The 72,089-nt window shown below is 43.9% G+C and overlaps 1 protein-coding gene across 3 annotated transcripts; it reads right to left on the bottom strand.

The window, feature by feature from the left end:
- Window positions 1–10,528: 10,528 nt before the first annotated feature.
- On the bottom strand, window positions 10,529–20,083 carry LOC136545315 (uncharacterized). Of its 3 annotated transcripts, none has more exons than XM_066537340.1 (4): window positions 19,943–20,083; window positions 19,614–19,792; window positions 12,700–13,072; window positions 10,529–12,028 (listed from the first exon to the last, which is right to left on the bottom strand). In XM_066537340.1, the coding sequence occupies exons 3-4, from the start codon at window positions 13,051–13,053 to the stop codon at window positions 11,354–11,356; spliced, it is 1,029 nt and encodes a 342-aa protein (XP_066393437.1). In that variant the 5' UTR covers window positions 13,054–13,072; window positions 19,614–19,792; window positions 19,943–20,083; the 3' UTR covers window positions 10,529–11,353. The 3 variants fall into 3 exon arrangements, with proteins under 3 accessions (XP_066393437.1, XP_066393435.1, XP_066393436.1); XM_066537338.1 differs by having other exon boundaries at window positions 10,531–12,100; XM_066537339.1 differs by having other exon boundaries at window positions 10,531–12,100; window positions 19,614–19,713; window positions 19,943–20,079.
- Window positions 20,084–72,089: the final 52,006 nt, after the last annotated feature.

Consider the following 72,089-nt stretch of genomic DNA (forward strand, 5'->3'; position numbering starts at 1 on the left):
AGAGTTTTCGATTGGACCACTCAAATACTTTATGGTTTGGAAAAAGACTTGTAGTGCCTAATCAGAAACACCTAAAGGAGCAAATTCTAAATGAAGCTCATGAGTCACTTTTCTCTATCCACCCTGGAAGTAACAAGATGTATAGAGATGTGCGAAAAAGATTTTGGTGGGAAGGATGGAAATAGGATATTGCACGGTTTATAGCTGAGTGTGATGTCTGTTGTAGAGTGAAGGCTAAGCATCTTAAACCAGCCGAAACTCTCCAACCCTTGCCCATACCAGCTTGGAAATGGGAAGACATTACCATGGATTTTATCTCTCGATTGCTAAAGACATCGAGTGGATATGATTCCATTTGGGTGATTATCGACCGACTCACAAAGTCAGCACACTTCCTACTGCTCGAGATCATCTATCCAGTTTCTAAGTATGTTGAATTGTATCTAGCTCGAATTGTTTGCTTGCATGGAGTTCCGAAAACAATAGTTTCAGATAGAGGTCTGCAATTCATGTCTCAATTTTGGAAAGAGTTGCACAAGGCAATGGGAACAATATTGTTGTTTAGCACATCATATCACCCACAAACCGGAGGCGAAATAGAGAGAGTTAACAGAATCTTGGAAGATATGTTGAGGGCTTGTACCTTAATATATAGCTCTAGTTAGGACACATGTTTACCATTTGCCCAATTTGTCTACAATAATAGTTATCAAGCCAGCATCAACATGAGTCCATATGAAGCCCTGTATGGTAGAGACTATAGGACACCACTCAATTGGTCTGAAGTTGGAGAAAGAAGGCTATATGGAAATAAGAAGGTGAATGAAGCCAATGAAAAGGTTAAGCAGATAAAAGCTGCCTTAGAGGCCGCACAAGATAGGTATAAGGCCTATGCCGGTGACCATAGAAGGCATGTGGAGTATAAAGTTGGAGAATATGTGTATCTGAAAGTTACACCATTTAAGGACACCCAAAGGTTTCAAGAGAAAGGAAAACTTGCCCCAAGATAAATTGGCCCATTTTGGATTTATGATAGGAGAGGGAAGGTTGCTTATGCACTAGCCTTGCCCGGTTGGCTTTTGGGAGTATACAACATCTTCCATGTATCTCAATTGAGGAGATGTTTGAAGGCAGCCAAGGAAGAGGTCAAATTGGAAGATATTGACATCAATAAGGATTTGAGCTACGGAGAGTATCCAATTGCTATCCTTGACTTTTCGGAGAGAAAGACTAGAACGAAAACCATCAAGATGGTGAAAGTGCAATGGAGTCACCATTCGACCAAAGAAACCACTTGGAAGGTTGAGGACAAGATGAGGAAGGAATATCCTCACCTATTTTAGCCAAGGTATTAGTTCTTGATGAGTTTCAGTTTGGTGACGAGTCTTATACCCTTAGTGTCGCTAGAAGGGGTTAAAACCTATTTTATCTTGAATTTTCTACCTTGAGTGCATAAAACCTACTTTTGGAGAATCTCGGGACATGATTCTTCTAAGGGGGGAAAGCTGTCATGACCCAGTCCTGACACCCTTGTGAGCATCAGCATCATGAGCATCTTTGCATTTGAAATCAAACAGTTAGAAACTGAACCCTACAACTTAAATTACTCATTGTTGGATTGACGGAGGATCCACCACCACCACTGGGTCATTCGCTAGTTCGTTAGCACGCTGTCAGTTAGTAAATCGACACCATCGGAGAGTCCGCCGTCACGATGGATTGTCAGATAGGACCGTCCCATGCAGAAATGTGAGGTATCACTTTTGTGAATCACCTGACTCCACACATCAGCACAGCTATCCATCTCGTGGACACACCAAGGCAGAGAGTCCACTAGCCCAGTCACTCACTCTCACACTCTCACACTCTCTCTAGTTCATCTCTCTCTCACTCAAGCAAGAAGGAGGAGAAGGAAAGGAGGAGAAAGGAGATGGGATTGAAGCTTGGAAGCAGCAAGAGATGGCCATGGAGATCACCTAGAGGCCGTCGTCCACACGAGGTAGGGGTTAAAATAGGGAAGAGCCCTCTCACCCTTGCCATAAGGAGCTAGGAGGAGAAGGAAGCAAGAAGAAGGAGGTTTCGAGTCACCAAGTAGGAGATCCAGCTGCTCCATCCTCTTGGAGAGCTTGGTACCTTGTGTTTGCAGCCTTTGGTAAGAATCTAACCAAGCCAAACATAGGATTGTGTCTTGAGGAGCCAAAACCTAGGAAATGTCGATTTGTGGCCTAGAGTTAGTTTGCACCCAATGTAGTTAGAACCAACCAACTAGATATGTTCTATAGAACCCTTGAAGTCTACCCTGGAGATGGTTTGCACATGCAAGCAACTTTAGTGAAGATTAGGATCTCGAGTTGCTACGAGGTGTTCACTGTCAGTATTGGCGGAGAGTCCGACATCACTAGCAGAGTGTTTGTCAGTACTGAATGTGTCACTGCTCACTTGCACAGAACATGCCTATAACCCACTAGAGTGTCCATCACTACATCAGGGCGTCCAATGAGTTATATGCCCAAGACAGAGGAGTGTCTAGAGAACCTAGATCATGGTTTTGGTATAGCAGAGTATCCATCGATATTCTAGAGTATCAGCTGAATTATAGCCTAGAAACCCAAAAGCAGCAAGTTCCCAAAGATGATCCATCACTCACATGGAGTATCCGATGGAGCCTGAAACCTTAGTAGCCCACAACACCATATAGACTTGATCTAACAGATGGTCTGCCATAGTTGACAGAACCTTCCGACAGCATCACCATTTACATAGAGAGATTCCTAAGAGCACAGACTTCATACCAGAGGGTCCGACCTAAGTTCAGAGAGTCCGATGGACCTAGAGAGCCAATATCCCATTAAGTCCCAGTAACCACCGGACCATCCGACAACCACGCCGGACTATCCGATAGTCACTAGTCAGCAGATCACTAGTATCTAACTACACACCCACTCATGTGTCACCTAAGCTTAATCAACTAAGAAGCATTGCATAGCATGAGCACTTACTTTATGCAGTTCGCTCATCAAGCGTCATGCATGCATAGATGACCCAATTCCTAAAGGACCTATTGAGGAGGAGCCTTAGGAGAAAGAAGCCATCGAGCCTAGCAACGACGTTCAAGGCAGGCCCCTATGCATCCCTATGCTTTACAATTGCATAATGAACTATGTTTATCTACTGCATTGCTATGTTACTATATGACTAGTGAACCGGGAGGGATTTACCTATGTCAAGCCTTATCCATACATTGTCGCACCAATCAACCCTATGTGTCTTGTTTAACAACCATGCTTAGTATGCTTAGATCTTAGAAGTTGAGCTAATGATGGGTTTCTCATTACTCACGCGATGATAGGATGGTTACCCACTAAGCAACACCTTGGGAAAGGATCAACACTTGTTCCACTTGGGAATGTTATGAACTGTGGTTGGCAAGGGGTATGGTCATAGCAAGAGTGGGACTCTTGAATGACATAGCTTGCTTACTAGTTAAGGACCGTGTATCCATGGTAGTGAGTATGAACACAAAACTGTACATACCACTTGTTGCCAATGGTGTGACAAGCTAAGTAACTGATCGTGACCGTCTTATCCATGAAACTAGCAAGGGGGATGGCGTCGGTCGAGAATGTTCGGGACATTGATCGGGCATCTAAGCTGAACCTTTCGTCGGACATTATGGCTGGGTTGGGGAAATGTTGAGGCATCGAGATATCCCTTCTGTATCGACGGGTCTTATGGGCGATATCCCTTATTTCGAGTGGGTTTAACTTGTACCCCTCTATAGAGTATAAAAGATTGAACGCAATAAGTTCTACTTCTAGATACGGACTAGAGTCGATGCTCGGAGATCAGGACTCGTGGAAGATCGAGTTCCCGCTTGTTAATGCTTAACATGTTCATCTATGCCATGCTTACCAATTGCTACGTCATAGATCACCTTTATGTTTTAGCACAACTGCTTTTATGCAAAGTTATGCATTCCTTGCTACTACCCAAATGCATAATCCTTGTTTATTATATCGGGTAAGTCCTGCGGAGTACATTCAAGTACTCACCTTGTGTGATCTTAAGTTTTGCAGGTATCGTAGCCCTCGTGCATGGATTCTTCTATGCTCTCGACTCCTCGCCGGATCAGGAGTGGTGAAGGATCTTGCTTTCCGTAGATACATGGCTGAGGCACACCCATGTATCAGTTATCATAAACTTGTTATGTTGAAAGACTTCCGCTAGACTTCGATGTAGAATGCAATGTGATCGTGTGATGAACTAAGTGTGTGAACTAAGACTTGTAAACCTTCATACTTTGAACTTGTAATGTGATCTATGCACTGTTGTGATGTGTTCTCTCTCTCAAACGGATCCTAAAGAGGAGTTGCTACGTGCGCTCCTGGGGACCTCGTTGTTGGTTTGCTTAAATTGAGGGGTCCGTGGTAGACACTGGATTTAGGTGGATTAACGTGGCAGTCACCCACAGTAACTGTGTTTCTTAATGGTTTTATGCACATGCTGGAGGTGTCCTAGATAGTTTCTGTTGATATGGAGAGAAAGACATGGAGAAAAATTCTTAGGCCACCAGGTCCTGCAATGTCCATCCATGGAGATCAAGGTCAGTTGTGTCTATGTATTGCTGATATTTTCGGTAGGTCTAACCTTTCAATCTGGATCCTTACATGTGACGGTGACCATGCCTTATGACCAGACGGTTCATACGTTGAAGCGACAGTGATGTTCGCCTTGACACAGGCGGGTCATGCTCCAATGCGACGGAATAAAGATCTGATCATGGATGGATTATAAGTCATGTGGCGGTGCTAGTGCATACCCACATAGGCGGGTCATGCTCCAATGCGACAGAAGTAAGGACCTTAGCACAAATGGATCATAGGCCAATGCGGCGGTGTTAGTGTACACCATAGATGGTCTCAGATAGCAACGGTGAGGGCTATGATCATCACTGCCGATAGCTTACTGCCGAGGTTGAAATTGGACTGCGATGGTGGTTATGACGTGGCTGTGAAAGGTCCAAGTGTAGTAATGTAGGTGTGGTGCTAGCGTTCCGACCACGCGCACACCTTGTCTTGCATCATGCATTACAGTAAAAGCAACAACGTTATGGCACAGTGTGAGGGCACTCTTCAAAAAGTATGTAGGAAGGACGTCATGCCCTGCATGAGCCAGCTCGAGAATATAGTAGCAGTGTTTGAGGTCTACAATGTGGAGGAGACGAACCACACCTGCCATGGATGTTTGCACACTAAACAAAATTCGATCTTTTGATATAAACAATCATTGCTTTTACAACTAAATCTTCGGTCGAATAAAAAATAGTATAATGTTTTATTAATCCCGTTGCAACGCATGGGCAATTTTGCGACTAATAATAAAGAGGCAAAATTTCTCTCCACCTATTTTTTGTCCAATCATCCCTTAACTAATTTTATGAATGTGAAAAACCGCCAGTAGGCCTTCTCTTTTTATAACTAGAAATTATAATCGAATTAGATCTCTCTGATTTCGGGTGCATAGGAATCTTAATCAAATAGGAAAAATATAATAATATGGACAATTAGGAATCTTAATCCAATTAGATCTCTCCAACTCCGAGTAACCGGAATAAGAATCTTAATCTAAATGCAAAAAAATAAAAAATAGAAATCTAACAAAGAGAAAAGAAGGGTATAATTTCTTTGTTTTGGTTCTTTTCTGTTCTTTTGTAACACCCTAAAATTTGCCACTTTTGAAAATAGAGTTGAAATGATTTATTTGTGAATTTTTGTGCTCATGAAAATATAGGAAAATAAAAATTTTCATTAATTTAAAATCTATCATAAGGTAGAAACATGTTTGTTGCATTCATGTCGGTCGCACCTCGTGTTTCTATGTGCAAAATGTGTGTTTTTTATACGTTTAGGAGACGAATATCTATCTCTAGGAATTTTTTAGCTTCTTTCTGGAATTTAATTTCTATCTCCTTCACCTTAATCTTTATGTTCTAAGTTCCCAACAATATTTTTATGAGCTCCAAATACTTTATTTGGGTTCATCATGTTCCAAAGTGTCTCTGGGAATTTTCCCCCAATTTTCGGAGGTCTCGGAGTAATTTTCGTGGCTTAGATATCAATTCTAGACTTTTCTAGAATTATTTTATCCACGAAATTAATTAATTCTGAAAATAATAAATTTCTCATTTTTCCCAACGCTCAAAGCCCATGTGCAATAATCTTAATAAATCCTAAAGGCCCATGCATTTATTTACTAATGGACTTTAATGATTATTTAGGCCCATTAGTAAATATGGAGGGTGTAACATCAATTAGTACCATATCGCTAGTTGACGTGGATGTGGGGAGTTTTTCTTCCTATATATATCAACCAACCCCTTGTGCAAAGCACACCAAAACTACCGTAAGGGGAGCCCTTAGTTTGGGAAATCCCTCGTGTAGTAAATTATATCTTTCTCCTCTTTCTCTCGCCGTTGCCGTCGCCGTCGTCGTCGCCGCCGCGCTGTCCGTGCCATCGATGAGCCGTCCGCTGTGCCAAGCTCCATGCTGCCTCCACTTGCTCCGCGCCGCCGCAATCCTTCACAGTAAGTTCGCCATCTCCTCTATCCTCCCGTGTCTTCTCCATCGAAAACCATGCACCGTAGGGTCGTTTTTGAGTTTTGTCGCCGAGCTTCGTCACCGGACATGGTGCGTCGCCGTGATTTTCCCTGTTTCGGCCGGCCACTGTCGCCTCTTCCACCGCTGATCCAATCTTGACCGCCCGCGTCTGATCCGACGGCCGATATTCATCCATACCCCTTCGTCTAGGAATTTTGCAAAAGCGCCCCGATGTTTTCTGAAATCAACCCGCAGACCATAGCGCAATCATAGATCACGTTTTCTTCTTTGGAAAGCGTAGTTTCTTCGGTTTAGATCCAAAATACATTTTCACTTATTTACAGATTTGCCACTGATTTTGTTTTAGCCATAACTTCTCCGCTTTAACTCCGATTTGATCTGTTCAAATTGCGTTAGGTTCGTAATTTCATAATCTACATGTTAATACTACTGTTAAGTAGGTTTTCAACTTTTAAAATTCATGATTAGATTTAATCTATTATTTTATTAAAGGAAATCTTGTTTATTTCATATCTTCTGCGTTTTAACTCCGTTTTAGTCCATTCAAGTTGCGTTAGATTCATAGCAACGAGATCTATGTGTTTGTAACAGTGGTTACCATGTCACTATTTCTAAAATTTTATGGTTTAAACTCTAATTTGAATAATACTTATGCAATTGGGTTTTATAAATAAAATATGATTTGTTTTACTTTAGTATTATAATTCAAACTTAAATTTGACTTAAATTATATTATCTATACAATATCTTATATATGTTTTTATATAAATAAAACACATGAAGCTAATAGTTTTATGAGCAGATCTCTTGGTAGTTTTTTAACCGTAGCTCTGATTAGTGTGCCTCTCGCGTCTGTGTGTTCGTAGCGATACGTAGAATCGTATTTCAAACTCTTTTACTTATTTTTCTATGATTGATGTACTGTTCTAATTTAGATCTATTGTTTGCTTCGTGTATGATTGTATGGATGCTTGTGTGGTGCTTTATGATTAAGTCCAGTCGGTGAGATATACGTGGTGATCAAGAAGAAAAAGAACATTGGAGATTAAAGCTTACCGAAGGATCGATGTTTAAGGCAAGTATAGCATGGGATCTTCCTTGTTACCTATTCACCTTTAATCATTTAATTCATACTGCATGTGTCCACTTTGACTGTCATTAAGGAATTCCTAGTACTTTGTACCTTATGCCTTGATACCTATGGGGTATTGCATTGGGTAGTATGATGCTAGTGCTCAATTAAAACCATGATCTTATAACTTGACTAATGGTATATGCAATGAACACTAAAAGATGCTTTTTAGCAACATGGAACAAGGGGGCTAGAGCATTGGGCTGTTTTATGGTGCTCTAGATTTCTCTCCCTAAGGACTTATCTGTAAGTGATCATACATGACTTACAGTACAGTTGTGAGGGCTACATGGCTCTGGCTTTAGCTCAGTATGAAGATCTTTTCTAGCTTGTTAGTGGTTACCTTTATTGGTGTAAGAATGGTTTGTCGAATCGGGTATAGGACAACCTCTACTCTTATGTGTATAGCCGTGATGGAATTGTGCCATTCGATAGGGGGGTTCCTATATCTGTTTGCCGAGTGAATCTAATGGCCCTAACTTGTTAGACGAACCTTTGAAAGGCTTTATAGTGAATCCTGCCGACCTTCCTTGGAAGTGGGCCAAGAGATTAGCTACCTCGGGCGAAAGGATAAATCATGACTCACAGTGAAAGTGTACAACCTCTGTAGAGTGTAAAACTGGTATATCAGCCGTGCTCACGGTCACGAGCGGCCTTAGAATATTTACGGAATAGATGATCACTAATGGTTAATGATGATGAACACTGATGATGAGGATGCTCATTAATGATTACTGTTTATGCTATTCATTATTCATGCTTACCTGATCATGTGTTTATGGGCTTGTGATAAACTTGTTGCTACTCAATTGCTAAAATCATGACTCATTAAAAGCTAATCACAGTTAACCAGTGTCAGCCTTTTGAGCCTCATGAACCCCATGATATATTTGTTGAGTACGACATGTACTTACGCTTGCTTAATTTTACACATATTTGGAAAAATCCCAGATGGGTACCAGGTTGCTAGAGTTTGTAGGAATTAGGCTTGTGATCAATCAGTCAGTTGTCCCTGTGGATTTGGAGTCTTCACTTGAAGATCGGAGTTGTCTTTCCGCTGTCTATACTCTGAGGTTATAATCTTTATACTTATACGCTATGTATTTAAGCATTGTCTTTTGATATTACCTTTATTTGTAGTTATATGTGAGATTTGACTTCCTGGGCTCACATATGGTGCGTATCTGATTTTATTCTTAAAACCGGGTGCGACATCTTTTTTTACTTTTTTGTGGGTTGTCCGTTTTTACTTGCCCCGAGTATGTATTGCTTTACGTTCATTTGGATGATTTTCACTTGGCTCTAAATATGTTCTGATTTTTTAAATGGCTATTTTCTAGAGTACATTCCAATTTTTGTTATGACTGTTTTCTACTTGGCTTCGTGTATGCTCAAAATTTTTTCTCGTGGATGTTTTTGACACTAGCTCGAATTTTCTAATTTTGTTTTTATTGTTTTCTCCACCTAATTTTTTTGTGTTCTAATAAATATAAGAAGAGTAAAAACAAACAATAAAACCATCTTAATCTTTGACTCCTTAGGAAACAAAATTTTTTACCACAGTTCATTTATTTTTTGACTCGAACTCATGACCCGTGCTACAACTCACTACGTCCCTTGGATCCCGTTGCAACGCACATGTTCCTGTGCAGCGTGCATCCCGCGACCTAACGAGTTTTGTAAACATCATTTTTTCGGAGATTTCACACCAAAATTTTTGGCCAAGACATGGACACGTGAAGATCTTCTCCACTAGTTCTTGTGTTCCAAGCAAAGCCACAGCTAGGCTATTAGCCATACCTGGCCTAGGTACCAGAAGGCGGCGGAGTTCAGTTGCACTTCTACTTCAGTCCCAAGCCAGAACCCTCGCTTCCTCAGTGAGAGTGAACTTCGATTCGAATTGAGAATGCGGTGAGGGAGCCACACGGGCGCCCACGTGCAGCCGCGCCGCACCAGATCCAGGCCATACCGACACTACGACCCAAAAACAGGAGGCATACCTCGCTGCGCGGCTCAGCGCACACAACAGCGTCCCGTGCACCCCGCCGCTGTTTGCTGTTTGGCCCGTGCAGCCCGATCCGGCGCAGGCCGGGTTGGCAGCAGAAGTGCAGGCCCGCGCTGTCCGCCGCGGGAAAACCCTCAATTTCCCCGCCCTCGACGAATTGACAGAACTGCCCTCGCCGCGCGCGCTTTCACCAGTTAGCTGGGCTGGGCCCGAGCAAAGCAAACACCTCGAAACATCATGGAACATGGGCATCGGTTGCTAGACCTGGACCGTCTGCAAAAAAAAAAAAAAAAAAAAAACTACTCGTTGTGGTTTAATATAAGAAATAGATTCCTACTCTTATCCTATTCATATTAAGATTTAGTTTAAAATTCCTATTCATATTACAATATATTTGGATTATTAGGATTCGTAGGTATCTAGATTACCTTAAGAATACGTTTTAGAAACAGACTCCATATCGTGTTAAACAAGAGCTTTTGTAACTCGTATGTGCACCGGTGATATAAGTCTAGACGGAAAAAAAACTCTCGATTATCGGTAGTTAGGGGGAGGTGGACGAAAAAAATGGATGGATAAAAAAAAATGACCGAAAATTTTACATCTTTATTATTAGGTATAGATATAGATATAGATAATAATCGAACAAGTGGCTTGCTGCATAAATACAAGTTCCAAGTAACAAGCACAAATTTTAGCTGAATAATTGACAAACGCTGTTACAGTTTGATTAAAAGAAAACTTACACAATTTTCCAGTTAAATTGAAAATATGGTCCCTTGGGGGCATATAAACAGAAGAATTTGAACTTCAAGAGGGCATAAGCACATTTTGAGTCCCTAAGTTATTTGATGACGTACTCAGTCTTATCCGTGACATGGGCCACCTCTTGGCAGCATCTACAAAATCCAGACATGCCAATATGATGGCCTGACGTGAGAGAAGGAACCCAAGCATCTAGTTTTCAGACGACTTCAGTGCACTGTCTCTTTCAGCGATCTCTTTCTCATAAACTGGTACTATCCATCCACTGCTCAGAAATCTGTGTGTTCACAGCATGAGATTGAAACATCAGCAGCATCAATGCAAAACTAGTAAAATACTCTAAATAATTCACAGTTTACATTCATATTCAAGAAAAAAATCAGCTTGGCTGACTTCTGAACCAAATAAAAACCTGACAAGATTGCCCTTAGGATATATCTGAAGCAGGAACTATAGATGGTGAATCATTTACAGCCACCAATGTACAAAATGATACTACCAAAGAAAAGATAGAATGAGTGAAATCAGTAACTACAATTGATACTTCAGCTTCCTTTGAAGAAACTGATATTTCAAACTTGATTATCAACATAATAAATTTTGATGATAGCTTTACATTTCCTTGAATTGTAAAAGCACTAAAAATGCAACTCTCATTTACTCCTAACAACAAAGTTTTGGTGGAGTACAGCAACTATAGGTGAATTTCTCTGAACTCTTCTTTATATACAACACCGCCAAGGTGGAAAACAGACGCTACAAGGCTGTGGAGATCTCTACAAGTTGAAGATAATCCACAGATATAAAAAAAAACATATTAGTTTTTGAAAGTTTTCAAAGAGATAAGAGATGCCTCAACTGAAGCAAGTGCTCCTCATTCGAGATGTTGAGCGAGAGGCGCAGGTTTGTCAGGAGTGACTCTTGCTCCCATGTCAGGGGTCCTGCAGCATGGAAAGCTCTGACGGTGGATTGGTATGCTTGCAGCTCCAGCTCATGGACATTCAGAAATAAACCAGAGCCATAGGCGTTCTTAATCTCCTGCCCAGATTGACATGCAGACATAACATCATCAGGGAAACAACTGCCGGTCCCGACTGATTGTTGGTTATCACTGGTACAGTAGTAATTTGCACTGCAACTAGCCACTGAGCACTCGTTCTCTTCTCTGATGCGCAAAGGTTTCTCAGACAAAGGAAGAACTTTGCAAACTGGTTTTATCTCAGAAATGTTCTTGGTAAGATCATTGTATCTGCTACTTAAAGGCCTATGAAAGTGATCTCCATCGATAGCATTCCTAGCAGACACCTTCAGAGGCAACTCATTCTTGGTTAACTGACGAAATTCATATGCAGATACTTTCCGTTCCTTGCCTGTTCTTCTAACTAAATCATTAGGTGGAATCCTACTTGCTTCTAGTTTTCTCTTGACAGCTCTAGCACCAGTGGAAGCACAAATATTGGCTGCTTTCCTCTTAGCATGGTGAGCAACCTCTTCATAGGCTTGATGGTCCTGTTCCATCACAAATTTTGAGTGATGAGAGGAGCAGTCAGCAAATCGGATTGGTTGATTCAGTTGAATGACCTGAGAAAGGGAATGATACCGATGAAATACTTTCTCAAAGAAAGGCAAAGAAGAAATTACACTGGTAATGGGAGGATAGTACAGAGATTATTATGCCAGATACTGAAGTCAAGCAAATGCTCATGGTGAGAGGTACCACTGATTCACCATCACTCGCTTCTTGAAGCACAAAAATTTCTATATTAAAAATGTTCAGTCTATAATAAGTTGAAGATAAGGGAATATTCAATTTTCAACTTTCAACAAGTGTTAATGCTTTCACAGTAGACCAAACCAAACCATATAATGCAAAAAGCTGAAATATCTATCTGCACTTTGTCCATGATCTGCATCCAAATTCCTAACTTTTATTAACTGGAAATGAGACATATTCATTTCATTCGAGAAAAAAATTCATTTCATGAAGTACCTTTTCTGTCCAGGTGCATTTTCTCACGTGGCAAAAAAAAAGCAGCTTCACTTTTAAACAAAAGTAATTCAGTGGTTTGAAGTTCAAACACATGCAATGGAACTATTTTCATTTGGACAATAATCAGAATATGAAACAAATATACTTCACAGATATTAACTAGAAATATAAATTCTAAACAGTATCTCACCCTGTCTCCTACAGTCAACTGCTTGCTATCATGTGGAATCCTCAAGCAAGATATGTGGAATTCTCTTGGTTGGATGCAACCCGCTAGCCTGATGACAAAACAGTCATTGTTCAGCACTTCTGTAATCTTCCCAAGCCTCCACGAATTATGATCCAACACCTCGGTTACATCACCAAGAACCCATCTACTTCGTCTGACTTCAACTGGTCGACGAGGCTTGACATCTTCAGTCTGCATGTTCATGGCTGCAAACTTCGCTTGAGCAGCCAAATGTGGAAGACCTGAGCCTGAACGGCAGTCTTCAGGCTTAACATCCTTATAGAACGGAAGTCGTCTACTTTTTAGCTTCATCATATCCCACGAAAACCTGAGCCTGAAATATATATGCACATAAAAGGTGGACCATAAATAGAAGTCAAAAGAAGCACTAGCACACAGGGAAGAATATGCAAACATGAATGGATAAGAAAATGAAGACCTTGTTTGTTAAGAGCCAAGTATTGTATTTCTAGGTAAAGCGTACAAGTAGAATACAAAGTTCCCCTTAATAAATGATTTGACAGAAGAATGTCAAGGATATAAAGTCATCAGAATAAACCAACAGTCTTATTTGTATGGTGTTATGCCTAATCAGATGGACAGTAGGCTATCTGAACAACGTATTGTAATAGGTGTTTGTTGACACCGTAACAACAAAAGAAGTTATTGAGACACCAAGATAGCACTATGCATAAAAATCGGATGAGGAACACAGAAAAGAGCTGAAGGCAGAGTCCTATAATCTGGATGAGCAAATAAATGAAGGCAGAGTGTCGGTGTTTTGGAACCGGGGGTCCCTCAACCAACGAGTGAATTTGTGCTGCGTGCCCCTGATCCCGGATGGTGATGCAAAGAGACACAAGGTTTATACTGGTTCAGGCAATCGAGGCCCTACGTCCAGTCTGAGAGATCGATCTTGTATTCCTTACACCTGAGTGCTCGTAGTAGGGGTTACAAGCTAGGTGAGAGAGGGAGCTAGCCCCAGGTCTCGGCGAGGGTGGTGCGCACTGCTTGAGACGTTGTTCCCAAGCAGCGTGGAAGTGTGTAGTTCTATCGGTGTGTTCGTCCTTTTTTTCCCCTCCTCCGTGATGGAAGAAGCGCATCCCCTTTTATAGATGAAGGGGCCGGCTTTAAAGGGTAAGGACTCCAGGACGCGTACTCTACTTAGTCTTGTGGCTCACGTCTACCTGGTCAGGTCCTCCACTCTGATGAGTGCGAAGGAAGATAAGTGTTTACCATGTTGTCGATGTCTCTGTAGGATGTCAGGTTAGTCACAGAATGCTGCCCTGCGCAGGGTATGGGCTGCAGTACAGTGTTTTGACTTATGAGCCTCCCCCAGCCTTGCTCCGCACGCCTTCTGGTTCTCATGAGTCCTCGTCGGGAGAATGCGAGGTCGGGGTCCGGTGTAACGCCGTGGTCAAGGCCTTCTGACTGGGAGGACCTGAGGGGTCGGGAAGCGGGCGCCGCTCCCTCGGGTCCACCGTGTGGTGACGGAATACCCATCGTTCGTGGAGATAGCAAATCCTTTCCTGGAGCGTAGCGGTTGTCGTATATCTTCGTCGGGTTCCGTGTCCCAGAGCTGAAGGCGGCGCCTACAACTCTACAGGGTGAGGTGCACGCACCTGTAATACCTTTTGGGCTCTGCGGCGCCCGGAAGAGTCTAAAGCATCAGTCCTGTCGTTCCCTGGCAGTCCTTTTCCTGCCAGGGCGCAGGGTATGGTCGTTGGAGCCATGGTTGACCCGAACGTCTTGTCTCGTCCTGTACCCATCATTATGAGGGATAGATAACGATCAGGGCGAGGCTCGTTCTGGGCCGTCGGGTGAGGCTGACCCCGCCCCTCCGGGGTCGGGCGAGACGGAATTCGTCCCTCAGCCCTCGGGCGAGACCGAGCCCGCCCTCAAGGCGTCGGGCGAGGCGGAGTTTATCCCTCGGCCCTCGGGCGAGACCGAGCCCGTCCCGAAGGTGTCGGGCGAGGCGGAACCGAACTCCTGTCACTCGAACAAGGGATAACATGGAGCCCTTATGCATCTAGAAGTTTTTCACGTTCGGTGGTCATCGGTTCCACCTTCTGGGGTACCCTGGTATTAGGTCCCCGACAGTAGCCCCCGAGACTCCAGGTGATTCGGGTAGAACCGCCTGGAGGGTTTTTTTGATTTCGTTGAAGCTAATTTGCCGGAGGGTGCGCGCGAGCGCACCCGATGGGTGTAGCCCCCGAGCCCCCGGGTGATTCGAGTAGAGTCGCCCGGGGGGTTGTATCGGCCCCTTCGCGGGTAAGGCTGAAGGACTTAGTTTTTGCAGGAGGATTCCCTTAGCCTCTGCGCGGAGCAGGAGGGCCGTCAGGGATTCTTCTGACTTTTTATTCGACCCTCGCGCTTCCTTTTCGCTCGGAAGGAGGGGTGGAATGTGCCATGCTACCCTCGGTGGGCGCGAGCGATGGCATTTCCGGTTGAGCTGTTATCGGGTAAGTCCGAGTGGAGGCCCGTACACCGTTCGCTGGGGGTCGGCTAGCGGTCCGGAGACGCGCTCCAAGAGTACTGGAGGGTTTCTCTAGTGGGTGCCGAGGCCGTTCGCTGGGCCTCGGTGGCTCGGTGCCTCCCTACGGTGGGATCCCATTCGGAGACCTCCCTGCCGGTCTCGGACACGATTCACGTCGTGGCAGAGGACGATGAGAAGGCCGAGGAGGAGGTGATGAAGCTTGGTGGAGGCGGCTGAGGCCCCTGGCACGTCGCTGGCCCGGCTGTTCGAAGAGGAGGTGGCTCCTCCTACGCCGTTTGTCGACGCTGGCGACCCCGTATTCTGACCTGGGTCAAAGGGGTCATGTAATAGATTAGGACGTACATCATTGTACCATAACGTTTGTGGCCGTCGAGGCCTTTTCAGTACTTGTGTATATATGCATCTTAATCGTTTTCTATTATGTTTCCCAGCCCTTGCTCTCTGCTCCGTTTCTAAACATATCACTTGCAAAAAATTTCCTCGGAGCCCAAGTTGCCCCTCTGGCAAAAGGTGGTGAGGGAGTTGCCGTAGCCCAGAAGCGTAGGCAGTCTCGCGGCTCGGCCGACCTTTTGGCCTCGAGGCATACTTTCGGTCCTTAGGTTTTTTACAATTGATTTGTCAGAGTACGCGAGAGAGTTCGGCGTAGGAATTTTTTTTGAAAAGACGACTAAAAAACGGTGTCCCCCTGTCTCATTTTTAGACAAGTCCTTTGCAAAAACTTCCTTGGAGCCTAAGCTGCCCCTCGGGTGAAAGGTGGTGAGGGAGTTGCCGTAGCCCAGAGGCGTAGGCTGTCTCGCGGCTCAGCCGGCCTTTTGGCCTCGAGGCGAACTTTCGGTCCTTAGGTTTTTGCAAGCGATTTGTCAGAGTTCGTGACAGAGTTTGGGATTAGGGGGGAGGTTCCCCCCTAGCCCCCGAGGGAGGCTCGGTTCTACAGAGGCAGAGTCGAGTCTCCCCCCTTGCGTTATCGTAACGCCGAACCCATACCGATGGGCTCGGGGGGTTCCTCAAAAATTTAGAACAATTAAAGAACGCTTCTTTATTGTATTTCGAGGAAAATTGTATGACGCTTGGGAATTTAAGGGTAGAAGCGACGTATCTTGTTGGTGAGGATTTCGCCCTTCTCGTAGGCTAGCTTGTAGGTCCCATGCTTTAGTACTTGGGCGGGCCACCAACTTCCAAGTCGTCGATGAGGTCACTGGCCTTCCTGGACTTGTCCTTGATGTCGTCCACGCCGGCCTCGACGGTTCGTCCGATGTGCTCGCCCAAGACCTGGATGGTGCACCGCTGGTACGTGGCCCCTGCATTTCTGAAACTGAATGGCATAGTCACATAGTAGTACATGTCGAATGGGGTGATGAAAGAACTCGGCTCCTCAGGAGGTGGCGGGGCAGAGCTTGATGGCAGGACGTCGCTTCCACGCCACCGGCGTCTTTCCTCTGCCCAGGCTTAAGCTAGACAGGTCCCCAACCAGGGACTCTGAACCAACAGCCGGGCATGGGATACCGACGGGGCGTCGCCACATGCCGCCGGCGTTTCACCCATGTCCATGCTCAGGCAAGTCAGGTCCCCAACCAGGGACCTTGTGCCAACAGCTGGACATGGGGTGCCGGCAGAACGCGGTGCGCCACCATGAGCTCGTGCGGTGTCGGGGTGGTCCTGCCCGCGTTGCGCCTGGCGAGCGTGACAAGAGCGGCCGCCCGGGCGCCGTCTGCGCCTGGGCTGCCGGTGCGTGATGTCGACGTCGGTCGGCGGGGCTCGGGGCGTGAGGAGTACCATGTCGTACTCGCATCCTAGAGACATGAACTCTAGGCTCCCGAACCAGATCATCGTGCCAAGATGTAGTGGTCGTATGGGGTCTGCCATCCGGAACTTGTTAGGATGACGAAGCTGACACGCAGAGGCCCCTACCTGGCGCGCCAACTGTCGGTGTTTTGGAACCGGGGGTCCCTCAACCAACGAGTGAATTTGTGCTGCGTGCCCCTGATCCCGGATGGTGATGCAAAGAGACACAAGGTTTATACTGGTTCAGGCAATCGAGGCCCTACGTCCAGTCTGAGAGATCGATCTTGTATTCCTTGCACCTGAGTGCTCGTAGTAGGGGTTACAAGCTAGGTGAGAGAGGGAGCTAGCCCCAGGTCTCGGCGAGGGTGGTGCGCACTGCTTGAGACGTTGTTCCCAAGCAGCGTGGAAGTGTGTAGTTCTATCGGTGTGTTCGTCCTTTTTTTCCCCTCCTCCGTGATGGAAGAAGCGCATCCCCTTTTATAGATGAAGGGGCCGGCTTTAAAGGGTAAGGACTCCAGGACGCGTACTCTACTTAGTCTTGTGGCTCACGTCTACCTGGTCAGGTCCTCCACTCTGATGAGTGCGAAGGAAGATAAGTGTTTACCATGTTGTCGATGTCTCTGTAGGATGTCAGGTTAGTCACAGAATGCTGCCCTGCGCAGGGTATGGGCTGCAGTACAGTGTTTTGACTTATGAGCCTCCCCCAGCCTTGCTCCGCACGCCTTCAAGTTCTCATGAGTCCTCGTTGGGAGAATGCGAGGTCGGGGTCCGGTGTAACGCCGTGGTCAAGGCCTTCTGACTGGGAGGACCTGAGGGGTCGGGAAGCGGGCGCCGCTCCCTCGGGTCCACCGTGTGGTGACGGAATACCCATCGTTCGTGGAGATAGCAAATCCTTTCCTGGAGCGTAGCGGTTGTCGTATATCTTCGTCGGGTTCCGTGTCCCAGAGCTGAAGGCGGCGCCTACAACTCTACAGGGTGAGGTGCACGCACCTGTAATACCTTTTGGGCTCTGCGGCGCCCGGAAGAGTCTAAAGCATCAGTCCTGTCGTTCCCTGGCAGTCCTTTTCCTGCTAGGGCGCAGGGTATGGTCGTTGGAGCCATGGTTGACCCGAACGTCTTGTCTCGTCCTGTACCCATCATTATGAGGGATAGATAACGATCAGGGCGAGGCTCGTTCTGGGCCGTCGGGTGAGGCTGACCCCGCCCCTCCGGGGTCGGGCGAGACGGAATTCGTCCCTCAGCCCTCGGGCGAGACCGAGCCCGCCCTCAAGGCGTCGGGCGAGGCGGAGTTTATCCCTCGGCCCTCGGGCGAGACCGAGCCCGTCCCGAAGGTGTCGGGCGAGGCGGAACCGAACTCCTGTCACTCGAACAAGGGATGACATGGAGCCCTTATGCATCTAGAAGTTTTTCACGTTCGGTGGTCATCGGTTCCACCTTCTGGGGTACCCTGGTATTAGGTCCCCGACACAGAGTTCATGCTGTCCAACATTCAAGGTTGCCAACATGAGCCAAGAAATGTTTGGTAAACATGACTGAAAAAGATTCATAATGCCATTAGAAGCAAGATCTACTCTGAGATGTATTCTTAAAACTACTTGGCTTACTGTCAAAGATAGCCCAGGAGAAAAAGAAAATGACAACTTGAACCTTCTTATATACCCCAGATATTAGAAGGGCACAAACTATCCATTATATAAGCTCCACAAGCCCAGTCACAAATTCAGAGTACGACCTTATATTCAGGTTGAGCGCTGGGCGAGAATCGAACAGTCATGTAGGGAAAAAAATTAAAATCAATGAGCCTAAAAAATAGGTGAATCAACTAAGAATTTCTACATAATATAAGGAAATCAGGTCCTATATGTGAAGCAAGCTTGGGGGTAAAGATTCAATCCCCTGCATGTTATTAGATGTGGCCCAAATTATCTAAACAGGATAACTAAAACCAACTGCTCTGACTTCAAGCTAAGAGGCTGAAGCAGGAGCAATTCCCCAGATGGGTAGGTCCCAGAAACAGAAGATAATCCATACAGGTTGGAAACTTCTGTTCTTGAAAAATTCAAACAGCTTGCAACCCGTTAGACAGAACAGATGCCACAAAACTTCAGCTAAAAGCATGTCTTAAATCCTAACCATTCAGAACCACAATCAAGAATCCTAATAGCAAAAGAAGAACAGCACACAAGCTCAATCTGGAGTCGTGGATGCAAAAATTAAACGTAGATCTAATCCTGTACCACACTGGAAAGGCAAAACAGGAACTCAAATGGAAGAAGAAATAAAGAGAGATAGGAACAAGTTGCTTGTCCGAATCTTGATCCAAAAATGTGTAGCAACTGACTAGAAGACTTGATTTAATCCTAATCTAACCAAACTACAACGTGGAAAGAAGTTCCAAGAAACTAACAACAAACTGATATGACCTTAAGCAAACCAAATACTGGGGTTGCAGATCCGTGAGCACTAAATAAAACACCTCAAGAACTCTGTATTTTTTTTTTTGACATAGATTTGAGGAAACAAAATCTGGAATGTCTAACTGAATTACTGAAAGACAGACAGCAGCAGCTCAAACTGAATTCAGGACAGAACTTACAGACATGCAAACTTTGAAGTCAAGGAATCCAAGAATCTGCTCTCAGCAGTTTCACCTGAAGCAAGCCAACCCAAGTACCCAACCAACTCGCCTTGTCGATCTAGGAACTCAAAAAGAAAACAGAAAAAAAAGAGTTACTCCTGATGAACCGCGATTGGGCTGTTCTTCTTCCGACCGATCTGAGATGGATTAGAAGGTCAGAATCCGAGAACGGCAGCCAAGAAACAGAGATAAATAGAGAGGAAAAGAATTATTTTTCCCCAACTAAACTCCTAAAATAGAAATAAAAATCGGATGAGAAGAAATTTAGAGCACCGAAGGCGACCAACCTTAGGGTAGGGAAAGATTAATCCGGCGGCTAGCAAGCAATCGAGGCGCCTAATTCCGGGGCCAACCGTATGAGAAAACGGTGTGCTGGCTCGTTCTGTATATTGGCTGTTTCTTCCGGTTCTTGCTTTCGTGTTTCTTGCGTTTGCCATGGGGATTTCGTTTTTCAATTTAGTTTTAAACGGGATTTCGTTTTTCAATTTAGTTTTAAGCTCCATTTTTTTGTAAAGAAAATACATTTGATTTGTCACTTGTCCTAATGTTCTTACGTGGAATGCATATGGTAAGTTATTTTGTTTATTCTTTTTTTTGATAGAATTTGTAGGACCTCTAGGCTAGCAAATAATGACTTAATTTAGATAGAGGACTTGACGATGTACCTCGTCCAGTAAAGCCACGGCTATGGCGTCGACAAGAAAGTAGCAGCAGCTTAACGTGCCTGCTAGGGTCTCGAAGAAGGCAAGAGTGTAGGCGTGGTCTAGAGGCAGCGGTGAAGGCGGTGGAGCTTCCCCATCGCTCACAGCGCACCCTCATGATCGGACTAGGGTTAGGACGTGGTAGGGCGCTGCCGGCTGCGGTGAACCTCGTTACTTGCGTCCCAGCGTCCACCTTCCTCTTTATAGCTGTGCGATGGGGGCCTATCAGCTAGGAGAACGACTGGACGCCCCCATCAGGACGTGGATCAAGGGCCCAATTGGCCGGACCAACTGGTGGAGATCAATCTAACATTCTCCCCCTTGATCTCACCTTATGACTTAAACTTAACTTACTTTATCTTTTTCCCATTCTATCGCAAATCAGTGCGTAGAGTGTGCTTCATCGTCACGATCAGTTGCCATTAGATTAAACAGTTACAATGCACCTCTCTGTTTTGAAACAGATTCTCAACTAGGCCCTTAGTATCCAGAAATCATAGGCTTTCCCGTAAACCCATGTCGACTATGTGTTCTCTTAACGCACTGGGTGGTTAGCCTTTGGTAAGCGGATCCGCAAGTACTTGCTTGGTACTTATATGCTCAATGCTTTTAAAATGATTCTGGATTTTCTCTTTTACAACATATAACTTAATGTCAATGTGTTTGGCAGCACACTTGACCTGTTGTCTTAGGAGTTAACTACTTTAAATGGTTATTGCTGTTGACTACCATTGTTAAATCCGGGTACATATTCTCTTAACCACTTTTGTATGTTCCTGATGCCTCATAACAAGCTATACTATGGTATGCATCATTGATGACACCACACCTGTTTCATTGGAGCGTTTTCACAATAATACTTCAACTTCGAGTGTTAGCAACTACTGTGAATTTCACTACACATCTCGTCAAAACTTAACATTTGTACCAACAACTATTTGAGAGTATTTGTTCTTTCTTACTCAGCATGAGGCCTATGATACTTTGCAAAAATTGTAAGACATTCTTAACTCCATTCCAGTGATCTATATCTGGACTGGACTTCTGCCAAAATATCCCGGATACGTAAGCTACGTCAGGGTAAGTTCTTACTTGTACATTCATTAAGCTTCCAACAGCTGAAGCATATGGAACCATATTTATTTGATCGATCTCATATCGGTTCCTGGAATACTGAAAGTTCCCAAATCTATTACCCTTTACTATAGGAGCAGGTGTAGGTTTACTCGCATACATACTTTATTTCTTTAGAATCTATTCTAAGTATGCCTTTGCGATAGTCCTAATACTCCTTTTCATCTATCTCGGTGAATTTTAATTCCTAGAACTAATGAAACTTCACCAAGATCATTCACATTGAAACTTAAGGACAAAGACTTCTTCTCCAATGGCAGATTAACATTACTACTAGTGAGTAGGATGTCATCTATACACAGGATATGGAAAAAGAATTTTCTATTCTTGAACTTCGCATAAACGCTATTGTCTTTCTAATTTTCTTTAAACCCAAACTTTTTTATCGTTTCATCAACTTCAAATACTATTGTCTAGAGATTTGTTTTAACCCATAAATGGATATCTACATGTAGCATCCCATACGTTCTTTTTCTTCCACGATAAAACCTTTGGGTTGTGCCATGTAAATATTTTCATACAAATCCTCGTTGAGGAATGTCGTCTTTACATCAATCTGATGTAACTCTAAATCGTAATGTGCCAATAACACCATTATGATTCTAAAAGAATCCTTGCATGAGACTAGAGAGGAAACTCTCATCGTAATCTATTCATTCTCTTTGCGTAAAGCCTTTTGCTACAAGTCATGCTTTAAATCTTTTCACATTCCCTTTAGAGTCACATTTTGTCTTGTAGACCCTTTCCACAGCCTACTGTTTTGGCACCATTAGGAATTTCTTCTAAGTCCCAAACATCGTTGGTATTCATCGAATTCATTTCAACTTCCATAGCTTCTTGCCATTCAAACGAGTAAACACTTCTCATGGCTTCTTCAAATAAGGTGGGATCACCCTCCATTTAAATTTCTTCACTAACATAGACTTCATAGTTATTAGAAAACTAGTTTACTAATTCTTTGAGACTTTCTAGGGCCTCAGCTACTGGCACTTTCATGTGGGGCTGTTGTTGCTCTTCATTGTGAAGAAGCAATTGATTCTATAGGGTCTTGTATTACAAGATCCTTGTTTACATTATTCATCTACTTCGAAAAGCCAACAACAGGTGTTGTATAAGTCATACAACAGCAACAAGTATTGAGAAATTTGTTGTTTTTGAATCACTGAAGTGGGCACGTAGTCCCGCTTCTCTTCAAGTTATAGGTCTCTACATACCATGCAATCCCAGATCATCCCATCTTCTATAAAGATAGTGTATCTTTAATTTTTTTATTTGGGTTTAATCTGTTAAAACCTTATATGGTGCTTTAAGCACCTCCTTAATTTTTTTGAGGCTAACTATGCTATCTTTCTCTCATAATTTTTAAAAAATCCAGGAATTTATCTATTTCTTTGCTTAGGGGCATTATTGTTATGACCGACGGTTATATTCATCAAAATCTTTATCTCACTCAGTTCTTACAAAATCTGTATCTCACTCTTAATGAAGAGTACACATTCATCAACATCTTTATCTCACTCTTAATGAAGAGTAGTTTCTTAATTGATCTTAATTTTTACTCTTAATTCATCTCACAATTCCCCCCCTCGAAATATGACATGAACTATACTGCCATAATTTTGAGAACTATTCAGAAAACTGTGAAGAGGAGACACTTATGACTTACTTTATTCACATGATTATGCCATGAAAATAAAGTTATTTCTTGATCCATATAGAAGTACACTTTTCTCATTCCACTTCAAGAACTCGATGAGGTCTTTTATTAACTGTACTTTTGCAAGTCACGATTGCATCTTTTTCTTATCCTTTGATTAGTATTGACCATGATGGTGCATTTCTATTGTGCCATGGTCAATACTAGGACGGCATAAGAGCTACCCAAACTTCTCTCGCTATGCGAGATATAAAAACATATGAGTCATCATAAAACTTCTCCCGTTATGCAGGATTGACTAGCATAAGTACTATGCTAAATTTCTCCCCATGCGTGATAAATCTATATACAAATTATCGTAACGAAAAATTTAATCATAATGACTAAAACATTCACTTGTACTTTATTTTTCAATTAAATCTTCCCGTTGGTTCCAATTTAATCAAAAAATTAGTAAACTAATAAAAAACTATCCTGAACTGGCTTGACTCAAGCATTTCTTTATTCACATACTCCCAGCATTGCAGCCCGTTGGCATACAGCCGAGTGATCTCGCCGATTAAAAACTAAAACTTACAAGATGCTTCCGCATCAATTCTACATCACCGTTGGGCAGAAAATAAAATTAATGCATAAAATTAATAAATTAACTTGAAAGACATATAACTACTCTTCAAATTAAATTCTCCCATGGGTTCGAATTTAATTAGAAAATAATCAATATCATTGCAGTGAAACACGATAATAAAATACATTCTATTAGTTCAGGATCATTTCTTGGTCTTTATCTACTTTCTGAAAAATTGACCATATTGGTGTAAAATTTATCAGAGATTTAAACTTCAACCTTAAACTCATTATAATATTATTATCATCAACGTTGGTCAGAAAATAACAATATCATAATTTAACATAAACAAAATGAACTACTCTTCTAATTTAAATTTTCCTGTTGGTTCCAATTTAATTAGAGGATAAACATAATAATAATTTAATAAATATAACTACTCTTTAAGTTAAATTCTCCCATTGGTTCGAATTTAATTAGAAGGTAATCAATATTGAACTTTGCAGTGAAAACATGAAAAAATTCGTTATCTATTTTTTAGAAACATTTTACTGTACTCGACTAGTCTATGAAAAAATTATCCCCGTTGTCGACGAAATATGGTCAGCAGTCTACCGAGAGGGGTGCCCGTGGTGGTAGATTGTCGGTAGACGGTGCGTGTAATTAGGAACCAGATGGTTACAGAGGCACAAGACACAAGATTTATACAGGTTCGGCCGCCGTGTTGGCGTAATACCTACATCATGTGTCTTATTATTCTGTATTGATTGAGGTGATCCATTGTAGATGTCCCCTAAGGGGGACCCCTGTCTCTCCTTATATAGTCTGGAGGAGGAGAGTTATAAGTAAAATATCCTATTTGGTACTATTACAATATCTAGTACAACTTGTAATCTTGCCGTGCACGCCTCGATCTTATGGGCCGGACCACCTCTGATGGTGCGGCCCATGTCTTGTCTTGAGGATACCGGGGGCCATACCCCCATAGCTAGTCCCCGAGCGCCTTGTATCCTTCGAGTAGCGTCGTCTTGAGCTTGCCAGAAGGATGTAAGTGGCTCAAGATAAAATTTGAAAAATATTTCCCTCGAAGTGTGCCCACTTTGACTCTAAGTCGAGAAGAGACACCGTCGCCCTTGTAGAATCAGAGGCGTTTGATCCATCAGAGCGAGCACATTCACCGCAAGGTGAAGTGTGCCCACTTAGTCCCCGAGCCTAGTAGTAGGTGACGTAGGCACGTGGTGCCAGGGTCTAAAAAGAATTCCCAGTTAAGTTGAGAATCCAATCGTCGTACAGGCGATACAAGATGCACTGGTAGGTGCATCGTACCGATGTAGTCCCTGAGCTTGCTGTAAGGCGAGGTATGAGCCTTGTAGCAAGGTCTAAACGAGAAAGAATATCCCAACTGTATGCGAGTCGCCAGTCGCATGTAGTCGATGCGAAGTCCCCGAGCTGTGGTCGGAGAGTGGTCGAGGCAGTCCTCGAGCACTGGTCGAGGGGCGAGCGGCGAAGTCCCCGAGCTGTGGTCAAAGAGTGATCAAGGCAGTCCCCGAGCATAGGTCGAGGAGCGAGCGATGAAGTCCCCGAGCTGTGGCCAGAGAGTGATCGAGGCAGTCCCCGAGCACAGGTCGAGGAGCGAGCGACGAAGTCCCCAAGCGTAGCTCGAAATCCCTGCGATATAAATATATAGAACGATAGTACATGATGTACAAAATAAATTATGGAGAAAAATCAGCGGTGAAGAAATAACGCTCAGCAGTCATTTGCAAATGAGCATGATGTGATAAAGCAGTTGGTGCTTTGTAAACATCAGTGTTAATATGAAGTTTGTGTTTATACTTAATATAAACTGCCCGACCAGTTAGTATGTAGCTGAGTCTCCAGCCCTAGCTAGCCCATTAACCATAACGCGGGGCGCGGAGCCCGTGCACGTGTAGGAAGAACAAAGCGTCGCTAAAGAGCCGCTGCCGACCACCCATAACGCAGAGGGCAGACGCTCATGCACGTGTAGGGAGGAGCCGGAGACAGGGCCGTCTCTGGAGGCATCGAGCGTCAACATGACTGGTCGAGGATTTGCATTAAGTATAGCTGTATGTTATATTTAAGATGGTATACATGGACAAACGTTATTTGAAGAATAATCATGACGAGGACGTTGTGGAGAAACGTCGTAATGAAAATTGTGTTAAATATAAATATTAGAAGTGTACTTATCTTTGGATAGAAATCTGGTCGATGGCGATAAAGTTGTCCGATCCTCGTACTTTTCGGCCTGTTGTGACAGTGGTCGCGGTTGTCATAGCGCCGTTCTTCGCGGCGATCATTATTGCGACGTGGTCTGGTGGTCGAGGTGGTCAGAGCTCAGCAGAGCCGCTCGGGACGTGGTCTGGTGGTCGGAGCTTGGTGGAGCCGCTCGAGATGTGGTCGACGTGGTCTGGTGGTCGGAGCTCGGCTGGTCGACGTGGTCTGGTGGTCGGAGCTCGGCTGGTCGATGTGGTCTGGTGGTCGGAGCTCGGGACGTGGTCGACGTGGCTCAGCGATGGCTCGACATGAGTGGACGTCTTGCTTCTGAATGCTCCAGCGGATGTACACACGTGCACATATATCCATATACGACGATGATTACATCACTGCTGTTAGCAATAAAAGGCAGGTGTACATATATCCAGAGATACATAAAAATATTTAACCAAAAGAAAAGTCGTGACTTAGCTTTTAGATCACATGAATATGCATCGCTCCTTGCATGGGCATGTAGATTGTACGGCTTCCTTGTTTGCATCTCGACGACATGGCGTTGCCCAAAAATCCATCAGGTGGTGTTGCCGTGATGGTCTGAGACCTTCCCTGACATACGTGGTGCTAGCGAGGTCGGGGAGTTGTACGCCGCTTCTTGAGCTGGTACATGCCGATCTGATCTGCCTGTGCGGCAGACGCGGGAAGCACAACGAGCCCCGCTGTAGGTCATCGTGGGTCGTTGTTGAAGGATGTCGTAGATTGTCCATCGCCAAGATGTCGCAGTAGCAGATTGATTCCATCACGAAGATGTCGCACGCGAAGATATCGCCGAGTTGTCATAGAAATTGTTGTTGACGGACGTCTGCTTTGGAAAGCAGTCGTCGTGGATGATGTTGATGAAGAAAATCGCCATCTGGCCCGCCGAAAGATCAGCACGCACAACCCCTAAAGGGGATAACCCCTAGAGGGGACCCCTACCTGGCGCGCCACTGTCGACGAAATATAGTAGGCAGTCCACCGAGGGGGGTGCCCATGGTGGTAGATTGTCGGTAGACGGTGCGTGTAATCAGGAACCAGATGGTTACAGAGGCACAAGACACAAGATTTATACAGGTTCGGCCGCCATGTTGGCGTAATACCTACGTCATGTGTCTTATTATTCTGTATTGATTGAGGTGATCCATTGTAGATGTCCCCTGAGGGGGACCCCTGCCTCTCCTTATATAGTCTGGAGGAGGAGAGTTATAAGTAAAATATCCTATTTGGTACTATTACAATATCTAGTACAACTTGTAATCTTGCCGTGCACGCCTCGATCTTATGGGCCGGACCACCTCTGATGGTGCGGCCCATGTCTTGTCTTGAGGATACCGGGGGCCATACCCCCACACCCGTTGATTCAAATTTTAACAGAGATTTAAATTTGGCAAAGAATCATAAAAATTTGCTTCTAAAAATAATAAAACAAAAAACTCAGTGTTTAGGCCCAGTCTATGTCGCGTCCACGCGCGGCCTAGCGGCGGCCCAACACAGCGCGCGCCCGCTCCCCCGTGCCTAGGCCGCAACGCATGGGCTGTTTTCAGTCCAGCGATCGCCGACCCTTCATCTTGATCGGATGGTCGTCCACGTGTGTAGCTCGAATAAAATGCCGCCACGGCCGTCTTCACCCGAACCCTAATTCCATTTCCCCTTCCCTTTCTCTCTCTTCGTCGCGGCATCGGTTTTCTTTCCCCTTTCTTACCCCGAAACACGCCTGGAGAAAAGAGTGGTGGTGGCGCCGCCGTGGCGCCTTTCGCCGGTGCACGCGTGCGGCTGGAGCCACGCGCGGCGCCGTTATCTTTCATATTAGTTTTTTGTTCTTTTATTACATGTTTATTATAGTCTTAGTGGTAGACATAACTAAATAATAGATTAATAAAGTTGATTAGGCCCTATTTGGATTCATTATTTGATAATAGTTAGCTAACTAATATCTCATTAATCTGATTTGGTCCATCTAGTGGGATAATTGTTATCTAAAGGTCCAGCTAAGGATCCAAACATGGCCTTAACGAAACAAATCAGTCTATTCCACTTCTAGAGTTATTTTGAGATTTTGTCTGTTCTTTTTTCCCCCAAAAGCACAAGGCACACACGCACACTCACCTATACGATGGTACACCTCTTAACAAATCACCTCAAGTTTAGTGTATTTCATAATGTTTTTTTTTGTGCCGTGGAGAGCAATAACTTCAATTGAAGTTGCATCGGTACACATTTGTGATTCGGAACATAAGTGCTCTTTGGACCCCAAAATTTTAACCTGAATCATATATAAATTTTATTTGAATCAATTTATTTTCTAGAAAAAGTGAAAGTTTTGTGGGGGGGGGGGGGGGGGGGGGGGGGGGAATCTAGTATTCTAAAGAGGGTCTTATTTTTGTTTCTATGCACAGAGAATTAGAGAATGAGGTTTGGAGGATGTCACCCGTTGAATGCCATTTTGATTTCAAGATCTTCTTTAGGTGCTACTTAATATTTCAAGATCTTCTCTATTCAATGAGAAGGTAGCAAGTAAATCAATCAATGCTCATTATATCAGTTTTTTATTTCTTTTGGACAACCTAAAGATAATATATTTTATATAGTTGACTAATGGCTAAATGGGTATATACTTTTCTTTGTCTGAATTCATATCCGATAAAACTTATATATGAACATTTGTATTTACATCTATTTCTGATATGGATGCTTTTCTCTATCTGATTATAGATCCTATTAAAAAAATCATGGAATATCCGATTGTTATCTATGTCTATAAGGAATATACACATGATGAAACTATTTAAAACTTATGTTTATGAAGACTAATGACACTACTTTTAGTGCACTAATGATGTATCCATTGAAACTATTTAAAAGTTATCTAATGACAAATGATTAATGACTAATGATGTAAATTTAATATTCATATATAAATATTAAGTTTAATTTAGCAATATTTTGATTTTGTTTGATTCTTATATAGTTAATGTTATAAAATATATTTAAATGCACTATTTTATTTTTGTTGTTGAATATTATTTTATATACTTTAATTAATTAATTTTCTTATAAACATTTTTATGTATGATTGAAATAGTTATTTATTTATATAATTTTTTTATTTTAACAAATAAAATATTTTTAGTCGATACTTCATTTTTTAGTTGCTATACATACATGTGTTATGCTTACGTTAATCTCTACTTATATAATATTTTCCTTCTAAAACTATCAATGAAAGATAAATACTTGATATTAACTAAAAGTGCAAATTCAAATCGTACTATTTGTTTTGTATCAGTATTTGAGAACATTTGGATCTATAACCGGTTAGCAAGCTTTAGAGTTCTCCTGTTAATGATACAATTATCTATTTTAAACTCAGCTACACACTCTATTGTGTCTCGGCCGGTAAAACAAAATCCCTATCATATACATTTTCCTTTATCGTAGGGTTTTGTTTTTATATTTCTTCTTTTTCAAGTGTGAGCTTGCTCCAATTGGATTGATCACACTTCATCCATCTCCAAGCCTTTGTTCACCACTTTGGTGTGGACTTAACCTAGCTCAGTCAATCACTTAGCAAAAGGTTAGTCCACTAGTTGTATCAATTAACATAACCACATCTAGGCACCAAACTTATCCAGTGGTGCTGAAAATAGCCCACCAAGCCCATCTCCAAACACCTTTTCAAATCATTTTCAAACTTTTTGAAAATTTGCTAACTCCAAATGTTGTCCCACGAGACAACCAACACCTTTAGCACATGTTAGCATTTTCAAATCATTTCACAAAGGTTTTTCAAATGCTTTTCAAGCGGCCACTCGTCTCTCTAAGGAACACATGTTAGACCTCTCAATTGGCACTAGATAACAAAAATAATTTGTTGCTCTTGATCATACGACTATCTATTCTAAACCCGACCAATGCTCTTCTCTATACACCTTAGGTCAGTGAAATGAAATGTCCTACAAGCCATACCTTTGCCTTGTGCATTTCCATTTCATCTCTAGTGTGATGCTCGCAAGCATCCACACTCCCTCATTATCTTCCATATGATGAATGATGGTCATCAACATGTACGTGTGGCCAACCTTGCAACTTGACCATTGTCCATTGCATGAAGCTCCTCCATCTTCACTCCATCAAGCCACTTGATATATTCACATATCACCACTTGACTAGATCTCCATGAAATGATATGGTCCTCTTCACATCTTCATATGGCATTCATAGTCCATCGATCGTAGCCTTGCTTTGTCTTCTCCGTTGCCCTGGTCCATCAGTGTCAAGGCCTTTACTCACACTTCACTACCTTGATGGTATATTGTGTCCCAAGCCTCTAGCCTGCCCTTCACAATTGCACACGGTCCTCCGTACAAAAGCTTGGCCTTGATCTTCACCATCTTGCCACATGAGACTATGCCATGTCCCATATTCAATATGCTTCTCCTCATATTGATCTTCAGTTCAACTCACTAGTTGAGCTATTTCCACACATGGACATGTTATCACTCCTCCATGGCCTTCATGTTTTTCTTAACCTAGCTTGTGGACTAATTGCCCGTTCATCTCACGTGAAACCTCATTATCCCACCTAAGGTTGTCATGCAATTACCAAAACAAAACCGAGACTTTCAAAGGTTCCTCTCTAGTTTACTTTGATAGAAAAGGTTTCAAGGTTTCCTGGTACACTGAATCAGAGAAAACTCAAGAAAATAAAGTCAACAATGTGGAGAACTCTAAGAATAGGAGGGATAATGACGAGGAGAAAGGGGAAGAAGAGGAGTCAAACAAGGATGATGGCAAAATGAATGACCCTAGAATAGCAACACCTTACAATCCTGAGTCAAGCAGATAGACAGAAAAGAGGGGCAACTAGAAACATGATAGTAGTGTGAAGGATAGTTTAGAGGACCTGAAGTCTTAGGATCGACAAGTACAAGGAGATCTAAAAGAGGGGCAAATATCAAGTAGGAAGGAGGATAGCAATAAGTGCCTTGGGGGATTCTATAGCTAAGGACATCAATGAGCAGATATAAATGATGTTTGATTCAGAGGGACCAATGGTAGTAGAATGACAACCTATTGATGAAACAAAAATGCCAAAGGGCATGAAGAAGAAAGGTGGGTTTCATGAGGACTCAGATATCTTGGGAGAGCTCACAGAACGGTGACACGGAGCAAGCAGTCGAATAAACACCTCGAGATGCATCAAGACCTACAACAAGAAACAAGGGGACAATGACGCCAATCAAGCAAATAGTTGAGAAGAGGGTGGCCTAGCAAGACCACCAAGGTACTTCTCAAAACACTTTTAGTCTTACAAAATGTACCAAATGATTATTTAGCTCAGTTAGTGGTAGATTACAACATAGTTCTATGTGACAATGAGGATGATGTTGACACAATGATTGATATCTTGTGACAAAGTCTAAAAGAACCCAGAATGAGTAAAAGGAGATTGAGATACAGATGTGGATAGTGAGACAGAGTTAGATATGCCAAGTGAGCATGTGGCATTGGTGGTGTTGACATAGAAATTTGGTTCGAGATAAGAAGTCCCTAAAGATAGGAAATTATCAAGGAAGGCCAAATCCTCCAATCAAATCGGCTAAACAGATTGCCAGATCAGCTAGTGAAATGACGACATCAAGGGAATGAGCCCTACCGACAGAGACAGCAAGACATGAAACAAGAAGACACGTCAGGCTCCATAGAAGGGAAAGATTGGAGTCCATGTTATCCTAAATTAGGAAGTTTTGTTCCAAGTTTTGTAACCGGTCTTGTTTGACTAGGACTCATAGTCAGGCCTTGGGTATAAATATTGAACCTCGATCATTATAATAGACATCTCCAAAGATCAATACAATCCAGTACCTTTACTTTTTGGCTTACGCCACCCCTTAGGAGTAGGAGTAGAGTAGATTTCGATGAGTTCTTCGACGAGCAGGGTTGCATCGGTTAGGTCCGACCTCTAGTTTGTCTATGAGTATTCATCATGATAGATACCTTGTTTGTAAGGCTGCATCGGTTAGGTTTGACCTCTTGCAAGCTTTGTATAAGTTAGTTATCATCAGTTAATTGTAAGGCTGCCCTCGATTAAGTCTGATCTCTTGCAATTGTTGATAGTTATCCTTGGTTCTTATCAAAATTCGGATGGCTGCCCTCGGTTAAGTCTGATCTTGTATGAATTTTGGTTCAAACCCCTTGCCCGATTAAGATCGAGATAGATTGACTTTATATCTTTTTGAATCGTCATCTTATCGCATTACATTGTTCACATCCTGCACTGACGATGGTTCTTGCTAGTCTAGTCGTTCTGTTCTGATCTTGATCGAAGATAGCATGTGGTCAAAGGCATGCTTAGCCCTAGGTGAGGCTTGCTAGTTGACGAGATCTGGTCTAGAAGTGCTTTTACGGCTACATCGGTTAGGTATGACCCCCACTGATAGCATCAAAGATTAGAAATCACCAAGTAGCAAGCCTTGCTTATGGCCAAGCATAGTCTTCGGGTGCATGCTATGTCTGCATTGGCTATTTAGCCGATCGCCTATGCTTTCATGATCATATCATGTTCCCGTGATCTCGTTAAGCGTTTATAGATCAATATGCTTTGAAGGTTAAATTTGTTATCTTTATTATGGCTACATTGGTTAGGTCTGACCCCCACTGCTAAAGGTAGTAGATTAGATCTGATAGGCGTATGGGTTTATATAGTCTAATGGTTGAGCGGTTGCATGCTATGACCCTTCTTTCACTGGAATCGGCTATTTAGCCGATAGCCTGTCTTTTGATAATATATATTGACTCTTTACGTGTTTTTTACTTGTTTTTGTCTTGGTTAAAAGCTAGTATGTTTCTCAATCAAGTCATATGCTTTCATGCCCATCTTTTATACAACTTTTTGCATGCTTTCATGATAATCAGCAGATTGGATCTATTTAATTGAGTAATTGATGATTGCCAATATGCTTGTTTTACTTATCATGCATCATGAACATACTGGATATCGACTCTATAGTCGATAGCCTTGTCTCACTGGCCACTTGGCCACATAGTTAGAACTGTCTGGATGAATGATTGGCTTGTTCCACCTTAAATTACTGATCAAATTTGCTCCCTTATCAATTGCTGGTCAAATTGACTGGTACGCCCCGAGGTCATGGCCGTCCGGTCTGGTGGTTCCCCCCCAAAGCCCGAAGAGAAGCTCGGGATCTGCTCCACGTGGCCTCTCCCTGGCATTGATCACTATGTTCCTGGCGTCGATTTTTTGACGTCGATACAGGTCTAGCATGCCCTGGGACCACAATCGTTTGATCAGAAGTCGACCAAAATCATCAACATAGAAAACAACAATGCCATCCTTAAGGTCAACCTTGAAAACTTGCCTGACAACCAGAAGGCGCTCATTGAGTAGACAACGGAAGAATTCAAAGAGATGTGCCTAATGTCTTACAGCAGGACGTGTGAATCTATCATTTAGAATATCCCGCTGCCAAGAGTTCTCCTGCATGGACAGAGCGATCCAAATGAAGAAGCTGAAGCCAGACTTGCCATCCAGATGATCCACAAGACTATCAATGAAGTCATTACAAATCACAATCAGACGCTTGCTAATACGGTTGGCAATGTTATGAAGATAGTTTTCTTTGGGGCACCAGTTGATCAAATGGGACCAGCATCCTTTAGTGGCTTCAACCCTTCGGCTGTTGGAAGCAATGTGACTAGCTCTAGTCAACAACCGAACAGTGGGCAGTATCAGCAACCACTAGCACAACAGCCTCCAAGAGGACAAACCCCAGACTCTTAAGCTCAGCTAACCGCAGGGGGCAAGTGCCAACCCTACCAGCAGCAGGGGGCAAGGTCAAGGTCAAGTGACAGGGGGCAACCACCAGCTCAGCAATCTCCAAGTGCCCCCATCACACAAACAAGTCAGCTTCCAACTGGACAAAACCAAGCTTATTCAGTCTAGCAGCCAACCTCGCCGATTGGTCAATAGGTTGTGCAATGGCTGTCTTAGGGAAAGTTCACTACTTCCTATCAGACACCTCAGTCGACCTATAAAATTGCTCCATCAGTACAATGGATCACAAGGGATGTTGGTCCAAACTACTTCAATAGTCGATTGTAAGGATACACTACTCATAATGCTTAGATCGACTATCTAGAAGGGTATCACCTAGTTTCTGATGCCAGCACATACGAGATGATGCCACACCCTGGGTATCAGAGTCCCTATAGCTACAATGCACAACAACTTCAGCAGCTTCAAGCCTAGGAGAAGCAGCTACAAATTCAAGGACAACAGTCTCAGGCTCAGGGTCAACAAGCTAAAGCACAAGGATCTCAATCCTAGGCCCAAGGACAGCCAAGACAGGAAGCCATTGGCATGGATGCTGATGAATTCGCCAATAGGATAGTTGCTATGATGCAGAGCCAGTTTGGTCTAAAGCTCAAAGGACAAGTTGGCTCCTACCAGTGCCCATACCCTGCTTGGTATGATATTATGTAGCTCCCTCCATGCTACAGGGTCCCGGACTTCTCCAAATTTACTAGGGTAGATGAGATGACAACCATGGAACTTATCAGCCACTACCTTGTCTAACTCAGAGATGCATCTATTGAGGAGGCACACAAAGTTCAGTTCTTCCCTTTGTCCCTCTCTGGACCGGCCTTCAGTTGGTTTTCTTCACTCGAACCAAACTCTCTCACTGGATGGGCCAATCTAGAGATCAAGTTCCATGCATATTTCTAAAGTGGGATAGGAGAGAAGAAGCTTACAAATCTGACAAGCATGAGGCAGAGGAACAATGAGACAGGCTCTGAGTTCATTCAAAGATTCAGAGAAGTAAGGAGTCATTGCTACTCATTGAGTATGTCTGATGGCCAATAGGCAAGATTGGCCCTTCAAGGGATGTCTTCGTTAATCAGAGAAAAGTTTGAAGTCTAGGACTTCAAAAGCTTGACCCATTTAGTTTAGAGAGTGTCTGCTTTTGAAAGCCAGCACTGGACCATGCGCAAAGAAAAGTATTTGAAGGGGACTACTGCTATGACTGATCCCTATGATGCAGACTCTAATAAAGATGCAGAAGTTGCAACTGCTGAATAGACATGGGGCAAGGCTCTAGTGTCATGTCCATGGGTGAAGGAAAAGAAGGATGTTTATGACTTCAATGTCAAGAAAGCTGATAGGATCTTTGACTTACTGCTAGAGAAGAAGCAGTTGAGGCTACCTGCAAATCATGTGATCCCTTTGGCTAAAGAATTGAAGGGAAAGAAATACTGCAAGTTCCATAATGCCACCACTCATAATACCAGTGAGTGTAGAATATTCCGCGTACACATTCAGAAAGCCATAGAGCAAGGAAAGATCAAGTTTGAGCCAACCAAGAAACCAGCAATGGACATAGATGGACATCCCTTTCCTGGGGTGCATATGGTGGAGTTTCAGTTGGCTAAGGGAAAGACAAAGATCTTGACATCAGCTAAGGCTGAAGAAAATGGGTCGGTTGACCCCAAAGTTCAGATATTAGCAAACGAGTTCAAGAATGACGATCAGTAGAAGAGTTGATACGAACAAGGCGAGATATCTAGAGCTGGTGCTTTACGTCCTCGGGTCACTTTCTAGGATCTTGTTGAACAAGTGACAATGCCAGAAGGAAAAGGACTATCAGCGCTGGCTTAAAGAAGAAGAATATGAGCGCCATTGCAAAGAAGAAAGGTACAAAAGAGAACAAGCTGAGCTACATTGGAGTTGTCCTTTCTTCAGACATTGTTGGAATGAAGGTTTGAAATTGCCAACAAGACAAAACTGCCCAGAGTGCAGTAATCAGTATGCAGAGTTCAGGCAATCTCAAGACAACCGCCGATCTATCCATGAGCGTTTGAATTATCAATCTAACAGGATGGATTAGTGCATAAAAAATAAAGGAGTTCATGATCAGTTAGGCAAGTATGTGAAAGCTCTAGTTTGATTTTAGTTAATTGATGAAACCCTAAGTGCTAACCTAGTTTATCAAGGTGATTATGAGACAGGTAGCACTATTCCAAGTGGTGAAGCAAATGAAGATCATGACATGATGATGGTGATTCCATGGTGATGATCAAGTGCTTGGACTTGAAAAGAAGAAAGAGAAAAACAAAAGGCTCAAGGCAAAGGTATAAGTTGTAGGAGCCATTTTGTTTCGGTGATCAAGACACTTAGCGAGTGTGATCACATTAAGGATCGATAGCCGTACTATTAAGAGGGGTGAAACTCGTATCAAAATGCGGTTATCAAAGTGCCACTAGATGCTCTAACTCTTTGCATATGCATTTAGGATCTAGTGGAGTGCTAACACCCTTGAAAAACATTTGTGACAATATGCTAACACACGTGCACAAGGTGATACACTTGGTGGTTGGCACATTTGAGCAAGGGTTAGGAACTTCACCGGTGGAGTGTCCACCTGATGAGTGTGGACAGTCCGACGATGCCACTGGCGCTTTATATAGAAAAGACGGAGGTCACTGTAAGTGACCGGACGTGCAAGACCGGCGCGTCTGGTCAGTGGAAGCGTGAAGACGCTGGCGTCGGTCTTTGACCGGACGCTGGGTCACTTAGTGACCGGACACTGATGGGGTGCGTTCGGTCTTGCTAACGTGGCAGCACACAGGGGAGACACCGAGTGACCGAACGCTGGGTGAGTCCAGTCAGGCTTGACCGGAGACGTCCGGTCATGATTTTTTTGCGAATGGAAGCTTACCGGAAACGACCAGACGCTGAGGTCCTACGTCCGGTCACTTTCAAGCAGCGCCTCTGGTCACACAACTTAAATGTACTGATGACCGTTGAGATCGGGCGATCAAGGTTTGAAGCAGGGACACATGGCACACATCACACGACCGGACGCTGGGGTCCAGCGTCCGGTTGATCTGACCGGCGTGTTCGGTCACCCCACTTTTCAATGGACTGAGGAGCCAATGGCTCTATTTCATGGGGGCTTCTATTTAAGCCCCATGGCCAGCTCAAGCTCTCTCTCTTAGCCATTTGCATTGACATAGCAACCTTGTGAGCTTTGCCAAAGCCCTCCCACTCATCTCCATCATTGATTCATCATCTTTGTGAGATTGGGAGAGAATCCAAGTGCATTGCTTGAGTGATTGCATCTAGAGGCACTTGGTATTTGTGTTTTGCTACAGGATTCACTTGTTACTCTTGGTGGTTGTCGCCACCTAGACGGCTTGGAGCAGCGAGGATCGTTGAGCGGAGGTTGGTGATTGTCTCCAGCTCCGATCATGGGATTATGAGGGGTCTTGTGCCTTCCCTGGCGGAGCGCTGAAAGGTAACTCTAGTGGATTGCTCATGTCATTGAGTTACCTCACTTGTGGGTAGGTTCTTGCGATGTCTAATTGTGTGGACGAGGTTCGTGCAACACCTCTTAGCTATTGAACCACCAAGTGTTGGTCGACACAACAGGGACTAGCATGCCGACAAGCATGTGAACCTCGGGAGAAAAATTGGTTGTCTCTTGCCCTTTGGTATTCTCCCAGCGATTGATTTAGTATTCATCTTGTGATTGCTTCACTCCTCTATACGGTGGTATAATCACCCTACACACTTATTTATATTCTTGCAAACTAGTTGTAGCAAGCTCTTTAGTGTAATTAGAATTGGGAGCTTGCTTTGTTGTTTTAAGTTCATCTAGTGGAGCTCTTTAGTGTAGCAAGTGTGAGAACTCTTAGTAGTGACATAGCAAATTGTGTGTTTAGAGATCATAGCAACTAGAATTGTTGGATAGGTGGCTTGCAACCCTTGTAGAGCTAGAGCAAGTTTGCATTTCGCTATTTGTTATACTAATCAAATTGCTCTAGTTGATTTGTAGATTTTTAAATAGGCTATTCACCCCCCTCTAGCCATATTAGGACCTTTCAAGTGGTATCGGAGCTGTGGTCACCATTTGATTAAAGGCTTAACAACCTCGGTGTCCAATTATGGCTCAAGTTGTGTTCAACCATGTGGGGGGCAAACCACCATTCTTTGATGGCACATGCTATGATTATTGGAAGAGAAAGATAAGGATGTATCTTGGTTCAATCATTGATCAAGTATGGGAGGTGACCAAGAATGACTATGCTATCATTGATCCCAACAATCCCACCAACCAATACAAAACCAACAAGCAATGCAATACAATGGCTCTCAACACCATATACAATGCCATTGATTCCAATGTGTTTGAGCAAATCAAGGATTGTGAAAGAGCTAATGAGGTGTGGAGGAGATTGGAGGAAATATATGAGGGCACACCGGTGGTAAAGAGTGCCAAGTTGTATATCCTCAAGGATAAGTTGACAAGCTTCAAGATGAAGGATGATGAGAGCATTCCAGAGATGCTCCATCGGTTGCAAGTTATTGTCAATGACTTGAAGGCTTTGGGAGAGAAGATAAAGGATGATGATGTCTCTCATCGGTTCTTAATGTGCCTACCTCCAAGATTTGAGATGTTGAGATTGCTTATCATAAGAGGAGGGTTGAAGGAAATTACCCCTAACCAAGTACTAGGTGATGTCATGACACAAGAGATATACCATGTGGAAAGGGAGAGGGATGACAAGGATGACAAGAAGGAAGAAGAAGACAAGAAGAAGAAGAGTATAGCATTCAAGGCTAGCTCATCATCATCCAAGAACAAGGGAAAGTTCAAGAAAGAATCAAGTGATGATGATGATCTTAGTGATATTGATGATGAAGCTATGGCACTCTTTGTACGCAAGGATGGGAAAATTCATGAAGAAGGGCTATGGTGCAAGAAAGAGAAGAGATCACACCAAAAGCAAAGAATATGTGAGAAGATGCTACAATTGCAAGAGACCTGATCACATTGTAGCGAATTGTCCCTACAATAGTGACAATGATGAGGATGAAAAGAAGAAGCACAAGAAGGACAAGAAAGAAAAGAAGGACAAGAAGGAGAAGAGAATGACCTTCCAAAAGAAGAAGAAAGGTGGAGGCTATGTGGTCACATGGGATAGTGATGGCTCTTCGGATAGTGATAGCTCTAGTGATGATGACAAGAAATCTATCAAGAAAGCACTAGCAAGGATCACCATCAACAACAAGCCCTCCATCTTTGACACTCCATTGACATGCCTCATGGCAAAGCCCACCAAGGTAAAATATGATGTGAGTGATGATGATGAATGTGAAAGTGATGCTTGTAGGAGTGATGATGATGATGATGAGGAGGAGGAGTACACCAAGGAGGAGTTCTTGGACATGTGTGAGCAAGTGCACACTTGCGTTGAAATGAAGAGAAAGGAGTGCAAAGAATTACGCAAGAAAGTCAAATTTCTTGAGCAATCCTTTGATGAGCTCAATGTCACTCATGAGAGGATAATGGAAGCCCATGAGAAGCTTGGCAAAGCTCACTCTAAGCTTGAAAAGGCTCACTCCTCTCTCATCGAGCGAGTCAAAATAGAGGAAGCCAAGAAGGAGCAAGTGATTATGTCTTGTGATGAGGGACTAACATGTGATATTATTGATGAATCTTTTTATAAACCCGGTGTAGTTGCTCCTACTAACACTTCTTGTAGCACTACTACTTCTACTTTACCTTTGAGTGATGGTCTCACTTGTGATGCCTCACTAATGGTAGAAAATGAGATCCTCAAGAAGGAGGTGAATGAGCTCACTCATGCCTTAGGAAATGCCTATAGTGGAGATGCCCGCTTGCTAAAGTGCTTGGATAGCCAAAGGTTTTCTCTCAACAAAGAGGGATTAGGATATATCCCCAAGAAAGGCAAGGTGGTCTTTGTCACTCCCAAAGTTAGCTTTGTGAAGGGCAATGATCGGTTTTGCAATAGATGCAAGCAAGTTGGGCATGTAGAGCAATATTGCAAGATTAACAAGAACAAGCTACCTAATGTATCCTCAATTAAATTTGATTCTTGTTATATGCTTGTTAAGGGTGCCAATGGTGTGAAGGCTAAGTTTATTGGTACACCAATTGTGGGCCCAAAGAAGAAGGCCATTTGGGTACAAAAGACCTTGGTAACTAACCTTCAAGGACCCAAGCAAGTTTGGGTACCTAAAAAGATTTGATCTTCTTTTATAGGTAAATTATAAGGCCGGAGGAAGGCATTGGGTGCTTAATAGTGGATGCACACAACACATGACCGGTGATCTAAGGATGTTCAATTCAATCAATGAAAATAAGGGCAATGGGATTGATAGTATCACATTTGGTGACAATAGCAAAGGCAAGGTCAAAGGTCTTGGTAAGATTGCAATATCCAATGACTCGAGCATTTCCAATGTGCTACTTGTAGAGAGCTTGAATTTCAACCTATTATTGGTAGCTCAATTGTGTGATCTTGGTTTTAAGTGCATATTTGGTGTGGATGATGTAGAGATCATAAGTGTAGATGGCTCTAACTTGATATTCAAAGGATTTAGATATGAAAATCTATACTTAGTTGATTTCAATGCTAGAGAAGCTCAATTGTCAACATGTTTGATCACTAAGTCTAGCATGGGTTGGTTATGGCATAGAAGGCTTGGTCATGTTGGAATGAAACAATTTAATAAGTTGATCAAGCATGACTTAGTTAGAGGAATGAAAGATGTCATATTTGAAAAGGATAAGCTATGTAGTGCATGTCAAGCCAGAAAGCAAGTTGGTAACACACATCCTAAGAAGAGCATGATGAGCACATCTAAGGCATTTGAGTTAATGCACATGGACTTATTTGGATCAACCACATACACTAGCATTGGTATGTAAGCATGAAATTAGACCTTGAGTATAAGCAAGAATTAATAAATCTTTTGAAAGAGTATCGAGATTGTTTTGCTTGGGAGTATTACAAGATGCTTGGTCTTAGCCGATCCATCGTAGAACATCGGCTACCTATCAAAGATGGATATCAACCATTTAAATAGGACCCAAGAAGATATAAACCCGAGTTGCTTGAAGACATTAAAAAAGAAATCACAAGGCTATACAAAGCCAACTTCATTCGGTAATGTCGATATGCCGAGTGGATTTAAAATATAGTTCCCGTGCTAAAAAATGGCAAACTGAGGTTTTGCATCAATTTTAGAGACCTAAACAAAGCTACACCTATGGATGGTTATCCAATGCCGATAGCTGATCTAGTAGTAGATGTAGCATCAGGGCACAAAGTTATCAGCTTCATGGACGGCAATGCAGGCTACAATTAGGTTTTTATGGCCGAAGGTGATATTCCTAAAACTACTTTTAGATGCCCTAGAGCCATTGGATTATATGAATGGGTAGTCATGACTTTTGGTTTAAAAAATGCTGGTGCAACTTATTAGTGGGCTATGAATTATATTTTCCATAAGTTGATCGGCAGAATAGTTGAGATATACATCGATGATGTGGTTGTGAAATCCAAAGGTTATAGAGAACACCTAGCTAATCTACGAGAAACTCTGGAGTGCACAAGGAAACATGGTTTGAAGATGAACCCTAACAAATGTGCTTTTGGGGTATCGGCCAGAGAATTCTTGGATTTCATGGTGCATGAAAGGGGATTGAAGTTGGGCAGAAAAGTATGAAGGCTATCGATGAAGCAGTTCCACCAATAAATAAGACCTTGCTGTAGTCTTTGATCGGCAAGATTAATTTCATCAGGAGATTCATCTCAAATTATCAGAAAAGATGTTGTTGTTTGTTGGTATATTTTAATGCACATAGATAAATCCGCAAGCGTACGGATACCACTATAGCTTTCTGTCGGCATGAAAATGTGTCTTGTGCAGGGCACACGAGCAAGCCGGAAGGGTCTGCTCGATGGAGCTAGAGATCCGCCTAGCTTCAACGCAGGGATTACCGATCCTACGTATTCCTTCCGAGACGTGCCAGTCAATTTGACCCTGCAATTGACAAGGAGAGAAAGTTTATTAGTAATTTAAGGTGGAACATGCCGGTCTGTGCCTAGACAGTTCTAAGTGTGCCACTTCAGGAGCAGCCAGGTGTGAAAAGCGACTGAATAGCCGTTATGCACATAAATCGGCTGTTACGGACTGTAAAGCTCGTGGGTAGCGATTAATTTCATGTTGATAGGTAGAATACTCGTATATGTAAATAAGATCATCAGCTAGATAGATATTGCTAGTGTAAAGCACTGAGCCAATGAATCCAATCGGGAAAAAGATATAGCATGTGAACGAATCAACTATCTGATATGAACAGATCTACAAACGCTCTGAATCTAATCTGTTACCATCAATAGTGAGGTTCGACCGGATTGATGGCGGCTATGATGATAATAATAAACCAAAACCGAAGAATCTGTAAAGACATCCATACCTCGACAGACTTTTCGAAAGACATGTTATACGTGAAGGCTCGGATGAATCGGATAAAACAGCCGATTTAGGTGACGAGGACTACAGTGTGTGAACAATCAACTATTTCACATGGACAAACCTGTAGACTCATCAGACCTAACCTGCTATCTCTAACAGTGGGGTTCGACCGGATCGATACAGCCATGGTAAAGACAACAAATCAAACCTTTAAAGTAAACAGATCTATTCATGCTTAACAGAATCATATAAACACACTGTAGGCATTAAAGCGTAGGCGATCGGCTATATTAGCCGATGCAAGCATAGTAAATAGTTAAGGTCGCGCCTGATCGAGAACAAATCTACTAACTAGCATTCTCCAATCTAAAGCTATTAGTGGGGATCGACCGGATCATTACAGCCATAATAGATAACCGTAGATCAGATTTAACTAACCAGCAAACCTCTTCAAGCTCACACATGCCTCAACCGCGTACTATGCGCGACCAAGATCAAACTAGAACAGCCGATGAAACATAAATCGTCGCTCAAAGTAAGAAATATCGTGTTGGGACAAAGCGAATGACGGACTAAAAGGATATGAGGCCGATCTAGATCGGTCTCGACCGGGCAGATTGATGTTGCTGCAAACTAATGACAATGAAGACATCAGCAAGATTGGTAACTTAATGAATCTACCAAAGACTACCATTCTTAGGTAGAGCCGATAACTTGACCTTAATCTAATTCGAGCAGTGGAGGTCGACCGGATCGATGCAGCCATACTTGAACTAGATAAGAGTCAATAACTAGCTTATACCAGAGTCATAGTGGAGGTCGACTAGATCGATGGAGCTGTACGAATAGACGTATAAGCCATAACGGTACTTATAGACAAGCTGAAGGTCGGCCGGACCGATGTAGCCCTGCTCGCTGAAGAACTCGCCGAGATCTACTCTACTCCTACTCCTAAGGGTTGGCCAGAGCCAAAAAAGTAAATGACTTGTATTTGATTGATCGTGTCCTTTACAATAGCCGGGGTCCAATATTTATACCCGGAACCTACGCATGAATCCTACTTAAGCACGACTCATTACAATCTTTGGCATAAGAGAAAACATTCCTAATTTAAGATAACTTGGACCCTCATCTTTCCCTTTTTGTAGAGTCCGGCATGTTTTTCCTGACACCAACCATAGCTTTTATTGTTATCTGCTGGCACTAATTGAAGGGAGCCGATTCTAGTGCTGCATTCGAATCAGCTGATACCGACCTCTATGCAATCGATTCCTTGATGTCATGACCTTGGGAGCTTTTGAGTTCCTGCAATTCTTCTTCCCAAATTTTGGTGTAAACACTTTCACCTAGAGGTATTACAAGTATCGTATCCACAGGGAAACATGTGAGACTAACTATGGTCTAATTTAACTTGGGGTAGCAAGAAGGTTAGGATAAATAGGAGTGTAGAGAGGATAACTAAGGTTCTCTAGTTCTGACATGGGTAAGCTATGTCTTCTATTGTTCAACTAGGGATGTTACTAAGGGAAGCACAAACAGAGTATGTTTTCTATAGTAACTAAATCCTGCTAGGCCTACAAATGGGAGATGGACTATAGAGGATTCAACAAGGCTATAAGAGTAACCCTCGCGAGCTACCACCGATCCGGAATGTAGGGTACATCCACAAGTAACCCGGTCTAAGCACCATGCTTACACCTATAATTACTACTTTAACCTAGAGCGTCCTATAGATTAAAGAGTTGTGAACCGGATGAGCATTATAAACACGATGCTTACTTGAATTACAAGTTGATTACCAAAGAGATTGTAACACCTCGGGTGTTTTAAATACTAAAATATACCATGTCATCATATGCATTTCACATCATTTTTGTGTTAGTGAAAATTTTGATATATATCCACTAAAACAAGTTTACTTTTATGTTATATGTGTTGACTTGTATGGTTTGAATCAAGTTCAAAATCTTTGTATTGATTTGGAATTTAGGAAAACCCTAATTTTCAGTATTTAAATTCTACCCTGAAAACCTAATTCAAAATCTAAGCACATTTTGGGGTTGAGCCTAAAAGCAAAAGTGTAGAGCTTGTCATTTTGTACAAAGTTGGTTTTTGGAGTTTTCAAAGTTGTTATATAAATTTTGAAGTAATTTGAAAAGGCGATATGTTCTTAAAGTGTCCCTTTTTGATTTTAAACTTGCATTTCAAAATGTAGACATAATGTGGGTATGGTTATTAAAGCAAAGTTGTAGAACTTTGAATTTGGAACAACTTTTATTTTTGGAGATTTTTGAGTTACCTTATAAATTTGGGAGTAATTTGGGAAATTAGATGAGTGGCAATTCTATAAATATGGTAAACAGTAACCGCGGGCGACACCTCACCGTCGGTGAGCTTCCTCGGCGTTCCAGTCACGCCCGTGGACCTCTTCGGTGTCGCGCTGGCATGGAGAAGCTGCTACGTGTCATCTCCATGTGCCTTGACCGCGCTATAAGGCCTATGCCGTCGCCGTTCTTCTCCCTTTCTTCTCCCCTGTTTTTCCCGACGACCCCGCCGTTGCTCCGTCGAGCTCGTGCCGTCACCGTAGTGCATACCAGTCGCAGCCAAGCTAGTCATAGCTTCACTTGATTCTTACACACCCAGCCAACTAGTCCTAGTCGCCTGATTTTGCTGGGACACGCTGCGCGCCGTCGTTCTTCCTCATGGCCGGCAGCATCGCCGTCGACCTCGATTCATCGTGGCCAGCGCTCTACGGTCTGTCCCTGCCCTTGCTAAGCATACCTTCAGCTTCACCATGTTGCTCTGGTGCTATATGGCCCTTTGATTGATCCATTCGTCCACCGTAGCCACCGGGGCACCGCCGTCGACGTCAGCTTCACCGCCGTGTCTGCTGTGATCGTCGACCCGCTTCTCCGTTGCTCCTCCCGTCCATCTTTCAGCTCGTGCATGTTCGGGGTGAGCTCCTGAGACTTCCCAAGCATTTTGTTTAACCACTACTGGCCTCCTTTCGCCGACGTGCCATAGCCGCGCTGTCGTGGCCACCATGGCCGGCGTCGAGCTCGGTCCAGGCCATAATTGGTGTAGCTTGTACCTCTAATCGAACCGCCGTGAGTAGGGGATCATGGTAGTACCTTGGCCATCGCTAGAGACCTCGCCGTCGACGAGAAATCGCCGGTCAGAGGGCTCACCACCGTGGTCAGCGAAGACTGACGGGTGGGGTCACCCTATCAGTGACTCTGTATTTAAAAAATGAATTTTTCTATTTTGCATAATTAAATGAATAGTGCTATGATTTGTTATTTTTTATAGAATTAATTAGAGCTCCAAAAATTATGAAAATTTTTATGTGACCTCTCTAAGATGTAAAATATTTAGTAAAAATATTAAATGTTATTTTTCAGTACATTTTGAATGTGATAAAAATTGCTCAAATTAATTAATAAATGGATTTCCATGATTTTTCTAGGCTTATATAATTATCCAAAAAATTATGAAAATTGTTTTGCCACTTAGTTATCATATGATGAGTCTTCACAAAAATTTTGAGATCAATTGGAAGAAGTTGATTTATTTCATAATTTTGAATTAAATATTTAATTCATAAAAGCAAATAGTGAACTTTAATGACTTAGGCTTTGTTTGATTTTTGGATTGAGTGATGACCTTGAGTCATTAGTATAAAATAATTCGTGATACTTACAATAAGTGTTTGAGTTTATGAAAATGTTTAGTTAGTTGTTGGTTTGCAACTGTACCGCGAAGGAAAGTTGTATTCAAGTTATTAATTTTTGCATCCATCGTCAAGCATCATGTTTTATATCTCGCATCATATTAAATATGGCATTGTTACTACGTGTAGTGAATGAAAGCGAGAATGTGGTAGTCAATCAAGTTGTTGAGGAAGTTAATCCGTCTGTTGAGGTCGGATTTGATACCTGTGGAACATCTACGGAACCTGATTATTCTGACAACCAAGGCAAGCCTCGGATGCATTTAAACCTACCTTGTGTTTTACAAATTTATATTGCTTTTGCTTTTCAATATTGCATTAAGTGATTAGGAGTTGAGTGAAAACCTAATTGGTGCATTATCAACCTTGTTACCTGTTTCAATCTGAGAATGTCTAATTATGCTTAGCCATGCTTAGAACGATAAAAGTCGGGTGATTACCGGTCACTTGCGAGATATAAATGGTTTCTTGGATACGACTGGTTATTTATGTTATCATGAGATATGAGCGTGTGGAGTAATAAATCTAGACCGGGCAGACTCAGTGTATGGAAGCCACAAGACATGGAGGTCTTGTGAGCGGGTTCTTTCCGCCTGTGTCGATTAAGACACGTCCGTTGTTGAATTGCATGAGGTGAGACTTTGTAGTACTGATCACATACACTGGTAAGCCTTAACTTGGCTATTCTATTATGAGAATGGCTACTCATGCACTGGGAGTGGAGAGATGGCGAGAGTAGCGTGTACCCACGTGGCAATGGGCTGAAATGGTGGAGTACTGTATTCTCGGGTGGCGCGGACCCGTTCTTGTTTTAGAGGATCTAAGGGTGGGTTGGTATATGTAGGTCAGGGACCTGCATATGTCATGTGGTTGGGAATCCCCAGCTGGGTTTTAATCAGTTTGAATCATCGTTGCTCCTCGGTTATGGAGACTCAACTCACTGTTCATCATCGTAGTTAACAAATGAAACTTGAGTTGGATTTGAGAAAGAGTTTGATATGAAGTTTCATGATCTCATTATGGATCATGTCAGCTTTATATATGATCTTTATGAAGATTTAAATGTTGAAAGAAAGAATCTTTTTAAAGAGCTTTTACGCAAAAGAACCTTGTTTATTGCTAAAGCCTTACCTTAAATCCCCGAGCCTGCATTCCTGAGTCTTATCAGTTTTTATTTTGGTTAAGTCTTGTTGAGTACTTTTGTACTCAGGGTTTGTTAAACCCTTGTTGCAGGTGAGCCTCATGGGTAGGTTTGTCTTGGACCGTGCTGCATGATGGTTGTTCAAATTGATGATGCCGAGTAAATGTGTGGTCCTTGGGCAGGGCACTTTCTTTGTGTGTTATGTTTATGTTAATAATGCCACTCCACTACTATGGTTTGTAATAATAATCGTACTTAGTTTGTAAGGTTTGAAATAACTATTTTGTAAACTAAGTTATTATAAGACTTCCACTATTTCACTCTGATGTATATTAATGAATAAACTGTTGTAATACTGCAATAACTCTATAATGGGATCCTACTCAGAAAATCATGGATGATTCGGGGTTCTCTGAGGACACCCGATAGTCTTCTTAAGTTACCGAGAACATATGCATAGTCGTCAGAGGTCATTGGACAGTGACAGGTGCATGTGGGCCCTATAATTTAGGAGGTTCTGCCACAGAGATCTCGAAGACAAGCTCAAGTAGAACTTGGATCTGCCAAGGTACAAGCCATAGAGTGAGCACCGATAGGCTGGCACCTCGTCCAAACTCTTCCCTCACTCTCTATCTCACTATTATATTTATAAGACTAGATCCTATGGAGGACTAATCTTCTCTTGATTGTTGGCTCTAATCCTGAAGATATAAATTAGGGTTTCTAGGATCTACTGAGGGAGAGAGACATGGACTAATATATATAGGCCAAAGCATCCATCGTAAGCCCTTGGATCAAACCGACTTAAAGAACGGCGTAGATGCAACCTAGGAGGCGGTGGAGAACCAACATTGCGATGCGGAGGCTAACAGCTAGGCCCAGGGGCCGAGCGGCCTGTAGGTGGGGCTAGCCAGCCCCTCAGCTCCCGCTTCAGTGTGGTGTGCTCTGGTGTCCTTTGGAACCTTCTGGTGCCCGTTTCGTGGCAGATAAGCACGATTAATTCTGACATGTTGGTCCGCCTTGACGGTTTTCTGGATAAACCCTGCAGAAAATACAGATTCACCAAAACTCATGGAATTTGTTAGTTTAAACCCCTAGACCTTTGTTGGTGATCAGAATTGTGCCCTTCTACATGTTTTATTAACGGTTTATAATGGTTGTTAACTACCGTCAACAAGCTCCCCTAGGCTTAACCTTTGCTAGTCCCTTAGCAAAGCTAAACTCAGCAAAAATGGATTAGGAGTTGCTATGATGCTTTCACTCCTCAAAAGTACACATGCGTTCAAACAAGAATTCTCCTCCAGATTAGAATAAACCGATCTGACTTCAAACTTACCCATATTACCTTCAACCATGGGGCTTCTTAGCCTTCACTTTGGTCTTAAGCAATTTAAAGATAGAACGATTAAGTCAAGCACTATGTCTCAAGTTCTTTGCTCAACTATTATTCAGGAGTTTAAAAAAAAATAAAACTCAGAGCTTCCATTGTATGACACTCTCAAATCTCTCAATATATGTGGTATTTGTGGATCCTCACCAAGGCAATAAAGATGTTATGCCTTTTTCTCTTTCTACCAGTAAGGCTTATGTGGAGTTCATAGGTAGGGAGAAAGCTTGAGCATACTTGCAATGCATATATTGTAAAGTTAAACCTCGGATCCAAAGAGAATTGAGTCATACAATCAAATCAAGATGTTCATGTGTGTGGAATATATGGTGGCTAATCCTAATTTTACTTTGCTCCTTGAAAACTTATCTCTCTTTTGAAACTTGGAAATAATTTTGCAAGAGAACACGTGCTATCTTATTCATCTCTTTCTCTTTTTTAGGCAGACATCTAAGTACCCCTTGTTTTAGATATCTCGAACACTTGTCCATTTTTTCTCAACTCTCTTCTTTTCTCTTTTTTTCTCTTTTTTTATGAATAACTTTTGCATAGCCCCATGCCTCTTTCTGCAACAAAACTTTTGAGAGATAGCAACAAGAATTTAGAGCATTTATTTGGTGGATAGAAAACCTAACAAACATGTTTTGTGTTCACCCCCAGTGTAGGAGTAGAACATTTTTGGGTGGATCTAGATGGAAGGCATGTTTTTGCGCCTACCCCCAGTGTAGGAGTAGTGCATATGTGGGTGGTGTGTATATGATCTTGATTTTAAGAGAATGACAAACCTCTTATAAGGGTCAACAAAGCTTGACAAAACTCAATGCAAAAGCAAGCAACATATATGTAGAAGTTTTCTAGCCTAAATAACATGTATGGCTCTAGTGGGAATTCAAGCTTTGTCATACAGGAACTCATCATGTAGCATTTTATGTTTTCAAAAGATAAATCTCCAGAACTTTAGTGTCACTTGGAACAAGATAAACAGCAGCTCAGACCTTCTCATATCATATCCGTCAATTACCTAGACTTAGATCAAGCATATGCTACCCACGAGTTTCAAGTTCAGAGCAAATCCTTATATCAAAACAATCTTATCCAAAATCAGGAGAATTCAAGGCTAAAAACTAGGTACTTGAAAGGAATTACAACAGAGCAACTATTCATCATTTCCATTCAAGAGATTATTCTGAGTCCTCTTTATTTATTCAACTCTTAAAAATAAATTAAAGCAAACTAGACACCTTTTATTTTGTTTTCAATTTTACTAGATCACACATTATTGCTATAGCTATATATATTTATTATAAAGATAACTTTTTATTTTGTTTCATTCATCATTTTCTTAACTATTGAAAAGAAACTAAAATCTAAAACAAAAGGAGAAAGAATACTTACCTAGATACACGGGAGTGCTTCTCCCCCAAGCTAGCTCTTTTGGTGAGGGTTCGGTATTGTAAGTCCTTTGAATTGGACTTCTCCTTGTGAAGTTCATTGATACCTCGGTTTCTTCTGAAGACGAAGATTCTTGTGATGACGCCTCTAATGGTGATGTCACCTTCCTCCGCCAAACCTATCTTGGTTTTGAGTTTTGATTTTGGTTTGACAGGTTCAGGACCTTCACTTATAGAAATTAGGGAATTGACTAACTCCTCCACATTTTGCTTGAAGTGTGGTATCTAAGGCCAACGTGATCAAGCATATGTTGTCGATGCCAATTTTGAATGGGAGAGTAGGAAAGTGGATACTTGCATTGTCCAAGTTTGACCTAAGGTATGAATCGGCCAGAGCAGTCAAAGGACAAATAATGGCCAACTTCGTGACTCGTCATCATAAATCTAGTATTTGTTATGTGGAGTTGATGTCGTGGACTTTATTCTTTGATGGCTCGTCGTGCAAGCAGGGCAGTGGTATTGGCATCTTTATCATTTTGCCCTGAGGATCGAGTTTTGAATTTGCATATGTTGTCAAGCCAATGACGACCAATAATCAAGCTGAATATGAGGCTATCCTCAAAGGACTTTAACTTCTTCAAGAAGCAAACGCTGATGCAATTGAAATCTTTGGAGATTCTCAGTTGGGGGTTAATCAGTTGATCGGCCTATATGAGTGTAAAGATGATATCTTGAGAGGTTACTATGAAAAATGCCAAAGTTTGATCGATAAATTCCCTATGGTCACCATCAGGCATATCCTGAGAGCTTGGAATCAAGAAACTAACAAGCTAGCTCAAGGCGCTTCTGGTTATTGGCAAATTCAAGAGATCCTTAGCAATGAGGTCCTGCCAGTGATTGGAGGAAAGAAATAGTGAACTATCTTAGGAATCCATCACAAAAGGTCTCTAGGAAGCTCAGGTATAAATCGATCAAATACGTACTACCGGATGAGTAGCTATACTATAATATGATTGATGGGGTGTTACTCAGATGCCTGAGTCAAGAAGATGCTAAGGTCCTGATGGGGTGTTCCCTATGAATCCTATAATCAAGCCATGGCCGTTCAGAGGTTGGGGAATTGACATAATCGGCCAAATTTATCCACCATCTAGCAAAGGCCATAAGTTCATAGTGGTGGCGACAGATTATTTCACCAAGTGGGTTGAAGCAATCCCACTAAAGATGGTGATGTCCCAAAACATGATTGACTTTGTCTAGGAGCATATCATCTATCGATTTGGGATCCCTCAGACTATCACTACCGACCAAGGGGCAATGTTCATTTTTGAGGAGTTTGAGAGCTTTGCTGCCGACATAGGATTCAAGTTATTGAACTCTTCTCCCTACTACGTCCAGGCCAATGGATAAGCAGAGGCATCCAACCAGACATTGATTAATTTAATCAAGAAGAAGATAATTGATCAGCTAAGGAAGTGGCACTTAACATTGAATGAATCATTATGGGCCTATCAGATGGCATGCCATGGATCAACTAAGTGCTCTCCTTACGAATTAGTTTATGGACATGCAGCCGTTCTTCCTTGGGAGATCAGGACTGGATCATGACGTATTGAATCTCAAGAAAATCTAACAGCCGATGATTACAAAGTTTTGACGATAGACAATCTAGAAGATCTAAATTGTCATTGGCTTCACGCTTTGGAAAACATTGAAGCTAACAAACTAAGGATCACCAAGTATTATGACAAGAAGGTCAAAGCCAAGCAGTTCCACAAAGGTGAATTGGTTTGGAAGCTGATCTTGCCAAATGGAACCAAAGATAGCGCATATGACAAATGGACGCCAAACTAGGAAGGGCCTTATCGTATTACTCGATGCATGCCTGTCAATGCTTACTTCTACGAAATACTAGAAGGTGAAGAGTTCAACAGAGTGCTCAATGGAAAGCACCTCAAGAAGTATTATCCCAGTATTTGGGTCGATGCTTGAATTAGCCGATTGAATTTTCAATCGAGCTTTTACAGCTGATATAAGAAAATATCACCTTCAAAACAAAAAAGAATAACCAACATTCAGCCAAAGGAGGCAAAAGCCGGTGCGGTATGCATTGCCTATAGTGCAAAAAATAAAAAAGGGAGTTCCATCTTGCATAAGGAAATAAAAGAGGAAAAGTCGCTTCAAACATAAAAGGTTTATTCGTCAGTTTCCCTCTTACAATCTAAGGGTCGAGAAACACTTTGTTCACAATGTCTTCGGCCAGGGAAGAGAAGGCTATGGTGTCGGCGGCATTGGAGAAATTCTCAATCAGGCTCTCATGATCTTCAGGACGGTCGGTGGCTTTTAAACCATGGGGAAGAAGTCGAAGCTCGCATCTAAAGCGAACTTGCGCCATGGCTAGGGAAACAACAGCACCATGATGAACACCATGAAGACCAATCTAACTAACGTGATTCTGGATGTCATGCAAATGGGCCACCGGTAGAGCACCCCTAGCATTGACAAATCCTATCGCGTAATCCGTAGCCAGTTGGAGACTTTTAAGCTGCGCTGACAAGGCTGATGAATTCAAAGGAGAGTTAGTCAGAGTTCTATGAAATTAGGGTTGTGAGATTAGAAGTCGCCGCAAGAAATATCACTCGTGATTCTAGCCTTAGCTTCAGCCAACCTCGCTTGAGCGGAGTTGGCCCTATTATCTGAGATGATGAGCGCATCATGCAGAGCATTCAGATAGAAGTCCATGCGCCCAAGGTCGCAAGCCGCATTGGAATACCACACTCGGGCCTCATCTCTCTCCTGAAGAAGCCAGCAGAATTTGTTCCCATGGGAATCAGAGGATCCTGTGAAGGAGTTTACTAGAGCCACCACTTGCGCGCCGTTGGGACCAATGATCGTGCGGGGAAGGAGGTCACCATTCGAATTGGCCTAGCAAATATGAAAGGTTAGACTAATCCGCTCAAGGATCATGAAACCATGTTCATCTTTACTCTTGGAGATGAGAACACTGGTGTGGCGGCACGAACTCATTAGGAATCTCATCAGCGGGTCACTTCATTTTCTCCATCTCTACGGAAAAGATGATGATTTTGGATCTGAAGATGAAAGGAGCAGTTCGCACTCGGGACACAGGAAAATCAAGATGTGGCAGATTGGTTTCTTGTTCACGGCCATGGCCTGTATTTATAACCTAGAAGACACAATGATAGACCTCCTCGAGGCTATGCAATTGGAATCAGTTATGGAAAGGAATCATCACTCTGGGGATCGAGGGGATAGTTTGCAAAGAATTAGGAGACACAACAGATTCAAAATTTTATTGCTTTCCATGATTATGATACCTCGGATCCCGGAGGATTGTTACAAAAAGGATTACACCCAAAACCAACTAGCCAGCCCAAGAAGACTTCCTTGGATTGAAGGGAGTCTGATCCCCACATAGCTAAAAAAATGTGGGTCGCATCGGCTAAGAGATGGAAGTAGCATCAGGGGGAAAAGGAAATCGACCTATTCATCAAGAATGCACTGGTCAACTTCGTAGGCTTCTTAGCATAGGTCGAGCAAATAAGGGGAAGGTGTCCACACATTTGAGCCCTTGCAAACACTGGAATGGCGTCATACCGATGGTGAGAAGATTCAGGTGACTTCACAAGAATTCTTCTAGCTACGACGACTAATTCCCTTGCTTAACAAGGCACTAAAACGGGCGACACAATCTCCCTAAACACAAGAATTCTTCTAGCCACCAGGGGTTTTCATGGTGGAGCGATGGTCCAAGGAGGATCTAACAAAGCCAAGAGTGCTCAGAGGAGCGGAAGTGAGAGGAACATGCTGGATTGTTGGGCCATTCTCGTCAATATCAGATGAATATTTATAGTCGACCAGAGAAGCTGAATCCAAATGCCCATGAAGCAATAGTGCACCCATGAAACTTTAGGACTTAGGATGCCAACAAAGAAGTGGCGTGCCCATGAAGAATGCAAACGATCAAGAGCATAAAGAGAAACAGAGCCAGTGAGCCCCAGGATAAAGTTCTCGGTCCCTGTTGAAGACACGTCAACAGCCTCAAGATAGAACAGAAGATAATTTCAGAATAAAATCACTTTTATCCCAAAATTGGGGGGGCATATGTTGACATAGAAATTTGGTTCGAGATAAGAAGTCCCTGAAGATAGGAAATTATCAAGGAAGGCCGAATCCTCTAATTAAATTGGCTAAACGGATTGTCAGCTCAGCTAGCGAAATGATGACATCAAGGGAATGAGCCCTACCGGCAGAGACAGCAAGACATGAAATAAGAAGACGTGTCAGGTTCCATAGAAGGGAAAGATTGGAGTCCAAGTTATCCTAGATTAGGAAGTTTTGTTTGCTTTTCCATGTTTTGTAACCGGTCCTGTTTGACCAGGAATCTTAGTCAGGCCTTGCGTATAAATATTGAACCCCAGCCATTGTAATAGACATCTCAAAGGATCAATACAAACTAGTACATTTACTTTTCGGCTTACGCCACCCCTTAGGAGTAGGAGTAGAGTAGATTTCGATGAGTTCTTCGGCGAGAAGGGCTGCATTGGTTAGGTCCAACCTTCTGTTTGTCTGTGAGTATCCGTCATGACTTATACCTTGTTTGTAAGGCTGCATCGGTTAGGTCTGACCTCTTGCAAGCTTTGTATAAGTTAGTTATCGTTAGTTAATTGTAAGGCTGCCATCGGTTAAGTCTGATCTCTTACAATTGCTGATAGTTATCCTTGGTTCTTATAAAAATCTGCACGGCTGTCCTCGGTTAAGTCTGATCTCGTACGAATTTTGGTTCAAACCTCTTGCCCGATTAAGATCAAGATAGATCGGCTTTGTATCTTTTTGAATCGTCATCTTATCGCATTACATTGTTCACATCCTACACTAACGATGGTTCATGCTAGTCTAGCTGTTCTATTCCGATCTTGATCAAAGATAGCGTGTGGTCAAAGGCATGCTTAGCCCTAGGTGAGGCTTGCTAGTTGACGAGATCCCGGTCTAGAAGTGCTTTTACGGCTGCATCGGTTAGGTCTGAACCCCACTGATAGCATCATAGATCAGAAATCGCCAAGTAGCAAGCCTTGCTTATGGCCAAGCATAGTCTTTGGCTGCATGCTACGTCTGCATCGGCTATTAAGTTGATCACCTGTGCTTTCACGATCATACCATGTTTCCGCGATCTCGTTAAGCGTTTATAGATCTATATGCGTTGAAGGTTTAATTTGTTATCTTTATTACGGCTGCATCGGTTAGGTCTGACCCCACTGCTAAAGGTAGTAGATTAGATCTGATAGGCTTACGAGTTTATACACGTCTAATGGTTGAGCGGTTGCATGCTATAACCATTCTTTCACTGGAATCGGCTATTTAGCCGATAACCTGTCTTTTGAGAATATATATTGGCTCTTTACGTGCTTTTTACTTGTTTTTGTCTTGGTTAAAAGCTAGTATGTTTGTCAATCAAGTCATATGCTTTCATGCCCATCTTTTGTACAACTTTTTGCATGCTTTCATGATAATCGGCAGGTTAGATCTATTTAATTGAGTAATTGATGATTGCCTATATGCTTGTTTTTCTTATCATGTATCATGAACATGCTGGATATCAACTCTCTAGTCGATTGCCTTGTCTCACTGGCCACTTGGCCGCACATTTGGAACTGTCTGTATGAACGAGCATCATGTTCCGCCTTAAATTACTGATCAATGTTGCTCCCTTATCAATTGTAGGTCAAATTGATTGGCATGCCCCGAGGTCATGGCCATCCAGTCTGGTGGTGCCCTCCCAAAGCCTGGAGAGAAGCTCGGGATCTGCTCCACGCGTCCTCTCCTCGGCATTGATCACTGTGTTCCTGGCATCGATTTTTTGGCGTCGATAGGTGGAGGAGATAAATCAAGTAAATGAATACCCATGCTAGAAGTTGGAGATAACTCCACACCTAAAGCTGACAGGGAAAAAGGAAACGAGTTAAAAATAAGGATCCTTTTCTAGAATGTGAGAGGCTTGGGTGGTGGAGGGAGGAACAAACAACTGGGTGTTCTTTTAAATAAACATCAAGTGGATGTTGTTTGTCTAGAGGAAACTATAAACAGAAGTTCACAAACATGTTGTTGGTGCGGATTTTTAGAGGAGATCTTACTCGGAAGTGGGTTCCAACTTAAGGACACTCTGGAGGGATGCTTATGAGAACTAAATAAGACTTAGTGGAGGTGACTCAATACAATGCATGCTATTTTTTAATCTTATTTGGCGAGACAGAGAGGGAGAATTTTGTTGGTTGTTAATGATTGTTTATGGACTAGTGCATGATGAGCTCAAACATGTTTTTTCTCAAAGAACTTAACAAAATAATTCTGTGGTTGAACATGCCTATTATATATTATGGGAGCAGATTTCATTCAATATGGTCATGGCAACAAATGAGAAGTCAACTGGAAATGTAAACAAAAGCATGATCCAGCTATTTAATGATATTGTTAGTGATACAAGGCTGATGAGACAACTTCATATACATGGAGGTAATTTCACATGGACAAACAAATAGACAAATCCGGTGATAAAGGTGTTGGACATGATTTTTGTATCAACAAACTAGGAAGTACATTATCCCTTGGTTATAGCACAATCCCGTATAGACTCAGATTACAATATCTTGTTACTAGAAATACATAGTATATCGAAGTGAGGTCTAGCTTCTTTAGATTTGAGATAGCTTGGCTTTTAAATGAGGGTTTCAATGTGTAGTTGTTGGATAAATGTCTTAGAGAGAAGAAATAATTATGTTGTAGATCACTGACATTTGGTCAGCTAAGTTGAGGCAGAGTTTCAACAAGTGGAGTTAGAATGGGAGTGGCCAAAGGAAACTAAAACAAGAATTTTTTTGCTAAGAATTAAGGTAATGGATGAGGAAGTAGAGGAGAGAACTTTTTCAAGTGAGGAATGTCGTCAAAACAGCTATGACTTGGAGGAGGAGCTCAAGAAAATTTATGAGGCAGTGGAACTGATGTGGCAAAGAAGAGGTGGGGAAACGTTGCTGCTCAAGGGCGACACAAGTACATGAAATTTCCATGGGATTGCCAATGGCCTCAAATGGAAATTCATGATAAAACAACTAATGTTTTGTGGAAAAATAAGAATTAAAAAGATATATCACTGCTTTTTACAAAGAAATTGTTTGGAAGCGAAGGGAGTCCCAAAATTAAACTGCATATTGGCACTAAAGGATAGAAGTCGGAAGAAGTTAACAAAACCTTTTACTATGGAGGAACTAGAAGATGCTGACTAGATCAAACAAATTAGGCATATTTGTTTTTTCAATGTCATCTACAAAGTAATCACCAAAATCTTGACTTTGAGAGTAAATAGGATGGCATAGAAAGTTATAAATGAAAACCAGACAACTTTCATACCTGGTTAAGTACATTTTGGATGTAGTGTTGGTGTACCATGAAGTGTTACATGAGTTGAGGTGTAAAAAAAGCAAGGGATCATTCTCGAGTAGGATTTTGAGAAAGCATACGACAAAGTGAATTAGATTTTTCTAAAAGTGGTGTTACATAGAAATATTTTGACAACAAGTGGATAGAGTGGATCATAATAGTAGTTGGGGATGGTATAGTGGATACTATTAGTTTGAATGGGGAAAACATGGAATTACTACATAAGTTATAAAGGTTTAAGACAGAAGGACCCCTTGTCCCATTGTTACTTGATTTGGTAGTTGATGTATTATCAGAAATTGAATGCATCTAGGCCCCAATTTGGTGATTGATGAACATGAGTGTTGTGACTAACATGTGTTTTGCAACGGTATTCACATTTGTGTTAGTCACAAGTTGATTCACCCTAAAGATTTAGTTTGATGCTTGGAGTATGGCACAAATGATGTTTGTAAAGAATAAGGACACTATAGAGCGAATGGAGGTTTGGTGCTCAAAGACATTTGCTATAGTGTGTATTAGGGCTTTGTTTTTCCATTGGCCATACTATGGGGGGGGGGTCAAAGCATTCATCTTTAGGGAGTTGAAGCAAAGGCATTTGGATGCACAAAAGGCTAACTCTTAGCCAAGATCATGATGGTAAATGGAACAATCTAAGTGGTTTCAAGCCAAGAAGTTGAATTGGTCAAGGTCGGACTTAATGGGTTGAAAATAGTGCCAGAGTATACACTAGATGACAAGGTTGAAACTCAGTGGATCGTCTGGTGATACTATGTCTTGGGTAGAAATAGCTTTGCTGTACTGATAGATTGGCCAGTGTATGACTCGTTGTGCCTATGTGGCCCAACTTGACTCGGTCACAAGTTGACCATTCCATTGATGTGCACCAAATGATTCAGTGTGCTTGCATGGCACTCAGCAGAGCATTAGGCAAAGTCCATCTTGACATAGTGACAAGTTGGCAAGGTTACTAGAGTGTGTCGTATGATCTAGTGGAGACTTAGTAACTCTCGATGGATCATCTGGTGGGCCTAGCTTGATTCTGCGACAAGCTTGGCCAAGTCTCTATCATGATGTTCTGGTGCGACTATGTGACACACCAGCATATGATATAATGGGGAACATTCTGGTATCTATATATTCCCAACTAGTTGTTTCTAGAATCAGCCATGTTAGCAGCACAATATGATCCGGCATTGGCAATGAAGGCTAGCAATTCATCAAGTGATGTCTGCATTTGTCAGATTTTTCCAATGACTAGCAGCCTCTTCACCATCTATATATATAAGTGCTACCCTTGGCTTATATAGAGATGCTCTTTCATCCCATTTTTGTCAGCACTTATAGAAAAGGATTGTGAAGCCTTTGGAGAGGTACCCAATCCAAGAAGTGAATTTGAGTGTTAGCCTAGCTTGAGTGCTACTAGTGTTCTTGCTTGGGTTTCTTTGAGTTGGAGCTAAAGTGTCGGGTTCATAAACCCAGGGTCCCTCGGGGACCGGCTTCTGCGCCAAGGCTCGACCCAAGAAACTAAAAACAAAAGAGCAAAGGAATGGTCCAGCAACCAACCGAAAGGCTAGGCCCAATAAGAGCAACGCACCGCTCATCAGCTACTTTGGCCCACCTCTCCGACCGGAGCACCCAATTCAGGCTTCAGCCGCCTCTAGACGGCCTCTCCGATCGGAAGGCCTGCCCCGAGCCCTACTTCCGACTCCGACCTCGCGTCCCTCCGACCGAGGCTCGTAGGAACCCTGCTCACCGCTCTTCTCTGACCGGCGCACTCAGAGCCGACTGGAGCCATCCGACCAGGAACACCCGCTCGGAAGGAACCAGAAGGCGTGTGGGGAAATGCAAGGCAAGGCTCACAAGTCAAAACCACTATACCAAGGACCATACCCTGCATGGAACAGCATTCTGCGGCCACCCTAACACAAACAGTATTGTAGGCGCCAACGTCTCCCACTACAGTATTGTAGGGGCCGCTAAAACTCCCATACGGTAAAAAACCCCCGTGTGTCCCTGGACATCGATGGCGGTATGGGCACCAGGATTTACCATACCGGGTGAACATAGCGAGGCTCTTCACATACCTCTAGGCATCAAACAGTTTTTTTGCAGGTACTGACGTCAACCCTTCCTGAAGAAGACAGCGCCATCTCCCACATGCACCTGACATTCTACAGTGACATCAACAGTATTGCGGGGGCCTACCACTATCCGATCCTCGTTAGCGTGGGCAGCAAGGCTTAAAAACATCCATACCCTCTCCCTCTCACCTGTAAAACCATCTGCTTCATCTATAAAAGGGGATGGACTCCCTCCAACAGAGGGGACCGAATGATCGAAGACCGATTCCAGTAGGCTAGAGTTCCTCAGATCGGTAGCTCATAACCATAGAACCACCAAGTTCCAACCACAAGCACTCGCTTGAACACCTAGCTCATAGCAAAGTTCCTGTCACTCTCGGCCCTTCCGGTCGGAGCCGACCAGACCTCTTGTACACCCCATCTTCCTCCTTCTCGTTTGTAACCCCACCGCAAACTTTAAGCACCTAGGCTCAGGAATAAAGTCACCGACTAACCCCGACTAGACATAGGGCATGTTGCCCAAACCAGTATAAATCCTCCGATCACAATGTACAGCAAAACTACAAATATTCACTAGTTGGTCACATTCTGCACCGACATAAAGGCTTGTTATCCATGGTGATTGCCATCACCTAGATGGCTTGGTGGAGGACTTGATGACCTTCTTCGGTGGAGTTGTTGTGAGCAGGCACCAATAGGTGCACATGGTATTAAACTGCCATACTGGAGTGGTAAACGAGTATTCGCTAGTAGATGGGAGCGGAACTAAGTCTTGGTGGCTCTTGGTGCCCAACATGGATTAGGGGCTTGTGGCAGCAACCCAATACCATGTGTCGGGGTTATGATACCCTAGGTATCTCAAGATACCGATTGTCGACAGAATATCATCGGTAGTCCTCCGAGGGGTATCCCACGAAGATAGATTGATCGGTAGAGATGCGTGTAATCGAGAACAAGAACGTAACAAAGACACAAGAGTTAGACAGGTTTGGGCCATCAGCATGACGTAATACCCTACTCCTGTGGCCTGTTGGATTGTATGATATTGCGTGTGTTTTGAGGGGTCCCTATCTGCCTTATATAGTCTAGGGGGCAGGGTTACAAGTCGGTTAGATCTGGGAGATAACCAAAAAGTAATAACAGATTACAGGAATTAGGGGATCGAATGTATCCTAATAGATCTCGCAGTATCTTCAGGATATTGCCCTTGATGTCTTGCGGTGCACGCCAAGCAGTGCCATGCACCGTAGGTCTTCGTCTTGAGGGCTGGACCACCCCTATGAGCGTAGCCCATGTAATCTGTCATGGGTATCCAGGGTCATACCCCCATAGCTAATCCCCGAGTACTTTGTATCCGCTGTGCAACACCGTCTTGAGCTTGTTCGAGCAAGTGCAAACAAAGCCGAGCAGTCAGACTCATGGTCCAACCACTATAATGAGTCACCGAGCAGTTGTGGGCCATAGCTGACCAACTTAACTTGTTTGGCCGAGCACGAGCTTCCCCAAGTAAGGCTTGCTAGAAGGATGTAAGGAGCTCAAGTTCAAAATAAAAAATTTCCTCGCAGTGGACCAAGTCTGCCCACTTAGAGTCCAACCACGAGAAAGGGAGATAGTCTTCTTCAACTTCAAGAGGCACAGAGTCTTCCAGATAAAGCAAACACACTCACCGCAAGGTGAAGTGTGCCCACTTAGTCCCTGAGCCTGACAATAGGTGACATAGTCACGTGGTGCCAGGGTCCAAAGTAGAAGAAAAAAAGAAGACCAACCGAGCAGGCAGCCAGTCCTCGGGCAAAGCCCTGAAATGAGAAACACAAATTCACCGCAAGGTGAAGTGTGCGCACTTAGTCCCCGAGCTTGCTAAAAGATGAAGAATGAATCTTGTAGCAGGGTCAAAGAAAAGAAGTCTGAAAAGCCTATTGACGTCATCTGACATGCGTGTATCAAGACCCTTGACTTGCTGCCCAAGATCAGCACCCTGATCCGAATAGCATGGAGCAGCTTGATAGCACACCGATGAGACATAGCAAGATCCAACCACCAAGGGAGTCCCCATCTTAGCTGGCGACACTTGCACAAAGAATCCGAGCATCGAGGAGTCCCCAACTTAGCTGGCGAGCCCCAGCATAGCTGACAATGAAGCCCATGCGATGAGTAGTCCAACCAACTGTTCGATGGTAAAGTGAATGCCGAGCAGTCCGACTAGTTGGTTGGCGGTGAAGTCCGTCCGATAGGTGGTCCGACCACCCAGACATTGATCATCTTGTTCAGACCCTAAGCTTAAGCTCATTGACCGAGCCATGCCCCTATGAAACAAATGTGTAGAATAGGTAGTATGTGATGTAAAAATAAAATATATGAACTCCGGAGAAGAATCAACAATGGTGATGAAATAGCGTATGCAGCTCAGTGATCTGTTGGTGTGAACACTTAGTGTTATTCTAAAGATGTGTTTATATTTAATATAAGTTGTCCGACCAGTTAGTGTGTAGCTGAGTCTCCAACCCTAACTAGCCTGTTAACCATAACGTGGAGCGTGGAGCCCATGTGCGTGTAGGAAGAACAAAGCGTCGCCAAGGAGCTGCTGCCGACCACCCGTAATGCAGAGGGCAGATGCTCATGCACATGTAGGGAGAAGCTGGAGACAAGGCCGTCTCTGGGGACATCCGAGCATCAACATGACTATTCAGGGATTTGCCTTAGGATTAGTTTTATGTCATCTTTAAGATGGTATACATGAAAGAAAATTGTTTGGAGAACAAACATGGAGAAAATAGCTCGGAGAAACATCATGGAGATATATGAAGGTTGGGGAATATTTACAAAAATGTTGAAGCATGACTTAGCATTAGACAGAACATCTTGTCGGTGGCGTACGACATTATCTAGTCAGCGTTGACGGCAAGCACCCGATGGGCAGTGAGTTTTTTATATCTTCTGTTCTCGGCGGTGGCGAGGCCCCTAAAGATAGTGGCGACCACTTTGTCATGATCCTAGAAGGCGTTATTGTTATCCCCAGGTGATCGGTGGCCTCTGGCTCCATCATTATTGTTGTCATTCGGCTTTTTGGCTTGGAACTCCTTAGCCAAGCCGAGACAGTCCTTCATCTTGTGCTTGTTGTTCTTGTGGAGAGGGCACAGGCCTTCGAGGATCATCTTGTACTATTCGTCGTAGTTGCGCTTAGCGCGAGGTTCATCAGCAGCGGCGACGATGTGGTCTAGTTGGCGGCGGCAATATTGACTAGATTTGGACCCTTTTGGCCGATCACGACCACTGTCCTGACTGTAGCCGCGGTCATCATAGCGGCGGTCACTGTGGCATCGATCGTTGGGGCTCTCATCACTGCGGTGAGTTGGGTGATGAGTGCCCGCATCCTCGTTGAAACATACTTCGGCGTCTTCAGCGTCGGCGTACTGATCGGCGGTCATGATCATCTTGCCAGTCCCCTTTGGTGGCTTGTGATTGAACTTGGAGCAGAGGTCGCGGTGATGGAGTCCTCGGATGAAGGCGGTGATGACTTCTGCATTCGAGATGTTGGGAATAGAATTCCTCATCTCGAAAAAACGCCTGATGTAGCTACGGAGGAGCTCAGACAGCTTCTAGTAGATGTGATTTAGATCATGCTTGGTGCCCGACCAAGTACATGTAGCCATGTGGTTGTCAGTGAAGACCTTTAGCAGTTCCCAGGATTCGATGGAATCTGGGGTGAGGCTCGTGAGCTAGTTCATTGCAGTTAGCGTGAGCATGATGGGAAGATAGTTTGCCATGACGCTGGTATCTCCCCCAGCAGCGCGCACGATGGTGGCATAAGCTTATAGCCACTATGTTGGGTTCATCCGTCCCTCGTAGGGCTTGACCCCAGTGATTTTAAAACCATAGGGCCACTGGAGTGTTCAGAGTGCCCTCGTGAATGCTCAGGGCCCTTCGGGATTGTCACAATTATGAGTCACAGCATTGCCGGCGTTAAGTGGTTGGAGGGCTGCGTCCAGGTCACCGAACTCTTGCTCGTACTCTTGGCGCCGATGTACTTCTTCTTCATGGTGAGAGAATTGGCGTCCGTTGATTTGACATCGCGCGTTCCGGAGGTTATTGAGGTGCGCTCGGACGTCTTGTTCGATCTCTTGATCATGTTGGCGAGGGTAGTCGATGCGGTGCCCCCTAGCTCCCCCTAGAGGTGTTGTGCATCATCACAATGCTGGTCAGTGAAATGGCTTCTGCTGGGGTGGCGATTAGATCTTGGCACAGTGGATCGGTGAATTTAGCTCATCGATTAGGAAGGTCTCTGATCCTGGTGGATCTCATTGACCTAGCAGTGTGTAGCTTTGAGCATTGTGGCGACCTTGGTGACTTTTGGCATTTGCTCGAGCTGGGCAAGCTCATTGGCAGCCATGGCCAAGTTGGCACTTGGGGTCTTGTAGACGTCATGGTCGTCGACATGGATGAATTCGTCATCGAGGTTGTATTGGAGTGGTGTGGGCTTCCTCGCAAGTTGAGCTATTCGTTGTGAGCAGCCTCGACTAGCACAAGGGCTGCCTCATTTGCTCGGTGCTACATGTGGTTGGCATTCCTATTAACATGAGCAATGCGGTCCTCCTCGGTTTCTCCATCCCGTGGAGGGCTATCGATGTTGACATTAAAAATCCTGCCCCCTTGGAAGGGTGGGAAGGGAGGTTGGACGGCGGTGGTTTCGATGACAGTCTCCATAGAGCCCTAGGACTCGAAGTCTGGATTTTCCTCCATGATGGTTTGGAGGGATGCTTTGGGGCGTCGGCCAATTTGTAGCATGTTGACAGTTGGCGAGAGCTGCTCGGCGATCGGGTCTGCGAGAGGGTAGAGTCTCCTGCCTGGTCGGTGAATTTGCCCCTTAGGGCATCTTGATAAGTGACAGCGATGCTGGTGAGCCCAAAGGTTAGGGCCATAACACCTAGGGCTTCCTGATCGGCCTCCGATGGATTTGAATCGGAGGGTGGTTAGTGCTGAACTAGAGTGGTCAGAGCCGATTCTATGATGAAGAGGCAAGCGATGAGCTTCTAGCCAACCTAATCGATGGATGCGATTAGATCGTCGTTGTTGATCTACTTCCTCGGGTATCGGGGAAGCGGGCAGCGAGTTGTCGATGAAGATGACCTTAAAGGAGGTTTTGAGATCAGATCTATAGTTGCAAGTGTTGGGGGTGATCGGCGCAGAATTGATCTGCACTGGCTCGAAGATCTCTCTGTCTCTGTTAGCGTTGATGATCTAGGAGATCGATCTGACCATGAAGATCTAGCCGGGCTATAGGGAGGACGAAGAGCCTACAAAATGTACCATCTTGTTCGACATGGAAATAGCACGCACACCCCTATTTGGCATGCCAACTGTTGATAGAATATCGTCAGTAGTCCTCCATGGGGTATCCCACGAAGGTAGATTGATCGGCAGAGATGCGTGTAATCGAGAACAAGAAGGCAACAGAGACACAAGAGTTAGACAAGTTTAGGCCATTAGCGTGACATAATACCCTACTCCTGTGGCCTGTTGGATTGTATGATATTGCGTGTGTTTTGAGGGGGTCCCTGCCCGCCTTATATAGTCTGGGGGGTAGGGTTACAAGTCGGTTAGATCTAGGAGATAACCAGAAAGTAATAACAGATTACAGGAATCAGGAGATCAAAAGTATCCTAATAGATCTCGCAGTATCTTCAGGATATCACCCTTGATGTCTTGCAGTGCACGCCAAGCAGTGTCGTGCACCATAGGTCTTCGTCTTATGGGCTAGAACGCCCCTAGGAGCACAGCCCATGTAATCTGTTGTGGGTATCCGGGGTCATACACCCCACACCAATTAGTTAGCCGCTCGGGCAGCCCACAATACACCACTAGTATAAGCCCAAATGACCGAGGCCCAGCTAAGCAAAGCAGACCGGGCCAAACACTAAGGCCGGGGTCTGCCATGACCCCTTCTCTCTGCCTTAGCCGCACACTATGCATCAATCCATGACCTCTCGTTGTCCTGACCCCTCCGAGGAACGGGGAGAGATTGAGCTCACCATGCATGCCTGCTCTGATAGGAGCGGGCACACCGCACTGACCCCGCAAGGACCAAGGGGACAGCAGACACCTTGGCCTGGTTAGACGCCATCCCTGCGCCATGCAGCATAGACAAGACAACACCGCCAAGCATTGATGGCTAGTACAGAGACCCACCATCCAAATATGGCCTAATGAGACATATGAACAATTCTACCCACCATGGGATGGGATCCGCGATGATGGCTTTGACCTGGGAGGCCACCCAATGCAGCAAGGACCACGCCCCCAGAGCCCAGGATCGTGGCCACCAATACCACCAATAGCAAGATGATCGGTGATCTAGGGGCGGCTACCAACTCCTACACGATGCCCCTGGATGATTAGGAGGTGATGACGAAGGCCACGATGAGACCACATCGCATAGGACGGCTGGCGAAACACCACCGTGCCCATAGAGCCACCATGACTAGCACTGTAGCACCACGCTATACCATGCCACAATGTGGGCATAAGACCATGACGATAGCCAGCACTGTCGCAAGACAGTGTTACTTGCAAGCCAAGTTAGCTGGGCCCCCTCCCTTAGGTTCACAACCCCTCGGTCGGGAGAACCTTCTTCTTTGTATGTGGCCTAGCTCCAAATTATATAAAACGCAGCCAAGGCACCCTTCTAAGACATCCACACACTCTCTGGGATCCTAAAGCTCTCTTTTGGGCAGCCTGTCTCCTACCTCTTCCGCCATTCTTGCACCCCCACTATAAGAACTTTAGAGCATTCAAGCGAGGAACATACACTCGATCATCTCTGAGACTAGATGTAGGGCTCCGACCTAAACTAGTATAACTCCTCATGTCTTTTGGATGCTACCATCGTCTTCCTGGAGCAGTGCGACATCTGTATAAATTCACTAGTCAGTCAACAAAACAACAATAATTGGCATGCCAGGTAGGGGGACAGTCGCACACTCTCGTGTTGAGAAGGAAGCGATGGCTCCCTACACCTAAGTCGGACTTGCTCTTGGCACGTCTCCCGATGGCTACATCTGCTTTGGAAGCCTCAAGTTTGTCGATGTCAATGGGCGAGCACCCATTGATAGACTTCTCCCTGGCCAAGCCCTACACTTCAGGGACCTAGACTTCATAACCGACCACATGGGCTAGTGATGCCTCAACGAAGGGAATACGGCCTTGCCGCACATCCCGATGCCTGATCATAGATCGGCCATTGACGGTCCCATGATCGTCGATTCTGATGCGCTAGCATGTAGGATTGACACCTATCTTGGTGCGAATCTTGAGCCAGAGCTAAGCCGACGCATCTTCTACATGTTGGCGAATGCTTTCGCCTAGCTCTCTAGGAGCAGGTCCATGCCACTAGAGGCTAAATTCTAGAACCCCAGCACCGCACTACCCTCTAAAATGTGGGATGCGATCACACTCTTCGAGTGAGAGCTAGCTAGGCGCAATGGCTATATGGTGATGCCAGGTTCCTCTAGGTTTGTGGGGATGATGGAGCGAGATCCAGAGTCTATCTACAACCTCCTGTTGATGACCCCATGGAACATGGACTTCGAGTCTAATTCTAAGGGGAGCTATCATCCGCTGAGAGAATGCAACATGTTGCACCTCTTGAAGGATGGGGCGGCAGTGGCAGGAGGCACCGAGGATGACACCTATCCGAGTCCACACACCCTCAGGGAACAGGCGGAGTATGACCAGGAGCACCATGACAGTGAATGCCCTGGCCTGCAACACCTCGATGCTAAGGTCGCACGGGTGTAGGCACGCCATGTCTACGACTAGATCTAGTAAGGTAAGAGGGAGACACCCGTCTTCCCTCAAGCCAGCCAGAATGTCACGGTGGCTGCCATGGTCATGCAAGAATCCCCTAAACCCTCGATCGATGAAGGAAAGTGCATCCACAAAGAGCTGTGAGACCTGCAAGAGATCGTAGCGGTACAGGAAGCTCAAAGCTCTGTGGAGAGGTGGCATCCCGAGGGTAGCCTCGTGCACATATCGTCTACGCATGGCATCCCCAAGGGATACAACGTGCTGAGCATACTCTAGCATGGCGATGACACAATGGCATGTAGGCGGGAGCCATCCCCGGTGCACAGCCGCTATGTCGGAAACCACGACGCTTGCCCAGTTCAAGGCAATGCCCTATGCTGGACCTAGCAGCAAGGATCTGCCATACTACAGCGACAGCGACCCGACCAACCATGGCCGACACCCTAGGATCCGAGACACTCGGTGCAGTCTGAGCCCGAATGGTTGCGGCCCACAGGCGTTCGCAAAGAGGATTCAGCATACACCATTCCCAGCGTGTTTCTACGCGCCGCTGAACATCGTCAAGTACTCTGGGGACTCCAACCCCGCTGTATGGCTAGAAGACTTTTGCCTCACCTTATGAGCAGGTGGGGCGGGCGATGATCTCTTCATCATCCAATACTTGCCACTCTACCATGTAGAAAGTGCCCGAGCATGGCTCGAGCATCTCCTTGTGTATAGCATCCACTCATGGGTAGACCTGAAGCGCATCTTCATAGGGAACTTTCAGGGCACATACGTGCGCCCTAGAAATTCCTGGGATCTCAAAGCCTGTAAGTAGAAAGCGGAAGAAACTCTACATGAGTACATCCACCGCTTTTCCAAGTAGTGCAACAAGCTTCCTGATATCATGGATGCGAATGTGATTGGAGCGTTCATCTCTGGCACAACCAATGAGGCACTCATCCATGAGCTCAGACGCAGCAAACCATGGACGATGCGGGAGTTGCTCGACCTCACGATAAGCCACACCTCTGACGAGGAGGCCGTTCGGGCAATCTTTTGCAAATATAAGGGCAAGGCTTAGGCTAAACCCACGGACAAGGCCAAGGACCGCAATCGGTGAGGTAAAGGCAAGAAGGATAGTTGGAGGCGCTGTCACAATGAATTCATCACGGTGGTCGATAGGGTCCATAGGTAGAAAACTGGCAAGCTCAACCACGTCAGTATCAACAAGATAGTCAAGTTGTCATGCCACAACCACGGCTATCTAGTCAAGCACACCCTAAAGGAGTGCGACCTCATCAAACGCTACTTCAAAGGTGACTACAAGGCAACTGGCAAGGACACGCCATCTAGATCTACTAGCAATAAGGAGAAAGGGGATGTGTATCCTGGCCCAAAAGGGTGCCTCATGATCTTCGATGGACCGGTAGCGTATGAGTCCAAGTGTCGACAGAAACTCATGGACAGGGAGGTCAATGTAGCTGCCCTAGGTGAGTATGTCCCAGCCTTCCTAAAATGGTCAGAAACTATGATCACTTTCGACAGAAAAGATCACCCCAACCACATTTCATAGCCAGGACATTTTTCCCTTGTCATCAACCCGATCATCGGCAAGACCCACCTGTCTTGTGTCCTCATGGATGGCAGAAGTGGTCTCAACCTCCTCTATGTCGAGACCTATGATGCCATGGGGCTGCCGTGAGCGGTCATATGGTCGTCCGGTGCTCCATTCCATGGAGTCATACCGGGGCTTCAGGTCATTCCCCTCGGGCAGATTGACTTACCTATAACGTTCGGAGGCCGAGCAAACTTCTACACAGAAACGCTCACCTTCGAGATAGCGGACTTCTCAAGAGCCTACCACGCCATCTTGGGGCGACCATGTTACGCCAAATTCATGGCTATCCCCAACTACACTTACCTTAAACTCAAGATGCCTAGTCCCCATGGGATCATCACCATAGGTGGCGACCTTCGATAGGCCCACCTCTGCGATTAGGAGAACCACGACATCACGACAGCCGCATGCCAACCTCCAAAGCCTCGACTCGCTTGGACGCCAACAACTAGTGTCATGATAGAGTTGGATTCTGAGGGGCAATCCCTAGGGACTGGGCCCAAACATGACTTTCCTACGTGGTAGGGGAGCATGCAGAGGACGTTCCTAGCAAACTCAACCACGGCGTGTGATGAGACTTGCGATGACCTGGTGCCAGGATGATACGATCGATGAGCCCTGGAGGGCTCATGACACAGGGCATTCCTTGAACTGATGAGCCTCATGTTTCAAGCCTCGCTGCGCCAAACACCACAGGTATCAAGGGCCATGGTCAGTGTAACACCCTAAAAATTGCCTCTTTTGAAATAGAGTTAAAATGATTTAAGTTGGAATTTTTGTGCACATGAAATATAGAAAATAAAAATTTTCATTAAATTAAAATACATCATAAGGTAGCAACATGTATGAGCATACATGCCATTGCATTTGATTTTATTGGTTGAGTGACTTTAATTGAAAAGTCAAAATGGTTAAAATGCTCTTAATACGAAATTAAAAATGGCTTTGAAATAAAAGAAAAGAAAATTTGAAAATAAGAGGATTTAAAAAATGGAAAAGTCTATTTTTGGAAAACTTACCAAAATTGCTCATTTATATCTGAGATGAAAAGTATATTGAGAACATATTTGAATTTGATTTGATTTTGGCTTAGGATTTGAAAACTAAAAATAGAAAAGGAATTAGAAAAATGAAAGAACTTAAAAAGTTATTTTTGGAAAACTTACCCAAAATTGGTTCATTTATGTTGGAATTAGAAAGTATATTTTAAATCATATTTATGCTTGATTTGGTTCATATTTGAAATGGTTTTGAATTAAGAAAAGAAAAAGAATTCAGAAATAGAAAAGGATTTAAAAAAAAAAGAAGAAAACCTCTCTCTCATTTCTGGCCCGAAGGCCCACTGTTTTCTTTTTTTCGGCCCTTTCCTTTCTCCTCTTCGCATGGCCCAGCTACCCCTCACTTCCCCTCCTTCCCGTTTTCCCGGCCGTGGCCCGCTGCTCAGTGGCCTAGCTTGCGCCCTCCTCCTCCCTTCCTTTATTCCTCCCGCGCACCAGCCCAGCTAGGCGGCCTGCTTCGCGCGCGTGCCCGCGCGGCCCAGCTCGGCGCTGCAGCCGCTTCAGCCTTCAGCGCCCATGCCCGCTCACCGTCTCCTTTTCTCTCACTGCCTCACAGGTCCTGCTCGTCAGCGCCCCACATTCCCTTTCCTTTCTTCCCCGGCGCGTTCTTTCTTTCCTTCCGTCGCCCACCGCGCCCGTGTATGGCAAGTCGCCGCCGCCGTCGTGCATGCAAGGCAAGCACCCGCCCAATCCGGCCGCGCCCCCATTTCCCTTTCCTTCTACAGTGCCTTGCCCCGCGCATTCTCTCTCTCCCTAGTTCACCGTCGCCGTCGATGACTCACTTCGGAGCCTCCCCGGACACCGCGCTCCGTTCCAATCGCATCACGGTGAGCTACTCGTCCTCCCAATGCCTTCCATTCGCCGTTTCATGCGCTAGAATGCCATATCGGCGAGATCTCGAGCCACCAACAATGGTGCCACCACGGGACCACCTCCCCGACGTGCTCTCCATCCCCGATAGGTAGCCATTGAGTTCACGAGACCCCGTGCTACTCGTAGGTGCCCTTGGCTCGGTCTAGGGTGGCCAGAATCACCACCCCGGCATCCACCACTGAGCTTGGCACGCCGCCGGTCATGGTGTTGGCCACGGGAGTCATCTTCCCTGGCGACCCGCTGCCCCCGCACTCACCGGCGCCGTCAGATCTTAAAGGAACGGCCAGGATTACAACGTACCGGTTCGGTCCACCGTGGCTGTGGACTCGGTCCACGGCGCCGCGTCAGCACACGCCCACACCCACGTGGTGCACCGCGCCAACCAGCAGCCGCCGCGTGTCACCCAGTCAGCAACACGGGGTCAAACCGCAGTCAGCCACACGTTTTGCAGTAAAGCCCCTCGGTTTCTAGTTAATTAACCCGCAGTCCAGATCAGTTCAAAAGAATTGTTTTTCAGTCCTGTTTTTATTCACTTTAGACCCTGTAGTTTCCAAAATTAGTGCGCCCAGTCCAATAACCATTTAAATTCAGATTTTAATTGTTTTAATTCAAAACTGAGTTTGAGTTATTTACAGAAATGCCACTGAATCTTACTTCATGCGTAACTTTTGCGTTTTAAGTCTGATTTGACCTGTTCGAGTTGCGTTAGGATCGTATTTACGTTTTCTACAAGTCTATACAACTGTTAGGCATGTTTCCAATATTTCAAATTCATGGGTAGATTTAATCTATTATTTAATTAAAGGAAAACTTGTTTGAATCATAACTTATTCATTTCAACTCCGAAATAGTCCGTTCAAGTTGCGTTTGTTTCATAACGATGAGATCTACGCATTATTAATTATGTTTACTATATTGATATTTCTGAAATAACCTGGTTTAAATCATATCTTGATTAATGATTATGCAACTAGGTTTTATACATAAAATATGATTTGTTTTACTTTTGTTTTATAATCTAAAATTGACTTAATTTAATCTATAATATTTATAAAATATCTTTTATATATGAATTCATATGGATAACATAAATGAGGCCTATAGCTTTCTTTTCCACGTATTAAGCAAATCTCTCGGTAGTTGTAACTTTTCAACTATAGCTTCGATTAGCATGCCTCTCGCGACTGTGTGATCGTAGCGATGCGTAGAATCGTATTTCAATCTCTTTTACTTATTTTTCTATGATTGATGTACTGTTCTGATATAGATGCAATT

This window comes from Miscanthus floridulus, chromosome 3 (assembly GCF_019320115.1).
Source record: "Miscanthus floridulus cultivar M001 chromosome 3, ASM1932011v1, whole genome shotgun sequence".
Classification (NCBI taxonomy): Eukaryota; Viridiplantae; Streptophyta; class Magnoliopsida; order Poales; family Poaceae; genus Miscanthus; species Miscanthus floridulus.

Excerpts from the sequence above, each read along its gene's own strand:
- LOC136545315 (XM_066537338.1), bottom strand. The coding sequence starts at position 13,053 with ATGATGAAGCTAAAAAGTAGACGACTTCCGTTCTATAAGGATGTTAAG. Across the intron at positions 12,101-12,699 it reads AGTTGACTGTAGGAGACAGG|GTCATTCAACTGAATCAACC; the intron begins GTGAGATACTGT and ends TCCCTTTCTCAG.